The 72,089-nt window shown below is 37.8% G+C and overlaps 2 protein-coding genes across 2 annotated transcripts in view; both read left to right on the top strand.

Annotated features, from left to right (window-relative positions):
- The window catches only part of Wdr49 (WD repeat domain 49), a 168,800-nt gene extending 135,780 nt beyond the window's left edge, over nt 1-33,020 (top strand). Inside the window, exons 16-18 of the mRNA XM_036190936.1 lie at nt 16,249-16,358; nt 17,685-17,831; nt 32,559-33,020. Of these exons, the coding sequence (XP_036046829.1) occupies nt 16,249-16,358; nt 17,685-17,831; nt 32,559-32,689 (388 nt within the window). The 3' untranslated portion in view covers nt 32,690-33,020. The remainder of the gene's footprint in view (nt 1-16,248; nt 16,359-17,684; nt 17,832-32,558) is intronic.
- A 6,831-nt stretch (nt 33,021-39,851) lies between these two features.
- Serpini2 (serpin family I member 2) lies at nt 39,852-62,533 on the top strand. The gene is made up of 8 exons (XM_036189444.1): nt 39,852-40,098; nt 45,993-46,223; nt 47,444-47,638; nt 47,717-47,909; nt 51,389-51,486; nt 55,530-55,616; nt 59,062-59,151; nt 62,457-62,533. Exons 1-8 carry the CDS (start codon nt 39,852-39,854, stop codon nt 62,531-62,533), a joined length of 1,218 nt encoding a protein of 405 aa, XP_036045337.1.
- Nucleotides 62,534-72,089: the final 9,556 nt, after the last annotated feature.

Raw genomic sequence — 72,089 nt, 5'->3', positions numbered from 1 at the left:
ACACACTACCACCAAAAAATAAAAATAATACACGAGGAATGAAAAATCACTGGTCATTAATATCCCTAAATATCAATGGACTTAATTCACCTATAAAAAGACACAGACTAACAGAATGGATACAAAAACAGGACCCATCTTTATGCTGCATACAAGAAACACACCTCAAATTCAAAGACAGACACCTCCTAAGAATAAAAGGCTGGGAAAAGACTTTCCAATCAAATGGTCTTAAGAAGCAAGCTGGTGTAGCCATCTTAATATCCAGCAAAATAGACTTCAAACTAAAATCAAGCAAAAGAGATGATGAAGGACATTGTTTACTCATTGCAGGAAAGATCAACCAAGATGAAGTCTCAATTCTGAACATTTATGCCCCAAAACACAAAGAATCATTACTAAAGCTTAAATCACATATAAAACCCCACACAGTAATAGTGGGAGACTTCAACACCCCATTTTCAACCTGGACAGATCGGCCAAATTGAAACTTAACAGAGACATAATGGGCGTAACTGATGTTATGGCTCAAATGGACTTAATCGATATCTACAGAATATTCCACCTGAACAAAAAAGAATATACCTTCTTCTCAGCACCCCATGGAACCTTCTCTAAAATCGACAACATACTTGGCCACAAAGCAATCTCAACAGATACAAAACAATTGGTATAACCTCCTGTGTTCTGTTGGACCACCATGGTTTAAAGTTAGATTTCAACTACAGAAAAAAACTACAGAAATCCTACAATCTCATGGAAACTGAATAATGCTCAACTGAATCACCAATGGGTTAAGGAAGAAAGAAAGAAAGAAATTAAAGACTTCCTAGAGATCAATGAAAATGAATACACCACATACCCAAACTTATGGGATACTATGAAAGCAGTGCTAAGAGGGAAATTCATAGCACTAAATGCCCTCATAAAGAAGCTGGAGAAATCTTATGCTAGTGACCTGACAGCACACCTGAAAGCCCTTGAACAGGAAGATGCAAAGTCTTCCAGGAGGAACAGATGCTAGGAAATTATCAAATTGAGAACTGAAATCAATAAAATAGAAATAAAGAGAACAATACAAAGGATTAAAGAAACAAAGAGTTGGTTCTTTGAGAAAATCAACAAGATAGACAAGCTCTTTTCCAAACTAACCAAAAGAAAGAGAGAGAGCATCCAAATTAACAAAATCAGAAATGAAAGGGGGGCATAACAACAGACAATGAGGAAACCCAGAGAATCATCAGGTCATACTTCAAAAACCTCTACTCCACAAAACTGGAAAATCTAAAAGAAATGGGTAATTTTCTGGATAGGTACCACATACCTAAGTTAAATCAAGACCAGATAAACCATTTAAATAGTCCAATAACCCCTAAGAAAATAGAATCAGTCATTAAAATTCTCCCAACCAAAAATAGCCCAGGACCAAATGGTTTCAATGCAGATCTTCAAAGAAGACTTAATACCAATACTCTTTAAATTGTTCCACACAATAGAAGCTGAAGGTATATTATCAAACTCCTTCCTTCTATGAGGCTACAATTATCCTGATTCCTAAACCAAACAAAGATGCAACAAAGAAAGAGAACTACAGACCAATCTCCCTCATGAACATTGATGCAAAAATACTCAATAAAATACTGGCAAACAGACTCCAAGAACACATCAAAACAATTTTCCACCATGATCAATTGGGCTTCTTCCTAGGGATGCAAGGGTGGTTCAACATAGAAAAGTCTGTCAATGTAAGACACAATATAAATAAACTCAGACCTGCCCTTAGTGCATGAGCTGGCTGTTTGGAACCTTAGGCTTACACAGGGACACTTTGGTCAGCTTGGAAGGAAGGTACTGGACCTGCCTGTACTGAATCCACCATGTTTAAATGAATCCCCAGGGGAGTCTTGGCCCTGGAGGACATGGGAATGGAGGGGAGAGGCTGGGGAGAAGGTTGGGGTTTGGTTGGAGGGGGGAGGACAGGGGAACCCATGGCTGATGTGTAAAATTAAAACACAAATATAATAATAATAATAATAATAATAATAATAATAATAATAAATTTAAAAAAATGATAAGATTATTGTTTTAGAAAATTCTCATCATGTATCAATTGAATGCTGCTAAGTTTTTCACGTACCACCCACAGCACAGGCTGCCTTTCCTTCTGTTTATTTTCTAATCATTAAAGTTAAGAAGTGAAGAAAGTAAAGAAGAAGGAAAATGATGGAATCAGCATTCCCCAGTCTTAGCACATGGGCAGAGTTTGAACTTTAATATAGGAGTACATGCAGTTGGGGGTTCTTTGGTGACCTCCACAAAGGGATCTTCATTTTGAATGTTTCAAACTGTTGTTCCCATTAGTTGTCTCCTGAGATAATGCACATAAGATGTAGTTAGATTATAGCCTGTGCACAACTTATATGCTTGTGTTACTTGTTTACTGCTTGTGTTAATTTCTGAGTAGCCATAGGAAATCCATACATACAAACTTACAGTCATACCTACTCTACTGTGCTCTCTCTCCTTCCTGCTTAACTGCTGAGCCACAACACTGCCTAGGTACCTGTTTATGTCTTAATGAGATGTCAATCCACTGCTACCCTCTAATGTCATTTCAGGGCTTATAGTTTCAGTTTGTTGACTGGTCAACATGAAATGAGGCTCAAATACCCTTATTTGTGTGTAAAGTGTGCATGAATGCACACTGAGTCTCCTATCGTAATATTAAATTTGTGTTTGTCCCTTCTTCATGCATTACAAGGTCTGTTTCGAAGTAACCCCTTTGGTGCAGTGGGTCAGTACAAGGATTCTACTGCATCACTTTGGATCAAGGGAGATAGTTACTTTTTTAAACTCCCAATTATTAATTTTGCTTTTCGATGCTTTCAACTTCTGACATCAAGACAAAAGAAAAATGTTCTCTTTTTGAGAACCTGTTATGCTAAATTGAACTTTGGTATTTATTCTTCCATCTCCTTGAATTGTAGCATTCCAAAATGTCAAGTAGCAATTTATTCTCCAGCAAAGGACATTTTTGATGTAGAAATATATCATCGCCAATATATACAAGCATAGAAGGCAGAGAATGGACAGACTTTGCCAAGGATAAGATGCTTGCTACCAACTCAGTTTGGAGGTGAGAAAAAAGGTTAACTGAGGTCAACACAGGAAGATCATGGTTCCTTTTTCTTCCATATTCTTAAGAGAGTCAATGCAAATATTATATATCTCAGCCAACATGCCAGTTTACTATTTTAAAAATAAATTTTCATTTTATTTATTAGACAGAGGAGGAGATAGAAGGAGAGAGGAAGACAACAGAGAAAGGCAGAAAGAGAGACAGGAGAGACAGAGAGAGGCTGTGAGGTAGAGTTCAGTGTGAAATGGTTAAGGTAACACCATCTTGTCCTGACTCTTTTGTGTTTGCCTGAATATTTCACAGCTTTCCATACCCCAATAGCATCAACCATCTTAGCAAGCCTCCTGGGACTGTCTGCAACCCTGACCATGGTCCAGACATACTAACTAGAATAATAGATGCTTTTACAGTCTAAAACATAAAACTAAAATAACTAAGAGGAAGTGTAAATCATAAAATGGTCATGTGATATCTAGAAAATGCCACTAAGCTCAGCAAAAAGAAAGCGGTTGCTCTAGACCCCCTTAAACACTGATGTAATTAGTTATTTTCTGTCTTTTTTTATTTAAAATTGCTATACATACGAGCTTCAACACCAAGAGGATCTGAGACATGAGACTGCTCTTAGTTGCTGGCTGAGATAAAGATTCATTTACATTTAATTTGTTTAATTAACATAGTTGTCCATAAGTATCTCATGTATATCATTTGTCAAGGGAAACTTTTGGGAGTCAGTTCTTTCTTTCCATCAGTGATTGAACCCAAGTTGTCAGACTTGGGTGGCAAGTGTCCTTAGTTGCTGGACCATGTTGCAACCCTTAGAGTCCCATTCTTTATGATAAATTTTGTGACTATTAAAAAAATGTTTTGAACTTATTTTAAACCTCTTACTGAATTTTTAATCTCATTTTGTTCTATGTCTTATCTCTCCTAAACACCTTGTTTTATGAAAAATAGTGCTGGTAGGTTTTAAAACTCATGCATTTTTCCTTAAAACTGGAGTTTTGTTTTTGTCCATTTGGTCTTCCCACACTGAATGTGTGTCTGAAGGCCACAGGCAATTTCAGGATGGGGAGGCACAATTTTATTAGCTGTGCAGCATGCTTTTCAAGGGACAAAAATCACCTAAGAACAACTGCTTATGCTCTTTAAAATTCTTATTCCAAATAATTGGCTTGTAATAACTTTGTGATTGTTGTTATGAGACAGCATATAATAGTGTCAGTTAGGAATTATGTGGTAATTGAAAGAAAATGGTTATAAATACATTCTTACAATTGACTGGTTGGTTGTATCCCTTGATTCTCCCAAGAATGGGACCAGGACTGTGACAATAAATTTATCAGCTGTAACTTGCCCATTGTAATTTCTAGTCATTTCTACAGATTTAATAAATCCATACTTTTCAGCTTTGGAAAATTGCTTTTTGGAAAAAAAAATTTTTCTGAAGCCCAAGCTCTTTTACTTAGTTAAATGAGTAAACACACAGAACTGACTAGGCTAGTTCCTGTCCTTCAAAAGTGCAAAAGAAAAACAAATGCATCTGAAAACATGAAGAGAGTTGAGGAAACTTTCTTTTTGATGACTAGGTAATTTCAGGTGTCAGTATATTTAGATGAGAGGAATGAGATAAGAAAGGATGGAGAGGGACAGAAAAGGAATAATGAAGCAATAAGGAAGACGCATGAAGAATTAAATAAGTTCCATTTTCATCTGAATGCACACAATTGTTTCCTCTGACAAAATAATTTGATACCTATTATATTCTGGCTTATACATGAACATTTGGCTTCCATAACAATTAAAATATTGCATGAAATCATGTGTGAGAAGTATGTAGGTGGTGAGGAATTATCTTAAATGTTAATCCTGAAGATGAAGATGAATGGAGAACTTGAACAACTAACTGGAAGGACTTAGTGCTAAGTTAGTGATGGATATAGAGAAACAGATCTTCTCTTCCCTTTAATTATGCAAAACAAAAAATTGCCATTAGTATTAGTCACTTTTCTATTGCTGTGATACATCATGACCAAGGAAATTTATAGAAGGAAGGGCTTTTGTCTGGCTTACAGTCCCAGAGGGATGAGAAACGGCTGAGAGCTCATATCTCCAACCACAAGCGGGAAACAGAATGAACTAAGGATGGAAGGAAGCTTTTAAACCTCAAAGGTCACAGCTGAGTGACTCACTTCCTCCAGCAACTCCACACCTTCTAAGTTAACTCAAACAGCCACACAGCATCACCAACTAACTGGGTGTGGAACATTCAAATGCCCAAGAACATGGGATTCATCTCATTCAAATCAGCAAACTACTGAAAAATGAAAAAGCAGTGGAGGAACAAATGAAGGGGAGTAACAGGAAACAAGAAGCTTTATGGGCACACAGTTTTGTTTTTTGTTTGTTTTTTGTTTTTTGTTTTTTTCCTAAGTGAGAGCAATTGGTGGTGCTGGCACTCTTTTAGTATGAGGTACCATTGCTATGATGAAACACCAAGACCAAGAGGAGGTTGAAGAGGAAAGGGTTTATTAGGCTTACACTACCACACCGTAGTCTATGGTTAAAGAAAGTCAGGTCAGGAACCTGGAGGCAGGACCTCATGCAGCAGCCATGGAGGAGTGTTGCTTACTGGAATATATTCCCACAAAGGGGGATTATGTGCAAAATGAAACATTTAGGCAGTATATCCTCAATATATACCTTCATTATAAAAATAACACTGTTTTTTCTTTAGTAAACCCACCACCCCAAAGTGGTTGGCCAAGGTTTTCAAAAAAATTTGGAGAAAAATATTTTGGATGCACATTAAATCATATTGTGTAAAGTGGTGATAATAAAAATATTAAATGCCTTTAGCAATATTTGTTTAGTAAATAAAATTACTTAAGACCATTGGTTCTCAACCTTCTTAATGCTGTGACCCTTTAATACAGTTCCTCATGGTATGGTGTGGTGATATTCTATTCCCCAATATATCATGCACCCTAGTAAATTTATCTGGAGTCAGAGAACAGAACAGCCACTAGTGTAGATGTAACTGTCTTGTTAAGTAAGAAACACAGAGCCAGTTGCAGAGTTAAAAGCCAAGAGGTCAGAGCAATAGCTGAGAGCTGAAAACCTTACCCTTCAGTGCTGCTCTGTCTTTCCTCTCTGCAAGAGAGCTACTTCTGTGTGTATTTTCTTTTTTATAGACTTTCTGTTCTGCTTTCTCATTGGTTGTAAACCCAGTCACATGACCTCCTCGTCACTGCCTGTCCTACAGACCTCCAGGTCTTCTATGGTTGGTATTGAAATTAAAGGCATGTGTCGCCATGCTGGCTGTATCCTTGAACACACAGAGATCTGCCTAGATCCACCTTCCAAGTGCTGGGATTAAAGGCATGTACCACCACTGCCTAGCTTGTACTATGGCTTGCTCTGACCCCAAGGCAACTTTATTAACATACAAGTAAAATCACATTTCAATACAAATAAAATATCACTATACACTAGACAGACACAGAGGCCAGAAAATGGTGGCACTCACACCTTTAATCCTAGCCTTTTGGAGGCAGAGATCTATCCAGATCTCTGTGAGTTCAAAACTACACTGGAAACAGCCAGGCCTGGTGACTCATGTCTTTAATCCCAGGAAGTGATGGCAAGAAACAGAAAGGTATTTAAGGCATGAGGACAAGAAACTAGAGCTGGTTAAGCTTTTAGGATTTTTGAGCAGCAGTTTAGCTGAGAGCCATTCTGATGAGAACACAGAGGCTTTCAGTCTGAGGAAACAGGATCAGCTGAGGAACTGGTGAGGTGAGGTGGCTGTGGCTTGTTCTGCTTCTCTGATCTTCCACATTCACCCCAATATCTGGCCCTGGATTTGTTTTTATTAATAAGACCACTTGAGATTCATGCTACAGTGTGGTGATCCCAACTATAAAATTATTCTTTGTTACTTCATAACTGTAATTTTGCTACTGTTGTGAATTGTAATGTAAATATCTATGTTTTCTGATGGTATTAGGCAACCCCTACAAAACGGCCATTTGATCCCCCAATGGGTAGTGACCCACATGTTGAGAATAACTGTTTTAGTCCTTTCTGTTTTTAATATGGCCACTTCTCATATTGCCTGTGTATTATTTGTACATACAAATATTTTCAAAATTAATTGAAAGGCAAATATCAGTGGGGGCTTAGTATATAGTTTTAACACACACACACACACACACACACACACACACACACACACACACACACCGAAAATACAGTAAGGGCTGGAGAGGTAAGACTGTGACTAGAATGCTTGCTGTGGTAAAGACCTGAGTTCAAATCCTCAAAGTCCACATGAAGCTGGGTCTGGTTCTATGCACCTGTTACTTCAGTGTTCCTACCACAAAATTGGAGACAGAGACAAAATAATTCCTAACAGTGCTCATGGGCCAGCAGGCCTACTGTTGGTAGCAGTGAACAACAGAAGGACCCTGCTTCAAACAGGGTCACCTTGCTACAACTTCTGATTAACCCTTTGGTCTTTCCCACAGCTCATACGAAAAAATAATTTTTCTAGCTTCTTGAGATTAGATATTGTTGTTACCATTAAACTGCTCCCATAATATGCATTTTAAACATATGACATGTGCAGTATTCTTTGGAAATTTTATACATATATTTTATACATATGCATATATTTTAGTTATAGTCACCCTCATGCCTTTCTCCAACTCTGCTCAGATCCACTACCCATTTGCACTGTTCTTCCCAATTTCAAGCCCTCTTTTCTTCTTTCATTTTTTAATAACCCATTAAGTTTAATTTTGTGCTGCCTATGTACTCAGAAGTGTGATGTCTTGTACTGGAGCACAGCTGATTTACCAGGGCCACACCCTTAAAAGAAACTGACTCTTGCTCTTCCAGCATTCATCAACTGTCAATAGTCTCTCAGCTGCCCCTAAGTCCCTCACCCAGTCACACTGGAGTGTTGACTGACTTGCTGTTGTGTAGGTCTTATGCAGGAAGTCACTACTGCTGCATTTATTTGTTGTCTTATGTGTGTATGAATATGTGTGTATGCACAAGTGTTGCAGTATATGTCTGGGGTTGGTTCTCTCCTTTGACCATGTGGGTTCCAGGGATTGAACTCAGATCGACAGGGAGTGGCAACTACCTTCATACACTGAGCTAGCTCATTGGTCTTCCCTTGATATCTTTTTGATGTTTTTTGTTTTTTGTTTTTTTTTGTGCCTTTCAGAGTAGGGGTTGACACTTTGAGATAGAATCTCACTGTGTAGTTCTGGCTGGACTTGATCCTAGTATATAGACAAGGCTGCCCTCAAACTAACAGAGATCATTCTGCCTCTTCCTCCTCAGCCACCGTACCCTTCCTCACTGTTTTAAACTGTATTTTTGTGTTTGTGAATGTGAACATTTTGATATGTTTACTGACTTATAATAATTCAATAGGGAAGTTGAAAGAAATACTAGAAGCATATTAGATTGCTCCCAGCAACATCTTTAATACATTCAACCATTCTTTGGAGAATCCCAATGAGATGCACCCATGCATGATCTTACATGCTCTTCTGCTTAATCACTATTATAGATGAGACAAATCTGTCCATTTGTGTGGCACCCATTCATCAATGTTCATTATTGTTCTACAGAAATAGTAAGCAATTCTATTCCCTCTTTGACTATATGTCACATTTCCCCTTTTGACCATCATTTTAAAAATTGCCTTAGAGAGGGATTAATTATAAAGGACCAGGAAAAAGTCAGATGAGAAACTAAATAGAAATTTACATTAACTTCACAGCGATTTTCATAAAGCAGAAGCTGCACTTCACTATTATTGTTTCTTATGCCCTTGCAATAATAATCACTATGCTCCATCATTATTAGTATGGAGTTGACATTTAAAATTGTATTGCTATTGATTACCTAATTATTTTGGCAATAGATGTCAAGTTGGAAAGTAAATTAGAAAATCAATAGACTTAGAGAAAAACATAAAAATCATAATGTTCTATTTTAAGTTAGAGATCATCTGACATAAAAGTCTTCAATGACTGACAGCCAGCTTCTGCCAACAATCTGTGGTGATAATTATCATATACTCAAATATGAAATATAAAGACCTATTAATTTTTGAAATGTAAGTCTTCAAAACCCTAAAGGAGTATGCTATCATTTGGGGAGTGAGTCATATTTCTTCATGTTTTGTCTGATCTTTCTGAGAATTAACAAGAGTACTAGAACGTGCTAGAAAGTGGTGTTGGAACTCTCTTCTTAGCATAAAATCATGTTGTGTTGTTGAATAAAATAATAACCTACATTCATTGGGCTCTTACCATATTCCAGAGATGATTTTCAGCTCTTTTTTCCCACTTACGTCATTTATTTTCACTATACTTCCACGTGAGGGATGTTATTTTATTTCTTTTTTTTTTCAATTTTTATTATTTAAGTTTTTCATTTACATACCAACCCCTGTTCCTCCTCTCCCCTTCTCCCACTCCCCCTACTTCCCCCATCCCCTCCTCATAGGGGGTAAGGCTTCCCTTGGCTAGTCAACACAGGCTGGCATATCAAACTGGGGCAGGACCAAGGCCCTCCTCCCTGCACCACAGTTGAGTAAGGCACTGCACCATAAAGAATGGGCTCTAAAAAGCCAGTTCTTGTACCTTGGATAAGTCCTAGTGCCATTGCCAGGGGACTCACAAACACATCAAGCCACACAACTATCACACACATTCAGAGGACCTAGTGTGGTCCCATGCAGGCTCCCCAGCTGTCAGCCCAGAGTCCATGAGCTCTGACAAGCTTGGGTCAGCTATCTTTTTGGTTTTTCCCACCGTATACCTGACCCTCCCCACCTCTTTCTTCAACTGAACTCTAGGAGTTTGGCTAAGTGCTTCGCTGTGGGTCTCTGTATCTGCTTCCATCAGTCACTGGATGTAGGTTCTATGATGACAATTAGGGTAGATACCAATTTGAGTACAGGGGAAGGCTAGTTCAATCACCCTCTCCACCATTGCTCTGAGTCTTAGCCTGAGTCTTAGCTGGGCACATCCTTGTGAGTTCCTGGGGATTTTCCTAGCTCCAGATTTCTCCCCTTCCCCTTAGTGTTCCACTCTGTCAAGATATCTCTTGCATTGCTCTTCCTCTCTGTCCATCTCCCAACTCAGGATGATTTTTTTTCTAGTTCTATCCATTTGCCTGCAAATTTCATGGTAACACTGGTTTTTACTGCTGAGTAGTACTCCATTGTATATATGTGCCACATTTTCTTTATCCATTTTTAGTTGAAGGGCATCTAGGCTGTTTCCAAGTTGTGGCTATTACCAATAATGTTCCTACGAACATAATTGAGCAAATGTCTTTGTAGTGTGGTTGAGCATCTTTTGGGTATATGCCCAAGACTGGTATTGCTGGGTCTTGAGGTAGGTTGATTCCCAGTTTTCTGAGATACCGCCATATTGATTCCTAGAGTGTCTGTACAAGATTGCACTCCCCAAAGCAGTGGAAGGGTGTTCCCCTTGCTCCACATCCTCTCCAGCATAAGTTGTCATCAGTGTTTTTGGTCTTAGTCATTCTGAAAGGTGTAAGATGGTGTCTCAGAGTCATTTTGATTTGCATTTCCCTGGTGGCTAAGGATGTTGAACATTTTGTTAACTTTCTTTTGGCCATTTGAGATTCTTCTGTTGAGAATTCTCTGTTTAGCTCTGTATTCCATTTTTATTTGGATAGTTTGGTATTTTGCTGTCTAGTTTCTTGAGTTATTTATATATTTTGGAGATCAACCCTCTGTCAGATGTAGAGTTGGTAAAGATCTTTTCCCATTCTGTAGGCTGCTGTTTTTTCTTATTGACAATGTCCCTTGCCTTACAGAAGTTTCTCAGTTTCAGAAGGTCCCATTTATTAATTGTCACTCCCAGTGACTGTGCTGCTGGTGTTATATTTAGGAAGCAGTCTCCTGTTACTTTCATTCCCATTTCACATCTGGGGGAGTCGGGAAGAGAGAACCAAATATCCTCCCACAGGATTCAAACAGACATTCTAGTTGCTGAGCTAAAACTTTCCTATTATGCTTTAATGTTTGCCCAGCATGTACCAGATTAAAATGATGACGATTTGCTCTCCAGTCACACAGTATCTTGTGAAGCACTTCCTGTAGCAGAGCCACTACCCTTTATTTTGTTGTTATGCCTAGTAGGACTCTGGAGTTTTTGTCACAATTATTACACTTCCTGTCTACATCCAGAGCTGAGAGAAATTGATGTCCTGTCTGTTCAAGCCATAGCACCACTCCCACATTACAATGTAAAGCCTTTTTGAAGGAAAAAACCCCACAAATTTATTTAAACCTTTTCTTGTATTCCTCTGCTTCATTATTTTTATCTGTGTACCTCCTCTTAGGAATATTCACCCCTTTGCAGTTCTCAGTATATCTTCATGATAACCACTCTTCTGAATGGTAGATACCAGTGGAAAGCAAACAACAGGTTCTTGCCCTTAGAGTATGTAGAAAATTTTGCAATCTAGCTTTACACGGAGATGCATTTTTTTTTGCATTCAAGGTTTATTATCCTAATCTTATTCTATATGTAGTCATTTAAGTAAGTTAATCAATACACTATAATCCTGGAAGGTTCTTTTACTTTTTGCCTGCTTCTGTCTATCTCTGCAAGAGACATTTTGTTTCCTATAAAGATAGTTAATTTAAATTATAACCAATAAGGATGCAAAAACAGTTCAATAAGGGTAAGAGGTCATAACACTTTGAGGAAAGTCAAAGTCTGGCATTAATTATTCAGAAGTGGGACCTTCCTTTTGATTGCTTTTGCAGTCAATTTATGTATATGATACTTTTCTAGTGAAATTGTATTATTAATCCACTAGTTACAAAGCTTGCCTATGTAGCAGCCTACCTTCCCTATATTCACTACCAAATTCTTACTGTTACAGATTTCTTTGCAGTCTTAAAATGCTAGGTTTAGTGTGTGAAACCCAGAAGTAGCTAAATAATATGCTAGTTTTGAAAATATTTATTTTTATCATTTTTCCTTATGTGTGTGTCTGTGTTTAGTTTTGTGATGATGAATATAGGTGCTGACAGAGGCCAAATGTACTGTGTTCTTCTGGAGCTAGAGTTACAGGCAGTTGTTAGCCACCCAACATGGGTACTGGGAACCAAACTGGGGTTTCCTACAAGAGCAGTATGTGCTATTAGTAGCTGAGCCACCTTTCTAGTCCTGATAATATGCCACTTTTTATAGCAATGGCCTATTGTGAGGGAAACAAATCCAGTATTGCTGGCAAAAAAAAAAAAAAAAAAAACAACAACAACTTAACATCTCCCAAAGTTTATTTTCAGAGAGCAGAGCTTTCTTAGAAAATGTGTGATTCCAAAGGGATCTCTCATAGATACATGAACACTCAAGAAATAGCATCCAATTTTTTTTTCCTCACTTCTCCTAAAGTATGAGTTGTTTGGTAACTTGCTTCTAAAGAAAAAAAAAATATTACAATGAGTAAAGAAAGCTTGTTATTAGTGTGAATTTGACAACATAATATTCATCAGGTGATAAAGGTTAATAGCAGCAGTCAGGTGACAATGTGTGTCTGGAAGTATGTAATCAAGACAACACTTCACCCTTATTGCCTTCTTCCCAATGACCAGTAACTACAGTGTAACCACATGGAAAAAGTCATACAGGCTCAAATTAAGGGTTAGTCTACTAAAAATATGACAAGTGCTCCTTAAAACTGTCAAGATTGTGATAAACAGTAAATATGAGAAAGTGTCATAGGCTGGAGCTCAGGCTTCAGATACTTAGAATTTGGGCATTAAAGAAAAAGGACATTAAGGAAAAGCAACACTAACAACACTAATAAAATTTAGAGTTTAATTAATTAGGTGCTAATATTAACTTCTAAAAAAATTCTTAAAATTTCTTTTCTGGATTTGTAAGTGCATGTGTCTTTTCCGAAGTTCATGTGCATCACATCATGTACCAATAGCAGTCCTTGGGGGCCAGGAGGCATCAGATTTCCTAGAACTGGAGTTACAGGTGTATAGTTGTATAAAGTGTAGACATGCCCACTCCAAGGTATGGTTGAGAGAAAGGGTTTTATTATAAACATAAGGGAGAGTCCATCCAGAGGCATCCGGAAGAGTCTAGATCAGGAAGAGAAAAATAGTACACTGAATATGGCCAGCAGACTAAAACAGGCCATGAGATGAAGAAAGGAAGACGAAGACCAAGAGGTCCCATGGCCAAAATGGCAGGGTTATAGAGAAATGAGAAGTTAGAGAAAGGGAAGCCCATGAGCTGCAGAAACTTAGGGTAGGGGCGTGAGTGAGAGGAGCTGAGAAGAGGGAAGATGTCAGTATAAACTCTGTAGCAGGTGTTGGTGGTTCTGAGAGAGCCTGGAGGCCAGGATGTGTTTTGGTATGCTAATAGGTACCACAGTTCATCACCTGTTTCTTTTGGACCTGACATTCTAGCCTTTGTGTTGATGATAATAACATAATCTTTTCTGTAACTGCTTCACAGCTCAAAGTAGGGTGCCTGTTTGTTGGGACTCAGGAAGGTTGAAATGCCAGTCAAAGGGCAAGAAGGTAGGGATTAAGGCAATGGCCAGAAACATCTGGTTTGCTGTTTCTCTTGCTGCCCAGGTTCTAACAAGTTTGGGCATGTATAAAGTGAGGCCATGCTGGCATCAAGGTAGGACTGGAGGGAACATTTCTATTGTAGATCTGAGGAAGAGACATCTGGAAGAGTTCAGGGCATGGAGAGAAAGTAGTACACTGAACAGGGCCAGAAGACAAGACCTGAGAGGAGGGGTAGGGTAGGGAGCAAGAGAAGAAGAAAGAGAGATGACCAAGAGCTTGGGAAAGGAAAAGCCATGGGCTGGAGAAGTTTATGGTAGGGGACAGGGTAAGAAGACCTGAGAAAAACCACAGGTGATGTGATACTGAGAAATCCTGGAAGTCCGCATCCACTTTGGTGTACTTATAGGCACACAGGTAGCCATTTGTCTGGAGTTTCTTTTGAAAGTTTATTTTTACAGTAGTGAGCTGGCATGTGGGTACTGGAAACTCAATACCAGTCCTCTTCATGAGCAGTCAGAACTCTTAATGACTGAGCTAGCTTTCCAGGTCCTAATATTGCTATCTTAAAAATGTAGTAAGTATTAATGTAAAACATCCAAGAAAGAAAAAAAAATGAGTGATGGCTGTCTGAGAATTCTGTGCTGTTGTTGTGACTTTTCTATAAACCTAAAAATACTTTCTAGAGTGAAAAGTTTATTAATGAGTAAAAAAAAAAAAACCACTCAATAAATTCTTAAATTATGTAAATTGCATCTGATAGTAACATTGAAGATGATACACAGATTGACTTTACTTGTACTGATACTCCAAGCTGAGTTTGTGAGATACGGTAAAATAGAATAGAGGAAAGAAAGGCAATAAACTGACATTTGTGAAATAATATCATTAGATACTTTATGAAACTTCAAGCTATTGGACCTCTTTCAAAACCATAGCAAGAAAGTAGGAAAGTTAGCTCAGTGGTAAAAGCATTTGCTAGGGTTGTAGAAGACTGGAGCTTGTTTCCAAGCACTACATATAGAGACTGCAGTCTCAAGTGTCAGGGAGAGCCAACATTTTCCCTGTTCTCTGTGGGCATCTGCATGAACAATCACAAAAGCAACCCCCCCCCCACACACACAGAGTTCCAAAAACCAAGGACAATCTCAGAGTTTTCTTTATATAGAAAGAAAACTGAGACTGTGGGTTTAATTATCTTGTGATTCTATAGTTACAAAATCTGTAACAGAATAGGGAATAAAAATTATCAGGTGGGAGAGTGCTGACCATGAAAGGCTAGGAGATAGGGGAAAAGGATGCAGAGTTAGGAGGTAGCAAGCTTCCATCATTCCACATGACTTGAGGAAGGTGGATATTTCCACACTCAGAGGGATTTGGAAATAGTATTATCTCTTAAGCTGGGCATCTATAATAGTGAATGTAAAGTGTCTGAAGATCATTTTCTCTTTTCTGCCAGTGTTGTATAGTGATATAAAACATTCCTCTTGTATTAGTCAGAGTTTTTTAAAGGAACAGAACTTGTGTGTATATGTATGTGTGTGTGTGTGTGTGTGTGTGTGTGTGTGTGTGTGTGTGTGATTTATTACAGTGGCTCATCAGCTGTGATCTTGTTAGTTCAATGATGGCTGTCTCCCTGCAGAAAGGCCAAGAATCCAGCAGTTGTTCAGACCATGAGGTGGGATTTCTCAGAAGTTCCTCAGATGTTTCCTGGAGAGTTGCTGGTCTTCAGTGAACACTGTGAAACAAAGAATTAGGCTCCAACCCCAGTAAAGGAATGCCTCAGCAGCAGAACAGATAAATCTGCCACTGAAAATGAGGCCAAGGAGGCAAAATACAAATACTTCCTTCTCCCATATCCTTTTATGTGGGATACCAACAGAAAGTGTGGCCTAGATTTAGGGTAGGACTTCCCATATCCAATGACCCAATTGATAAAATATTGCACAGGTGTGCCAGCTGCTTGGGTTTTAGTTGATTGCAGATGTAGTCAAGTTGGCAACCAAGGTTAGCCAGCACAGTTCTCTACATTTCATTTACAGGAGATTTTGTGTGCATTCCAGCTCTTTTAGGGTTTTCTTATTGTGTATATGGAAGGTTAAAAATTACTGATCATTTTTGGCTTTTGGATACTATAAGAGAGGAGCCATGGTTTAAGAGACGCTGACAGATGACAACAATGCTTGCTTTTTAGGGGGTCTTGTCACTTAAGCACAAGGCAAAGGAAGTGTGAATGTGTTTCTGTGAATTTTATTTTTTTGTATCATATTCCCCTGACTTCACAGCTACAGAAGAAGACTCTTTCCTTTGTATTCTCTCTACTCTACTAACACCTGGGGCGGGACATTTTATTCAAGGCATGGCTTCATTAATTTAAGCAAATGTCTCTATCACTACTTACAAACACAGGAAGAGATAAGCTTTTTGCAAACATAAGTTATATTACCATAGCCAGAAAGTCTCTGTCTATCCTTTTAATTATTATTATATTTTAATTATTTTCTTCCAGTGTCAGATCATCAGAAGAAATGAATTTCAGTCTGAAATATAAGAAGAGAAATATTTATAAGGAAAAAACACATAAACCTTGCCATCGTGAAATTATACAAAAATCAACCAGTAAGTAATTGCTATTGACACAGTAGAGAATGACATTTTATAGAATAGTGTGAATAGGACAAAGAGCTATGTTGTCCAGCAGGGATGTTCATTTTTCCTTAATAAATGTAATGAGTAATCTTATGGCCCTTGTCTGATGAAGGTGGAGAGTAAGGCTCGGGCCTACCCAAAAGCACACAAGGTTTCTAGCACGCACAACAAAAGGTGGTGACCGCTTAGCACTCTGACTCTCAAAGAGTGTAGGTCTAGCACCATCAGCATCATGGAACACATTAAAAATGTAAACGCTACTACATCCATCCTCTTTCCCTTCCTCAAAAATAAATAAATAAATAAATCAGAAGCCACGCAGTACATGGTGACCCATGGCTTATTTAGTGCTCTGTGTGATGATTCTGACGAATAATACAGTTCAAGAACCATGGGCTTAGGGTCGGCCCTGTAGCGTGAGTACAGGATGATAGTAAAACCACATCTCCTCCCTCCACAGAACTATCAGCCACAGAACACAAAGCCATTTCTTCTATTGGCATTTATTGACTTCTCTCTCATTATTCTCTTGTCACATGAAAGCAAAACTTTTCTCAATTCATTCAAAACTGCTTTTCATGTGTGGCTTGCATAAATCCTTTACTTCTTCACGGGAAGAATAAAGAAAGTGCTGCTGTGGAATGAAAAAGTACCTGTCAATTCATCATTTAGATATTTTGTTCAAAAAACACTGAAAAATGTATTGCATTTCACAACAGATAAAATTTTCTTGGAGAGAAAAGAGAAATTGAAGCCTTTCCAAAACTGCAGAATACTCATTTTCTCCCCCCCCCCTTTTTTTTTAACTAAGAAATACTTTATTCATTTTACATACCCATCACAGATTCCCCCTCTTCCTTCCTCCTGCTCCTCCAGCCTTCTCCCCTGCAAGAAGGTAAGGCCTCCCACGGGGAGTTAATAGAGGCTGGTACATTCAACTGAGACAAGTCCAGGCCCCTTCCCCTGCCTCAAGGCTGTGCGAGGTGTCCCACCATAGGTAGTGGGCACCAAAAAGCCAGCTCATGCATTTTCAAGGGAAATATTGTAGAAAAATACACAAAATGCAAAATAAACAGAAAGGAAGTCTTGGGTTCCTCCTTGTCCTTTGAACAGAAAGGACCCTGGATTTATTTTCAGCTGTGCTTAGAGGATGTGGTAATCACTGCAGCTGCATCAACTGAGTGATAAGAAGGTTACATTTTAAAAAGTAAATTTGGAAATGCATTAGCTCATTTCAAAGAGTTAACGACATTGTCCTTTTCCTCTCTCTTCCTTCCCTTAAAATGCCATTTGAAGGCATCTTTAGGTTCTTAAACCTTAGAATGTTGAACGAGCTGCCTGAAGTGAAACAACCTGAATTCCTTCTAAACCCTGACAAATACTTTAAGGAAGGGCCAGAGGAAGATGAGCCCCAAATTCTGGAGCTTCCTTTGCTCTCTGAAAGTAAGTCTTCAGTGGGCTTACAATCACCGCTCTCTCTTCATACAATACAATCAAAGGAAAAGGCAATACCGTAGAATAGCATGAAAACAACGCATGTGCCTTGTAGGTTGCCATGAAACAAAGTGTAGCATGGTTGTCAAGATTTACAGCTCTGAGCTCTCAGCAAGAAGAGGCCAACAGGCTGCAGTATGTGAAATGAATATTTCTATTGTGTCGCTGTTCTGAAGGAAGACTGCCTTTGGATGCCACGAATCTGTCATAGATGAGTACCTCTCCTTCCCAAATAACCTTCATTTTCAAAATGGATACCAGAGATAGAAACATCATGAGATTCTAAAGATTTAGAAGTGAGTCTCTAGCAATCTGGCTCTGTTCTTCCTTTGCCTCTATAAATAGCGGCTACTTAAAGTGCATTGTCTCAGAGGCTCCAGCTGCATTGCCAGGCTAATAAGAGAGGACAAGGAAGCTTAACTGGAAAAAGTGCAAGTGAATGATCTCTGAGGATTTCCAAACAGCATGTGCACAAGAATGCTCTATTTTTCAGACTCTTCTAGCCTTTGCAGTCTGTGAGCATTTGGAGAATAAGAGCTGTACAAACATCTTTCCTACAAAAGGAGCCTTGTGGGAATTCAGGCAACACAACCTGAAACTGGGTGAGGAACTGAGAAGGCATGTGGGTACTGTAGGGGCTCTCATTTCAAATAATCAATGGAAATAGAGTGTTTTCAACATGCGGTACTGAAAGGAACAGAGAGCTACATGGCAGTCATCTGAGACCCACAGTCTCTAAACTTTCCCAGTGTCTGACATAGGATTCAATATTATTCTCAACAATACTGTTGCAGGAGGCAGTTGTTCTTTTATATCCCACTTGGAACCACTGCCATGTCTCATTGCTGTACTTTCCAATCTTCTATCACCACATTGCTAGGTCTTTTCTTAAACTTCCTCTGTTCTACATTTGCACTCATTTGCTTATTTTCTTGAGCTTTTTCTGCTCATTTCTCTTAGAAGTACTTAATCATAAACTTTAAGCCATTAGGTATATGGAATGGGCCTTCCAATCTGTAGTTCTGTCATTTTTCATCAGGATGATCTAACTTTTTTTTTTTTTTTAAATTTGTGCTGGGAGAATGGGTCTTGGGCCTGAGGAGTATTTGCTACAGACTAGATATTGGATCTCCAGAATCCATGTGTTTGGATGGCTGTACACAGTTTCAGCCTTTAATCCTAGGACCCAAGAATTAGGAAAGTGAGAGAGAGAGAGAGAGAGAGAGAGAGAGAATCCTTGGGGAAGCTCGATAGCTTGGTTAACCTGTAGGGTAAGCTGCGGGTTCTACTGGCACTGTGTGGAAACATGATGACCAATGTAACTCAGAGAGGAAATAGTTTATTTAGCTTATGTTTCTGAGTCACAGTCTATTGAGTGAAGCCAAGGTAGGGATTAAGACTGGTCAGGAATATGGAGGCAGAAGTTGATGCAGGGGCCACAGAGGAGTGCTGCTTATTGGCTTGATCCTCATGCCTATCTCTAGGTGTTTTTTTTCATAGAACCCAGGACCACCAGATCAGAGGTGTGCTCTCCAAGAATGGGCTGAACCATCTCTTATCTACCACTAGCTTTAAAAAGTGCCCTACAGGCTTGAGTACAGCCCTCTTATAGAGGGATTTCTCTATTGAGATTCCCACCACTCAGATGAAATATAGCTTTTGTCAAGGTGACATAAAGCTATCCAGCACAAGATATTATATATGTGTATGCAGAAGGACCCACACCACCAACAAAAAAAAAATAGTGTGAATGGCTTCTGATATCAAAGGGTGACCACAATCATGCATGCATCTTCACATATACATACACTTGTATACACAAGGTCACAGTCATGCACACAAATTTACAGACATTTCAACCAAAAACGTTAGGAAGGTATCAAAGCTAAAAAGGGTAAATAGGTAATAGGTAATAATAGTCAAGCAGGCCAGCCAAGGAGGTGTGTGTGTGTGTGTGTGTGTGTGTGTGTGTGTGTGTAACACAGTCAAAGGAAAGTACATGGGGTCTACATAGCTGAATTCCAAAAAGAATGTGCAGAAACCCAGATGGCTAGCAGGCAAGCTCATGGAGCACCCACAGTGTCATTCAAGGAATATTGGCATTTATTTATTCAAATTTGAGAAGCCAGTGAAGTGTTTTAATCCATTGCTCTGAATGACTCCACTTTATCTCCTCTGTGACTGCTTTGGTTTTTATGTCTTTTTTTTTTTTTTTTTTTTTTTTTTTTTTTTTTGAGACAGGGTTTCTCTGTGTAGCTTTGTGCCTTTTCTGGAACTCACTTGGTAGCCCAGGCTGGCCTCTAACACACAGAGATCCGCCTAGCTCTGCCTCCCGAGTGCTGGGATTAAAGGCGTGCACCACCACCGCCCGGCTATCATTGGTTTTGACTGACCTCAAGGTACAATAGTCTTTCTGCTGTGCTGCCTTACTTCTGGGGTAGCCATGCTTCATCTGAGATCACATCCTTTAATAGAAAGTACTTGCTATACTATTGCTTTCTATGTGAGTTCACTCATCAACATTTTTTGACTGGAGTTTTGGGCATAGGACTCAGGTCGTAATGATTTCACAAGAGCTTTTCTTTTTCTTTCTCCCACCACCCCCCACAACGGCTTTTATCCTATGAGTCACTTCCCTAGCCCTCTAGTCTGTTTTGAAATGTGTCTAGCCCAGGGGTTAGGGAAACGTCTCCATGGTTAGAAGCACTTGTTACTTTTTCAGGACTGGGGTTTTATGCCCAGAACCCACATGGTGACTCACAGCCATCCCTAACTCCAGTCTCAGGGGATCTGAACTTCAGAACTCAGTGAGCACCAGGCAAGTGATGCACAGACACACATGCAGAAAAACACTCCCACACATGAAATAAATAAGTACAAAAATTTAAGAAAATGTATCTGTCTAATCAGTTATCCAATTTAGATTTCATAAATAAGTTCGACATACAAATGCATGTAGGCACACATATTTATTTGAGTATTGTTTGAGTCCCTCTTGTAAAGCTGTGTTCTCATTGAAAGTATCCATATTTTCATTCATTTTGCCCAACTTTTCTTTGGGGCTTCTTTTCCTTGCTATTTTGTTTGTTTTATTGAAAGTAGTTCATAAGATATATTCTGATTATGGTTTTCCCACCACCAAATCCTCGCAGATCTTTCCACCTCCTCACCACCAGACTCCACACCTTTTCTTGCTCTCATTGGAAAACAAACAAGCATCTAAATAATGATGATGATAATGATGTTGATATAAGAGAAAATAAAGTAATAGTAAACCAGAATAGGACAAAACAGAAAAAAAAGAGACAAAGAAAAATGCATAGATGCAGAGACATACACATTTGCACACATAGAAATCCCATAAAAACACAAAAGAATAATATGTAAGTAGAAGATCTGTAAAGTAAAAAAGTGACAGAGAATGCTTAGACAACCAATTATGAGACAGAAAAAACCCTCAGATATACCCTTGAGTTCATTTTGTGTTAGCCATCTTCTGCTGGACATGGGGCCTGCCCTTAGCTGTGGTTTGCATACCCTGTGAAGTCTGTTGGAGAAAACTAATTTTTCCTCTGTGAATGGTTATCAATTAGAGATAGCTTCTGAGTTAGGAATAGAGACGTATGTTTTCTTCCACTGTCAGCACTGGACCTCATCTTGTTTGGACCTGCACAAGCCCTGTGCATACTGTCATACTGTGAGTTCATCTGTGTGTCTGTCCTGTTGTGTCCAGAAAGCACTGTATCCTTAATGTCTTCCATTCCCACTGGCTCTTACAATTTTTCTACCTCTTCTCCCACAGTGTTCCCTGAGCCTTGAGAGATTTGATGGAGACATTCCATTTAGGACTGAGTGTTCTGAGGTCTCTCACTCTCTATACTTTGCCTAGTTGCAGATCTCTGTATTTGTTCCCATCTAATCCAGGAGTGTTTAATGCTCTAAAGATGGTGGAACCTGGGAGACCTAAGCCTATATATGAGGTGGATTAAAGTCCTATGCAATAGATAACTTTATTCAGAGCATCAGACAATTCATACTCTGGGAGTTAAGAAAGCTCAAAGGAGGAAAGTTCTCATTAGTTTGAGCTGTATGTAATCAAAATGACAAGAAGCACATGGCAAAAATATACTTGTCCATAAAGGCATGTAAACCAATAACCACAGCCAACTGTAATAAATAATCTGAAGTAAACTCACTCTTGTCTGCTACACCTAGGAGGAGCATGAAAACACATTTCAAGGACAATTCCAGGTTTTTGAAGAGAATAAAGTCACAAGACTCTTGACTCATTTCCTCACACTCACTCTGACTTCTCCTCTCACAACTCCATTCTTGGACCATGTTCTGACATAGCAGGAATCTTCTCTGATGATGGATGTGGAAGACACTGAAATATGAGTGCAGCATGATATTGCCAGGAGTCATTTTATTGCTATGTTTCTTTAGCAGACTGTAGTATTTTTCCCCCTAGGTCCCTGGACTATCTTTAGTCTCATATTCTTGGCCACCCCATCGATCTCAGGCATGGGTTCCTTCTCATGGAGTGGGCCTTAAATCCCATCAACAAGTGGTTGGTTACTCATAAAACTTTTTTTTTATTTTCAATGCAGTCTTCCTATGTTGCTTAGGCTGGCATCAACTCCTGAAGTTAAAGCATCCTCCAGCCTTACTTTTCCATGTAGCTGGGACTACAGTGTGCTCTTGCACTGTCATGCAGGCAAGACTTGTTTACAACAGTAATTTTACAGCTCTGATCTGCTCACACTGCGCAACCCTGGCTCTTTTTCTGCTGTCTGCTTTGACTCTTGGTTATTGATCACACTTGATGACTTCTTTATAAGTCTTGCCATGTGTTATTCAACAGAAATAGGAAAATCTTTGTAGATATTGAAGCAAAGGCTATTTAGTTCTGTAAAGAGAGTGATGGTCAACTTGTGTCAATAAAACTAGGAACTGTGATAGGTAGTGCTGAGGTGCAGTTTTCAGTGGACTTAGGGTACTTTTGATTTAGAATGCCTGAGTTAGACTTCTGCCATTTTAGATAGAGGAATATTGTCCTATAAACCTTGCAAGACAATATATTTCTTTGCTTTTTCAGTCTATTGAATAGTCTCCCACCCCTACCAGTGTTCAGAGAATGTAAAAGGGAATGTTGGCTAAAGCTACTGGATTTCTCTGTATTCCAATATATTGTACCACCCTACAGAGCTATCAGAACATTTGAGGCAAAGTATACACCTCCACCTCAAGGCAGGTAACTCAAGCTGGTCTTGAACTAACTATGCAACCCACACTGGCCTGGTTTTCTTGAGTGCTGGGGATATTTCAGTTTTGATCATACCCTACAGAGCTTTCAGAACATTTGGGGCAAAGTATACACTTCCACCTCAAGGCTTTTGTAACCCAAGCTGATCTTGAACTAACTATGAAACCCACACTAGCCTGAAAGATCTAATTCTTATCTTCTTAAGTGCTGGAGATATTACAGGTTTGATCATACCCAGCACAAATCTATCTCCTACACATATCCACATATGATGTAAATAATATTAGATCATCTAGGAAAGGTTCCATGCTGTTTTTCCTTTAATTAATGTGTTCATCTTTGTTTTCTTCCCATGTCCTCTGTTGACTATAAGAATATTATTTGCCATTTACCTTACATTCTCCTTTGCTTCATATGAGAATGATAACTGTCTACTGCCTACCAAATCCTCCACAGAAACAAAATTTTTATTGAAAAATAAATAGGAAACTTACTTGATCACATATTTTAGAAGACTTTCTAAAGAACAGTGTGTAGGGTGATATAATGTGACTAGATTGAAGGCAGCTTAGTATAATAGCTGAGATGTGTGCAGTCCATCTGTCTTCCACTCTTCACTTTGCTTTTGAGTAGGAACTTGCATATGTGTGGATTATATCTCTTATTATTAGTTTTCTCATCTGTCATATCCAGATAATGACACCCATCTTGTGAAGCTATAAAGGTTAATGACAGCACATCCCTATCACTTACCAAATGGTGCATTATAATATTTTAAAAATAAGAAAACCTTAGAAAGTAACTAATTTGAAAGTGTTTAAGTGTTGAATGAGAAGGATCATATGCCCTGATCAGACCTGATCAGAAACATATAAGTATGACTATCAAATTTCAGGTTGGATAACTATGCCAGAGCAAAAGATCCCCAATGAGAGAGGAAATGCAGATGAAGATGGTTCAAAGTCAGGGAAATGTCACTTCCAGGATTTGGTGAGAGTAAGTGTCTGTCAGCCTTCTAGGAAGGAAACTGGCCTTGGTAAGTAGGAAAGAGCAAGTGTGGGGACTGAGTAGCAGCACAGCTAAGAGACACATATTTTAAAATTGATTAAAAGTTCAGCTTTTGTTTTTCATCTAATTTTAAATGCAATCTGTGGACAGAACAGCAATGTGGGCCTTTAGAAATGGAAGTCTGGAGAATATAGGTATGAGGCCTTTAGACTCAGAGGTATTGCCCCTGATAAATTATAAAGTAATAATTATTTAGGGAAGCATTTCCATTTATAAATGGAATAAAACATGGAAACAATAGTGAATATTATTTGGCAATTGTACTATAAGAGGCATTTTTCCAGGTACTCTCAATGCTATGAACTATAACTTTGGAATATGGGACACTTTCAAACACTGCCTAATCCCCTGGTGGCTTTTCAATCTTAGCTCCTGGGCTTTTAATATCTTTTTGTATTCTTTGTAGTTCTTTTTCAACTTGAAACATCTTTGGCTTCCAACTTGTTCCCAGTGGATTCTCAAACAGCTTGAAATCGCCCTTTCATATGCTGTATTCATAGTGCTTAGAGCTAGCACAGGGTCAGGTTTACCATAAGAACTATTCATACTAATTCCATGAGTCTTTAAAACTTCCATTGTAGAAAAAGTGTTCCATCAGAGACACTTCAGGTAAAGTGGGTTTTATTACTATTATTGTGGTCTGTCAAGACAAATTACAAGGAATAATTAAAGAGATGATTCTATACAGGCTATTGTAATAGGAAGGACTCTCATAAAAGAGGACCAACTCAGAGGATTGGCAGGAGGCCTGTGCTTTTGCACAAATGAAGAAGACATCTGTGAGTCTTTGAAAACAATGAAGAAGGACAGAGAGGGATGTTTCTCAGTAATATGAGAGCAGTTGGCACTTTTTGTGATTAATTGTTTCGGAGCACAAAAGAACAATGGGATTTATTACCCATTTCTGCTTTCCAGAAGCTCAGTATCAGGTTAAATAAGTGTTGTCAGGTTCTGTTTTGTGGATGATGAATGAGTGTCAGTTACTGCTGAACAAGCCAGAGGAGGCCAGAAGCCTTCTGGATGCAGTGAAGCAAGATCTCAGAAGCAATCTCTCAGGAAGCCTTGTGGGCATAGTTCCTGCAACATTTTGTAGGTGAGTTTTTCTGTGTCCAGGTAGTTTCCTCTAAGTAACCTAAGTAACCACAAGAGACTTAATATAAATCATAAATGCTTGGCTGATAGCTCAGGCTTATTACTAACTAGTTATTACAACTCCAATTAACCCATTTACATTAATCTATGGATTGCCATGTAGCTCATGGCTTTCTTTTTCTGTCCTCCAGCATGTCTTGCTCCCTCTGTGACTTCTGGTGACTCTATTGACTCTGCTCTTCTTCCTTCTGGCTTTCTCAGTTTGGCTTTCTCATCTATATTTCCTGCTTGGCTACCAGTCAGTCAGTTCTTTATTAACCAGTAAGAGTAATGTGTATTCATAGTGTACAGAAGGATTATTCCACAGCATTTGCTGAACCATAACTTTGGAGTGGCAGTTTTGGATGGTTGAAGGTCCTAGAACAAATGGATTCTCATAAGGCAACTTAGAGTTTGATGGGTCTGGGCTATTTGGATTGAGTTCTTATTGATATCTTTGGGTGGTGATGAGGGGATGGCATAATTGGAAAAGTTAGTTCAGATGGTTGTAGCTTGATAGGGAAAGAAAAGAACTGATAATTAGTAAGGATAATTTGTACAGGGAAATCAGCTATAGTATAACTTAGATACAGCCACCCAAACTGCTACCTTCAATGCAGGAAAGAAGTCATTCCAGTCTTTACCAGACAAAAGAGTTATGTATCCATCACTAACCTCCTGCTCTGGTCAGCTTTCTGATGCTGTGATGTTTGGTGGCATTCAACATAGGGAGATAATATTGGCTCATGGGTTCAGAGATTGCAGCTCATGACTACTTAGCTTTGTAGCTCTGAGCCTATGGCTAGGGAATGCATCAAGGCAGAAAGCATGTGGCAGGGGGAAGACCTTAGTTAGCTAGACCTAATAAGAAAGTCAGGAAGTGCAGAAGTTCAAATATCTGTTTGTGGTTCAAGTTGCTAGTGACCTAACTTCATTTCATTAGATTCTGTCTCTTAAAGATTTCATTCCCCAACAATGCTATATGCTGGTGAAAAAAAACTTTAACAAATGGCTTTATGAGTAATACTTTAAATCAATCCACCTGCAAATTCACAAAGAGGAAATATAATTCAAGACCAGTGAACTCAGCCTGATTCTGATGAGCTTCAAGGGTGTTTAGGATAAAAGAGTTTTCCTTGGAAGCATGAGATTGTTCTCTATGGCTTTTACAGTATAGATGAAATATATATACATAGGTCTTATTCAAAATGAGTTTTATATATAAATACTTCACAGTATTCTATAGCTTTGTTCAATAATGTAAATTCATCATTAAACTCAGAAACACATACCAATACTTGGAGTCTATAAATTATCTGAATATGTGAAAAAGATATTCTGGGGCTCAGTGGAAAAAGGCACCTGAAGCTTACCCTGATGACCAGAGTTTGATCCCTGGAAACCACAGGGTAGAACCAGAGACTGACTTCCATAAATTGTCTCTGGCCTTCAATTGCACAGTATGGAATACATGCACCTGCCCACACAAACACACACATATGTACACCAAAATAAATAAAAATGTAATAAAAAGGTATCTGGAAAAGATAAACAGATAATGACCTCTATAGACATTATTAGGAATCATATGAAGATTGCCACTTTACTCCATCTCCACTTTTCGACACCAGCCTGTTGCTATGTTTTTTTTTTTAAATTGAATATAAATCTCTTCTTATACAATACATCGAGACCACAGTTACCCCTCCCTCCACTCCTCTCAGCTAATGATAAGCTGATACAGGCTGAAATTGTCCAGGGCTTTGACAGTGCTCATCTAGAACTTAGACTGAAGAGTTCCTTTCAGGACCTCACAAGGTGAGAATAATTGTGAGAGAGGTCAAGTCACCGTCCCTGGCCTTGGTTGAGTCAGAATGCATTTTTAATAAGTGATTCTCATGTCCATCATGTACACTGGAGTTAGACCAAGAGATTTGGAATGCGGCTGGAAATATGGGTGAAGGATGTTTTTCAGAAAACGCAGATTATCCGCAGCTGGTTGTTATGCACTGTTTGCATAGAATCGTGCGTTTTTCAGGTCACCTTTGAAATTTTGCTATTGTTGTTAGCCTGATGTAGTTGCCAGTTAGTGGGGGAAAAAGGCCAGATGGCAGCCAATAAACCAACTTTGTCATTTTTAAGTCAGGACATCATGTTATTTTAGTGACAATGTGTTTCAGTTCTTCACAACCAGCACATACTTCATTTTCATCACTTTAAAAATACTTTGCGGTTGTCATGATAGAAAGTGTTGTCAGACAGCCAACTATGAAATGGTGTGGTGAGTAGGTTCACGTCATAGTTTTCTGAGGAGGAAAGAATGGGTGCAAATGGTTCCTGAGCACAATAGATTTTTATTATAAGATTTATTCTTATTTATGTATGTGGTTATGTCTCTCTCTCTCTCTCTCTCTCTCTCTGTGTGTGTGTGTGTGTATGTGTGTGTGTGTGTGTGTGTGTGTGTGTGTGTGTGTGTGTATGTGTGTATGTGTGTGCCATGTATATTTGTGCCTTCAGAAGGTAGAAGAGGCCATTGGATCTCCTGGAGCTGGTGTTACAGGCAGTTGTAAGATGTCGAAGAAGAGGGCTGGGAATTGAACTCAGGTCCTCTGAAAGAGCATCAAGAGGCCTCAAATGCTGAGACATCTCTCAAGCCCATGGATGCCACTTTTTACTTTAAATTTTATTACATGTTTATTTCTCTCTCTCTCTCTCTCTCTCTCTCTCTCTCTCTCTCTCTGTGTGTGTGTGTGTGTGTGTGTGTGTGTGTGTGTGTGTGTGTGGATAGATAGATAGAGACAGAGAGAAAGAGAGACGGAGAAGCAGAGACAGAGAGAACATGTGTATGCCATGATACCTGTAAGGGTTAGAGGGCAACCTGTGGTAGTTCGCTCTTTCCTTCTATCATGTGGTTACCAGTGGTCATTCTCAGGCCTTTATGCTTGGCATCAAGTGTTTTGGCCCGCTATGCTATCTCAACTGGCCCTACATTTTGATTTTTCAGGGCTGACATTATGGTTGAATACATGAACATATGATCATGTATACCATGAACACCTACACTTTTATCATTATTGTTGAGCTCCAGTCTTCACAATGTAAGGATGCAAAGTGTGAGCACTGAGCAGCACCCGTTTACTTGTTTATCAGTTCAATATTATATATAATATTGAATATAAATCAAATGAATGTGAATGGTTTCTAATTACAATAGATTTTTATTTTAAAATTTATTCATTTAAAAATTTTTTTTATTCATTTTACATACCAACTACAGATACCCCTCTCATCCCTCCTCCTGCTCCCCCTACTTCTCTTCCCATCCCCTCCTCCAACAGGGTAAGTTCTCCCATGGGGAGACAGCTAAGTCTGGTACATTCAGTTGAGGCAGGACTAAGCCCCTTCCCGCATTATTAAGGGAGAGAGCAAGATGTTCAACCATAGGTAACAGGATTTAGAAAGCTGGCTTGTACACCAGGGATAGATAGTGATCACGCTGCCAGGGGCCCCTCAAACAGATCCAGCTACATATCTGTCTCCCATATGCAGAGGGTATTCTTACTTATGTGTAAGAGTATGTCTCTCATTTGATTGAATTGCTTCATTGAATTTATCCTTCAGAGGAGACAGGCAGTAAACAAGTTTTGAGGCTTGAACATGAAGTGTTAATTTTATGTATTGAATGTTTGGTCCTCAGATGGTGAAGCTATTTTGGGGAGATGGTATAAATTTTAGGGAGATGGAGGAAGCTGGTCACTGGGAACATGTCTTTGAGAGTTATATCTTGTTCCTGTTCCCTTCCTCTCTGCTCTTCTACTGAGGTGAGTATCTTTGGCTACAAGCTCTAACCATTATTCACTCCCTCTCACACAACCAAGATCAAAGGAGCTGATGAACCAAAGTTGATGATCCCTTCCTTAAGGTTGTTTTCTCAGTATTTGTCACGACAATGGGAAAGCTAATGTGATAAGTAAATAAATCAGAGAGAATCTAAGCCTGTGTAGTAACTAAGTGCTGTGTAGGAAAATGAAGCAATGTAATGTAGTACCCAAATTATCCAGAAGGGGGCTATATCCCTATACAGATCTCAAGCAGTACCCAAAGCACCCAGAAGAAGCCTGACTGGATAGGCAGTCACAGCTTTGCATATCAGGCAAATTCTGAGAGATGGAACCCACAAAGGCATTGAGGCAGAATAGTCCAAGCACTGTGCACAGAAGTGTAAAACCATTGAGATGAAGCAAAATTGATGTTTGTCAAGGGAAGAACAAAGATTGTTGTATCGGGAGGTAATTGAGAAGTCTAGTACAAGAATAGATTGATAAGCATGTCAGGGATAACTTCATGTGAGACTACGGTGCCCAGGTAGGGAGTTTCGTTCTTTGAAAGTCTGAAGGGAAGCACTCAGAAGCTTTTAAGATCTGTGTGACCAATGAACCAACTAATAATGGTTGTTGCTAACCCTTCTGAGCAAACTGTTCTCCAAGATTTTAAACTGTGTAGGCTTGAAGACAGTGCTTCAGTTTCCTTAAGTGGGTACAATGCGGGCAAGCTACTTTAAAATAAGCCATGTGTTTGATGGAAAAACGTTTCTTTCTTAGGATTATTCAACAGACATCAGCCCCAAGTCACAGCGACCATGAAAAATTCACCTGTCTGTCTTTATGATCTCTTGCAACCATTCTACAGTAAACAATAGATTCATGGCAAATATAGTAGTTGAAACTGAATCGGAGAAATAGAACCAGCATGGTCCTATATTGGGTAGGAGGTGGTTTAAGGCAGTGTGGAGTTCCCAAAGCAACCACAAAATACATAGAGCTCAGTCATAAGGGAAGATGGACACTCTGGGCAGAGAAATTTTTTCCTTCTCTTAGGAAAGATTCAGTACTGTTTTTATGTCTTCCAATTGATTAAGTTGGATTCGCCTGAGAAATTTAGGAAAGCTAACTTTTACTTGCACCTAGAAAACAAATTCCTAGGGACTAACTGGTAGCTTGAGTTTAGTCAACATACATACAAACATACATACAGGCAGAAATTCACCACAGTGATGCTAAACGTTCTTTTAGAATCCTAAGTAATTTTAGTAAGTTGCTCATGTTTTCTTACAATTATTTCCTCCAATTGTGGTCAGTCCTGCTTCTACCATCTCATAAAAAGGTTGAGCAAAAAGTGTCTCTCTCTTCCTGGTAATTAACTGTCTGGGTCCCACTGTCATCTATTTCTAGGGTGCTCTAAGTTCCTGTGAGTGTTTTGTTTGTTTGTTTGCTTTATGGTTTGTTTCCCTTCTTTCTGAGTTGCCACTGCTGTTGCTGCTGGTGCTGGCCTTCTTAGACTCTCCATCGTGTAATTTTCTTCTTGTGTAACTTTTGCAGTCCCAGCAACTGGGCGGTGTTCATCATATATTGTAGGCTGCAGATTGCATTTTCCTTTTGAGTTTTTATGAAAATGGTCTTTGTTTGCAGAATAATTTCCCCTCATTTCTGTTCTTGTTATCCAGTTTAAAGGATGCAAAAGGAAAGATACTGAGTTTTATAGCCATGTTCCTACTAGTAAGGAGTGTTTTATTATTATTGTTTACTTTTATGTTGTTTTGTTTTGTGCTTTTATCTTATTGATCATATTTTATTTTACATTTAATTTCTGTAAGAGAGTATATGATGGTGTAGGGTGTCTGTGTATGTGCGTGTGTGTGTGTGTGTGTGTGTGTGTGTGTGTGTGTGCGCGCACGCGGGCACGCGCACGCTCCCGCAGACAAGCATGTCAATGTCTGTTCAGTCCTTTCACCTTATAAATGAACACATGGGACTGGCTTCTGAGTGTTCTCCTGCCTCTGCCTCCCCTTTCACTGTAGGAACAGTAGGGTTATAGACATGCCATGTATATACATTATAGACTGCATTTGGTTTTATGTGCATTCTGGGAATCCAAATTCTTATCCTCATGTTTGTAAAGCAAGCCCTTTATCCTTTGAATCATCTTCCCAGATTAAGATATCACTACATTACAAAGTTGTTTAGTAACCTTTTTTTTTTTTCTGTATTCTTTGGATGGACATTTAACATTCTCATTAGCCAAGCTTCAGTATCACCCCATGTTGTTTTTCTCCTTTATTCTTCTATTCTGTTGTGCTGAGTTGTCCCATTACTTGGAAAGTAGCTCCTGTTTCTCTGCCCTTGTGCATACTCCACTGTTTCTAGCTGACATTTCTGTTTACCTTTGTCAATCTTTCTTCATCTCCATCTTCATGATAAGTAACTAAAATCCTGTCTGCATGTCCACATCTTCACCAAATAGTACGTAAAGTTTTACCCTAATCCTTATATATCGTTATACATTCTTTATTTATTTATACATGATTTGTGTTGCCTGCTTTCTGTAGCGCCCTATTCTAATGTTTATGCTATTTAGGATGTACCCAGCATAAGTACTGTTTCTGCTTTTAATTAGTTCAAAGAAGAGCCTATGAGTTATTCATGTTAGTGTCTTATAGGCTTAGTACAAAACATTTGCATAATGTACTTCCAGTATGCATTGGTTAAATGACAGAGTTACACTGGGGGCCAAAATTAGTTCCTTGAATACATGGCACAATTTCCTCCTACTTCTTGCTGTGCAGTAACACCAACCATAGAAATAATTTGCTTCTTTCTTTTTTTTTTTTTTTTCTTTTTTGAAACTACAGATCCCTGCACATCAGAGTGTTTTGTAAGGATGTGATTGCAGATGTATGTGTTTAGTCATTCAGACAGTCAAACTGTGTTTTGATTATTTTAATTCTCTTATTTCAATACAGAATAATTTGTTCTGGGCTTTTTACAAGCCCTTGATGGCTGTAAAGTAGATTAAAAACAGAAACAGAAAACACCAGCTTATTTAGTCCTCACCCTTAAATCACCAGTCTCTGTCATCATACACATAAAATAGTAGGACAAGCTGTGTGTGTGTGTGTGTGTGTGTGTGTGTGTGTGTGTGTGTCTGTGAGAGAGAGACAGAGACAGAGACAGAGAGAGACAGAGAGCTTTAAATTCAAATAAAACTAAAATGAGCAGACACTAAGAAAAAAAAAATCTCTCCAGTACATTCTTGGTTCTAGAAACTTAGTTTTTTTACACAAAGAAAACTTGATTGATTTCTCCCTGCTATTTCATTTAACTGGGACTTTTACTAAATGTAATTTTCATGTCATATTCTTCATCATTTTGTAGCTTTGAAAGCTGTATTCGATGAGAAAAACCTGTTCCCCAAAGGAATTCTTGATCATGAAAGACAAGACAAGCAATTGTGTCAAGAAACAAGTGGTGAAGTGAAGATAAAAAGAAATAAGAAGCAATTATGATCAAACAAAAAGCAAACACACCACGGTGACATGGAACACTCCCATAGAATGCCAAGAAGCATCTAGATTCCCCTTTTCTGCATTACTTTCCATGATGTAAATGTCAAGAAACTTCATCTTCAGACTATGTGTTTGTACTCTTTGCACTCAGAGTCACCCCTTTGTCTGTATAATCTAAGAAGAGATATAAGAAAGATTGGTGTAATGTGGAGGAATGCCGATTGATTTTTACCTATTTCAAAAGAAAGTATTTTACCTAGGTGTCCCTGCAATTGCCCCTATAGCCAAACATTTACAATGAATTTTATTTTAAAATCTTCATTAGCCTATATAAGACTAACAAATTCATTAAAAATCATTTAAAAATTGTTATTTTAATTTTCTCCCTCATTATAATTTGTTTTTCCTCAACAATTTTGATACTGACAATTAGATATTGACAATAGCAGCATGTTGTATTCTTTTTAAGTACACTTTTAAAAGATTATATGTTTTTTAAATTTATATAAAACAGAAAAATTTATCCATTCAAATTTATGGTGTACATTGTTAAAATTCAGTACACATTAATGATCAAATTCGGGTTGTCAGCATTTAAAAGTCATTAAGTATTTTCAAGTAATTTTGATTGACATGTGACCATTGAACGTATGGATATACACAGTGAGGTTAATATTTCAACACATATATCCAATATGTAGTAGTAAAATCAGGATAATCAATATTTCCTAGTAATCATTTTAGATTTATGTTCCTTTTCTTATGCCCTTAGTGGGGTATTGATGGGAGTGATCTGCTTCTGTATTTGAAAACAGAGTAGCATATCATAGCCAAACAGGTAATACCCTTGAAAAAGAAGCAAAGTGCCTGGACCTTTGCAAAGGCATCACTGTCCATGAACAGCCCAATAGGAAATATTTGGTTCTGCAACTTACTGATTCTCCTTGTGAGAAAGTGTTCTTTATGTACATCATGCTCCAGGAAACCAATATTGCTGTGCTTTTTTATTGTGTCCTTCAGAAAAATACTAAGTTAATTTCCACAGTTTCAGCTTATTTGGACATATTTATATTCTAAAGAAGCCTTTAGAATAGCTGGACTGTGAAACTCTTGTAGTAACACATGCTAGTAAGTAACATACAGTAGATAATTGTGGTCAACAGCCAAGAAATTCGTTCTATGTAAATTTAAATCTCATATGCAATCCTTTAAAATGTATCTATTTTAATGTTGAAATGTGGCATATTGCTCCATCCTGCAATTGTCTAATGATTAAATGTTATTTGGGGATTATAACCCTGCTCTGTTTATCTCTAAGAGTAAGGCATTTGTATCATCATTCTGTTCACTTCTTTGCAGAATGTGTTTAGTGACATTGGATTTAGTAATAGATTTTCCAGCATCATAAGAACAAGCATTTGGTTTGGGAATGGGTGGAGTGGAAAGGTTTTCTGACAGAATTAACTTTTGTCTGTGTTTGTGTGACTAGTGAGTCAGATATTATAACTCTTATGTTTCTCATTGGATGGTAGTAATACATGGCAAAGACACAGGAGGTGTATCTGTCTATCTGTATGTGTATGCATGTGTGTGTTGAGGTATTTTTTGGAAAAATATTCATTACAGAACACACACACACACACACACACACACACACACACACACATATATATATATGTTCTGGAATCTTTCTGTGTAATAAAAAGCTGCAACTTGACATCAAATGATTCAAAAATATTATATGTTATGCAAAAACATAAACACATCTGTGTATGCACACATGTACCTAACTCTATCATTGATTTATTATCTATCTGGCTATCTGTATGTTTCTACTCATCCTTTTCTAAGGATCTATGGAGTGTACAAGTGTAGTAAATGGTAACAATTGGAGACACTGAAAAGGAGGACATGCAGATAGTAGATCTTTGTACCAGTCAGTCAAATTCATGTAGATTTGAAAGTATTTCAATGCAAAATTTTAAAACTTAAAAAAGTATTACTTTGAGATAAACGATTCATTGATTCATTTAGATGTTCAAACAGAAACAAATAATCTCACAGGGATGTTGCAGAGAATTTTTACACTGAATGGAATGCTCGATTGGACAATCCATCATTTCAAACCAGAATAATGACTTATGAGTCATAGGTTAATGATAGTACAGTGAACTTAAGTCAGAGACACATTCCCAGAAATTTAAGGGATTATTAAGATGTGAAGGAACATAATAAAGATACCAAATCCTCTGTGACAGCTCCTTTCTCCATATACATTTGTCTATACACCCAAGAGGGCATGCATCCATTTCTCCATTCACAGTTCAGTTACAGAAGGCAGAGTCAAGATAGTTTGTTCACATGTACACAGAAAAACCTCATCTCGTTTTCAGCTTTCTCAAGTGGATTCACGAATAGTATGATAATTAATTAGGCTGAGATTGAATGAGCTATTTTTTTTTCAAGTTTAATTTAGAAAGTCTTCTGATAGGCACATGTTATTTTTAACTCCTGATAAGATTTTGTGAAGAGATTAATGTAATATAGTCTGCTCCATGTAGACAGACTTTCTTTCTATAAACTTTCATATGTGCAAAGCTCGATGCTTTATAGAACACTAATTCCATCCATCATGAACTTCATGTCCTATTCAGTAAATATAATTAAGAGGAGCTGTCTCAAAGTACATTTGATAAATTCAATAGGTGCTTTAAAGCTCTGAAAGTTTCTTTGCTGTTACCACTTCTAATAATTTGACAAAATATGCACAAAAAAGAGAAGTGAATGACATTTAGCTATTACATCTTACTATTCTTCTATAGTTTAGAGCATCTAATTGTGCTAAACAAACAGCAGGGTCTTGCCTGTCACATGCTAATAGACTGGAAAATTATAAACTGTTTCTTAAATTAACATTTAGATGCAGTTACTTGTGAACCATTTTTCTAAAGTGAAAGGAACTTGTCATATTAAAATAAGATGTGTTATGATTTTTCAGTAGTTGTTTTTAATATGTACATCTATACCAGATATAATGTAACTCTTTTCTTTTTGGAATATGTTCCTCTTATCACTTAAAATATATAGTGTACACTGACAGAAAGTTGCCTGAGATTAATTTGAGATCAAGTGGAAAAATTAACTTTTAGCTTTTTTTTATTGATGAGTACTTTGTGTTTTTAAAGTTTGGAATTAAGTATTTTATTTGAAAACAACTATAAAATACTAAAAAAAAATGATGAGATTATAGTGCTAGCTCCTTCCTATAGATGATCCTAAAATTTTTTTAAAAAGTCTCATTATGAACATATTTCCTTTATTCCCTAAGGGCAAAATAGAATTCTGAAAAGAAGAGATTTGTGAAAGTATTTAAATAATGTGCAGTAATATTTTACGGACAATACTACTTTTTTGACTACTAAAATATCTTAAATGTGGAAGCAAAAATTCATGGTTATTGCGTTTTACTCCAGAGGAGAAAGGACAATGCATATTTTTTGTTTGAACTGCACTAATTTAAGGTCACTACAGAGAAATCACATTGAATGATCTAAATAAGACAGAGTGGCTATCTACTCCTTTTCAAGGCAGGGAAAGCACTGGCTGTTTCTTGGCTAAATCACAATATGATCAGAATTATGGGCAGAAACAGTAAGTTGGTAGCTAAAGATGTGAATGATTCATGGTGCTGGTGCTACAACATGGGTAGAAGAGTGCTGGCTGATAGTCTCAGACATTTTGATCTGTATTGTTGTGGAGAGCCATTTAGAAGGTATTGTTCATGTACTAAACAGCTCTAGTTTGGAAAACTATTTATAGCATCATTAAATCTAGAAAAAATTTATGTTAGAAAATATAATGTTGGAAGAAACCCCAAGATTTTAAAAAAGAAACACTTGGGAATGCCTCTATAGTAAAATCTACTGTTTGGTTGATTAAAATGTAGGGCAGTGGGCGAGCTGTTTGTTAACATGAATAACAGTCCGGGTTCAGTCTTTAGTGCTGAAAAAGTAAAACCTATCTAATTAGGAGATGATGGCTTCTCATAGTCATAGTGTTTCTCAGGCCTGTCATTGAGTCATGACCCTGTTAAATCACTGAAAGGTATTAACAAGGCCCAAGAGCTGGGATAAAAATTTTAGATGTGTTCATTTTAAGATGATATGAACATTTTATTTCTTCCTCATGAACTTAACAGAAATACTGTTAAATTTGGTGATCAAGAGTGACATGTATGCTGCAGTGAACCAACACTAAATTTTCCATTTCTCAGAGGCCACAATGAATGATATATGTATTTAATACCTGCCTGCCACTGAGATGACTGAATGGAACTATGGAAATGAGATAAAACCCATTGAATTATGCATATGTTTTATTGATGGCTGGATAGTAGAGGAAGTCATGTAGAATGTTAAAATCATATATAAGTAACCACAGTATTCTCTATCAAGTTACCTGTAGTTAATAGTTGTTTAATTTTTTTAAAAAATTGGTAAATTAATAATTTTTTCTAGTTTTCTTGTGAAACATTAAAATATATTTTCAACATCTATACTTTTTTCCCCAGTAAATTAGAATGAGATTCATAGACACAGAAAATGTCTCTGACCAGTGTGTAAAGTGATGAACTGTGGCAGCTGTGGTGTGGATGTGATTTGGCTTTCTTCTTTTTCTCACAAGCACTTTGAAGTATTTGTAATGGGTTGAATTCTTAATCTGACTAAGAGTCCCATGAGAGTCCATCACATTTACAATATCACTCACATTTCTCTGATTGTTTCTACTTTTAAAGGAAATGAGATAACTGATTAAACAATAATACCATTTAACAATTCGAAGTCTTGCTGTTCTTTTTCTTAATTCATTCACACTGCATCATTGATCAGTAACTTGATTCCATAACAGCATAGTGCGCACCTGCTCTGGTTGGGGAAGAATTAATCATGCAGTGTTCCAGGTAAGTGCAGTTGGCCTTCACTGATAAGGTGCCTCATATATGAGGGTTTCCAGCAAGTATAGTTTAGTCACAGCCCTCCAGTAAACAACCAGAAGTCAAATCAAGGTAAGTGCCTTGAAATTAAATATTTTTGAATGAAACAGATATTCAATATCATGGACTCTGCTTACTGAAGTATAGGAATGGTGCTTAATTCACTTTCATGCAGGAATAACATAAAAAATTAAAAAAATAAAATATTGCTTTCATTTGTCTTAAAATTGTTCATTGTAGAAAGGTCAAATTTTTACAGAACTATTCATCATGTTGTTTATTTCTCAGTTCTTTGAACTTTCTGGTAAGATATTATCCAAAACTAAATGAGGTAAGTGAACTTTTAAAACCAATTACCTATTTGATGTTATAACTTATTAAATGCCTAGAATATTAAAGGTAGATATAGCTACTTACAGATGTAAATTTTTATTATGAGAAGTAGCTGTATGAATGTTATTTTAATACCAAGACTATATTACTATGTAGAGCTACATCATTCCTAATAATATTTATTATTTCATTGTTGGCCAAATACATAAAGATATATCTAATGAATTCCAACTTGTTTGAAAGACCTTGATAACGTTTTGAGGACTTACATAGCTGTAATTAAATAATTTTGTCAGAAATAGTCTGAGAAATTGAATATATACATATATATTCATAAAGAACATATATTCATCCATAAGAAGTTCAAAGCCATATATATGTATATACACACACACACACACACACACACACACACACACACACACATATATTTTTATATATATATATATATATATATATATATATATATATATTTGTATGTATACATACTCACACATACCTACACACACAGATCCGAGTAAAATATGTAGATATTCATTTATGTGTAAAACTTTTCTCATGAAATGCTTTTTTACTGTTGTGTTCCCACAAACTAGTATTATATTGATTCAATCCTTAATAAGTCATCTTCACAACAATTTACATCTGTATTTATGCCTTACCAACATTATTTTCTATTAGTTGCTTGGTATTACAATTTGAGATTTTTGCCCTTTGTAAAATTGATGTTTACATAAGTTAAGTATTTCTACTTATATTTAAAACATGTGAAGTACCAAAATGATACCTTAGAGCTTACTTTTTGAGGCTCTTTGATTATTCTTTATCATTATGCCTACTAATGCTTCTTAGTAACTCTTAACCAATAACTCTAGGAATGTAGTATTTCAGGTCTTCAAGGCTAACAGCACTATTCTAAAGGCTTTAGTCTTTGCTCCCATTGAAAGATCACTTCCTAGCAGCCTATTAATAGTTATTAATATGTGTAATCTTTCAAAATTAACATTACTGAAACTTGTGAGAACTCAACATACCTATTCTACAAAGCTCTCAAAACTGTTTCAGCTGAAGGTTTAATCAGATAGTTGACTTTCTTGTAATTGTCTCAGTGGACACTTTATGACAGGGGCAGTCTAGTGAATGGTTATGGTTTTCTCTTGCTGCTATCCCTAATTGTTAATTGTTTAGTCAGAATGTTTGAAGACTTCATTCTTTGTTTTTATTTTATCATTTATATTTGACTGTCATTTTGTTTATTTCAATCTTTCTTCATTTCTTTTTCTTTCCTTTTGGAAAACTGTGAAGTGGGAGTTGGGGCATTTTACTCTTAGAAGCAAGAATCATTGAGTATGAGAAAAGCTGTTGTTGGGGGAGGCAGACTGCTCTGTTGACCTAGAATGCAGTGACTTCCCAGTTCTGTTGCTCTTGATCGAAAATCCTTTTGAAGTAACCTGAACACAAGTTTCCCTTGAGTCAGTTTCAAATGTTCCATTAAAGTCACAGGAAAATAGAGAAGAAGAATCATAAAGCTAGTTAGAACTGATAATTCTCTAAGAGTAGTGTTTTACCATTGGTTTTAGGGAACTCAAAGTATATATTATGCTAGCTTTTTAAGGAACTTATTACAACCAGTAGTATGAGGGCTTCTATTGTATGATGCTTATACAGCAAACCGCCATGATATAGAGGCTATCTGTGGTAGTAGTACCCATAGAATTCTGAATGTGTATGCATTTGTTCAGGATAGTCTAATAAATGGTAACTCTTCTATTAAACTCACTATGATAAAGTCTGTTTTGAAAACAATACATTTTAAATTAATACACAGAAGTCAAGATGGAAAAGATCATATTGTGGAGTTTTCTGCTGTTTTTTTCTGGAAGTCAAGCTTCAAGAACTGTGGCTCAAAGAAATGCTGAGTTTGCAGTGGATCTTTATAAAGCTATTTGTTTCTCTCACAAGAACAACATTGTATTTTCCCCCCTTGGAACAACTGTGCTTCTTGGAATGGTCCAACTAGGTGCAAAGGGCAAAGCACAACAGCAGATTCTGCAAACATTAAGGATGCAGGAATCCTCAACAGGTGAGCATCTTATGTGTAACTGTCTATAGATAAGGTCAGCTTTAGTTTAATGATATTAGAGAGAAGCTCAGGTCATTGAACTTCAACAGGCAGAAAGCTGAGGCAGTACCAAATTATGACCAAAGGATAATTATAAGTGTATGTATTTTATTCACTTCTTATTGTTTCCCTTTAAAATATGTAGCAAAAAACTTCCTTAAGGAATTAATGCTTATACAGAAATAAAATTCTCTGTATGTCTGTATTTTTCTCTGAACTGTTTGTGTATTTCTACTTACTGATTTTAGTGACATAGAATGGATTCAAAGTAACATTGCATTTCATCTAGTCTTGTGGAAAGGGCGTCATTTGCTCAACCCTTCTTTAATAGTGGTTTCTCTCACTTCTCTCTGAAAAGGAATGCACTACTTCACCAAGAGACCAGGAAATGTCAATTTCTTTATGAACTTGCTTAGCAGTTTTATAAAATGGTGGAAGGAAGCTCTTAAGTACTCCGTCAAAAGTTTCTTAATGTGGGTGCTTATTTTGGAGTCCCATGTGGGCATCTGACATCAAATTTGAAGCATCTCCCTGGCCATTTGGCTTATACTTTCAGTTCATAGTGGTCTCAGTATTAAGCTTTTTATTTCACTATCACATAGCATATCCCGAGCATCAGAAGAGACATCTGGATTTTTATATCACTATCACATAGCATATCCCGAGCATCAGAAGAGACATCTGGATTTTTATATCACTATCACATAGCATATCCCGAGCATCAGAAGAGACATCTGGATTTTTATATCACTATCACATAGCATATCCTGAACATCAGAAGAGACATCTGGATTTTTATATCACTATCACATAGCATATCCCGAGCATCAGAAGAGACATCTGGATTTTTATATCACTATCACATAGCATATCCTGAACATCAGAAGAGACATCTGGATTTTTGATTTGGGAGTTTAGTTACTACAACCATAATTAATTTCAGTATATTTTCCTTAGCACAGATTATCTGTATTTAGGAATTTGTTTTCCTGAAAATATTGGCAGGGCATACATTGCTCCATTTTCTACAAAAGCAATTTTGTACAGAAGTGGTATTGCTAATAAGTTAATTGAGTTTCCCTTTGTGAATAATGTATAATGTAGATACTGTAACCATCTTGATTAGTTTCAGCAAGTCCAAACACACCACTCTCAGAAATATTACATGGTGCCCCTTTGAAAAGTAATATATTGCTTATGAATGCATGATTCTATGATAAGCCATCAAACTAAATTAAATTCCTCTGAAATTAAATTCCAAGATGGATACATCTTGGAGGGAAACATACAAACATGCGTGTCTTCAGAATGGTGGGATGTGAACATAGAAATATTCACAGTAATAATAATGAAGTACCTTCAAACATGGATGTAGTCTATCAGCCACTGCTATGCATGTCCGATGCAAACCAGCATGTGATAAGTATCATCACTCCATAAGATACATACACCTCTGCTGTGCAGATGAGAAAACAAAGCAAGAGGGTTGAGTATTTTGTTTAGCGCTCTTTCCCAAAACAATGCTGTGAGACTCATAAGGGCAATGTTATACTTTCCTTTTAAGAGTTTATGTAGATGGTAAATCAGTGAGCATAATCTGCCAAAATATTTCTACCATACACACTTTAAGTGACAGAGAGGCACATATGGAGGGTCAATGATGAAGGAAAAGAAAGTTAAAAGGCAAAATAATGAAAATAAAGTCTGAAAAATAAAAGCGAGAAAAGAAGAACTAAGAGAAGACACACAGTTAAGAGGTGAGAAAGAGTGAGATAGCAAATGACAAGGAGATGGAGAAACGTCTCCACAGTCTGGAGTGAGAGCAGTAAATGGAATTAAGAGTGGAGCAAAGCCCGAGATAGCCAGCAGCAGGCAGTGTCGGCAGAGGTATGTGGAATTTGGAACAAAGGAAGACAAAACGAATCTTGTCATTTTTTTTTTTTTTTACAATTGTTACATTTTGTTCATCACATATTACCATTTTGATGTATGTATCCATAATATATATTCACATGAGCACATCTGTGTGTGCATGTGCACGTGGCAGACAGAGGTTGATGTCATCTTATTTTTTGAGACAGGACCTGTCACTAACCTTGGAGCTAGACAATTTCACTAGACTGATTGGCCTGAAAGCCACAGGGATCCTCCCATCTTTATCAGTGCTGGGATTACAAGCACACACTGCAACATCAGCTTTTAAATGGATGCCAAGCGTCAAACTCAGGTCTTCATGTTTATGCAGCCAACATTTTTTGAGCCACCTCCTCAGCCTCCATTTTCACTATTTGTTGAATCTTCAGTCTTGATTTTTCTTTCCTGCTACCAATGTGTGGTCCTTGCTGTATTATCACATTAATATCTAGCTTATTCTATAGGGCTCAAAAGATGTATGTAACTGCCAGCATACTTGCAGCACTGAGGTTCCCAAGGTGCAGAGTACTTACATGTTATCTAAGCATCAAAGTTTATGTCCAGAATATAGGTTCTTCACTGTGCTGAACACTTGATAATGCTCTGAAAAAAAATGTTATTGATTAGTCAAAGGATGAATCGGAGATATTTCTCTTTTATCATTGAGTCATGAAAAGAAAACCTGGTTCTGGGGTGCAGCTCAATATTAGATGGCTTGCCCAGTCTGCATAAGGTACCAGGTTTAATGCCCAGAACAACAAACAAAGGAAAGAATACTTAGCAAGGATTTCAACTCTAGTTCTACAATAAAAATTCTTTGTGGTTTTGCCCAATCATGTTACCTCTCAACTTTCCTTACATCTATGAATATTAGATTCCTTACTATTAAAAACAGGGTTTGGATTAGGGGATTTGTGTGGATCGTTTGTCTGAAATAATCCATAATTTCAGTCTATCAGTCTATTTGTGTTTGTGAGTGCACATGAATAGACATGAAGATTTGGAGACCAGTGCTGTTCTTCACAGACAGCCCAAGGTTTGTTTTTTTTTTTATTGTTTTTATTTTAAATTCTCTAAACTCTCTTCTCTCTCTCTCTCTCTCTCTCTCTCTCTCTCTCTCTCTCTCTTTCTCTCTCTGTGTATGTTTGCATGTGGGTAGGTGTACTTGAATGCAGGTGCCTATGGAGGACAGAGGTGTAGGACTCCATATTGCTGGAGTAATAGATGGTGGTGAACCACCTGACATGGGTGCTGAGAACTTAACTCCAGTTCTCTGCAAGAGTAGTATGTGCTCTGAGCCAGTGAACTATCTCTTCAGCATCCCATACCTGTCACATACACCCTTTTTTGTGATGGTCTCAGACTGACCTGGAATTTGCCACTAAGATGTCTGGACAGTGAAACCCAAGGATCCATCTGTCTTTGCCTCCAGAGTGCTGAGATAATAATCATGTGTCATCACACCCAGTATTTTTCTTTTCTTTTTCTTTTTTATGTTTGAATTTAGGGTCAAACTCAGGACCTTAGAATTTAGTGGAAGGATGCCACTGACTGAGCTACCTCCCCAGGCCCTAGGTCTACTCATGTTTGCGTGTTTGGATCACATGCGCTCATAATTCACCTTTGGACTCTTGACATAAGAAAAAGAGAACCAGTGCTAGAATTTTAAAACATTGTCTAGAGGGCTGGTATATCAAACCAATTATCCCTATTATCTGCTCTCTTTGGTTCTATTTTAGGAAATTAAACAAGTTTTTTTTTTCCCTCATTGCTGATTAGGAGCCATGCATATGTATCCTTTTTGATTTGTGTAAATGAGGTCATTAACCTGTAAATATAATCAAGTTTATAAGCCCAATATTTTTATAGTCTCCCCTAAACGTGTGGTACTTGGAAATAGTTTTCCATTGATCTAGGAGCCCAGCGATTTATTAAAGGTCAGCTCTTTGTCACAGGTTTTTAGACCTTAAGTATATGACATGATTCTATTTGCTCTGACAAATGAGGTACAGCTATTTTTTTCTCTTCATCTCTGTTTTCCCTACCATTCCTTTAAAGGTGTCCATAAATTATAAATGCTTGAAAATTACTTTATAATCATCCACTTCATCTCTGTCATTAATTCTTTTTAATACGTTTTTGTATTTTTACTGAGGGAGTCATCTCTGCAGCTGCCCAGCTGATAAAATATGCCACTTAAAGCTTTATATAGCAATGAATACCAGCATCCAGAATCTTTGCATAACCAAACAAAAGAGTATAACTTTCTCCATCTCCTTGTATAAAGAAGTCCAGGGTTTTCAGGACTCATAGAAGTCCTCAAGTCTAATAATATGAGATGTCTTTTCATATTTAAAATCTTGTATGTATTTGTCTCTGTCTGCAGAGAACCTGAAGTTTCAAATATAATGCAATGTATCCTGCCTGGCTTCCTGTACAGACGGGCAGATTGTGCCTCTTTAAGAACTGCCGACCAAGGAGGTGTCAGGGACCAAAGCATCTCTTCCAGTTAGGAGGGCAAGATGCAAAGCATGTGGAGGCAGCTCCCCAGTGTGAGCTGCATTATTCACACAAAGATTATGACTACTAGTTTCGTAATTAAACAGTGTGTGGTCTCATATTTTATCTCCTTTAGATACTTTCAAAGAAGTTTTCTGTAATACTTGTTTTATGGTGTGTGTGTGTGTGTGTGTGTGTGTGTGTGTGTGTGTGTGTGTGTGCGCATGTACATTCCTCTCTGTGTGTGCTTTTGGAGATTAGATGTCTATGTCAAGTGATTTACTTTATTAATCTCTACCTTATTGTTTAAGACAGGTTCTCTCACTAAACCTAGAGTTCACCAACTTGCCTATACTGGATGGACAGCAAGCCTCAGGCACTCCTCTGCCTCTGCCTACCCACTGTGGGTATTACAGGCATGGAATGACCTCCCCAGCTTTTATGTTGTGATTGAATTCAAGTCCTTTTTCTTGCACAGCAGGAACTTTACTGACTTAGCCATCTCCCCAGCTCCTCAATAATTCTACTCAATGAGTATGTTTTAATGACGAGCTATTATTAAATGGAGATTAATAAAATATTATCAACTTTCAAGTTACACAAGTGGCATTTCAGTTTTTACTGAAACTGTAATGAAAGCCCAGCAATAACATGTTATATGAAACAGTTTTTGGCTTTATGGCTGAGTTCTAGGATTAAGTCAGAAGTACATAGAAATGTTTGTAGCATTAGGAGATGCCTAAGAATTGATGGAAGGAATCATCAGAGTAGACAAGATTCAGAGCCATGTGTAGCATTATAGTCAGAACCACTCAACAGTAAATAATCAGCTAGTGGCAATTATTTTAGTTGATTTTTACCCAGTAGCTATTGTTTGGATGGCTACTTTATTTCTGCAGACAGCTGAAATACATAGATTCCTGAATCTGAACAAATGGGCACTTCTGATTTTTATACAAGCCTAGTGATGATTATAGGGCTTATCTTGTAAACCTTGAAAACTGGACAGGTGCAGTTCTTCAACAAACAGCAATTTCTGAAAGCTGAAATAAAAGTAACATTGAAAAACTGTCCATCAGTGTCATAACTCCACTAATACTTAACAGTTCTCTCTCAAAGGAAGGGTCTTAAATGGAAATTTCCTGCTATAGAATGATCTAAATGTGATTAGAAAGTTGGGCTTTCCTTCAGCCTGCATAAATTCATAGCTCTGTTCCTGAAAAAATTAAATTTACATGACCATTCTTTGTCCAGTATCATTGTTGATTTTTCTGCAAACTCCATATTATATAGGAGGTAAATGTTCCAAATCTTTGTACTGATTTCCCATAGTTAGGTCTCAGCATGGAAAACGTGACATGATTGGGAGCACGTGGCCAAATTAAGAAGTTACTGTTTTCATGTTGTTTAGTGTGTGAGTAGACCTTATAATTATTTTGTAGGAGGGGAATTTTCTGTGCTGAAGTCACTCTTTTCAGCCATCTCAAAGAAGAAACAGGAATTTACATTTAATCTTGCCAGTGCCCTCTACCTTCAAGAAGGATTCATTGTGAAGGACGCCTATCTCCATGGCAACAAGGAGTTTTTTCAGAGTGCTACCAAACTGGTGGATTTTCTGGATGCAAAGGCTTGTGCAGAGACAATAAGCACCTGGGTCGAAAGCACAACAGATGGTAAAGTTTCCCATTTTCATAAAATGGCTATTTCCTGTTGGATTCATGGCTCTTAAGATCCCAAAGTAAAGAATGGCTCGATATTCCCATTCTACTGAGTCACATGGATCAGAGCTTCCACTTCATCTTACTGTTATTTAAATGAACACTATCATATAACCCAGAGAAACTCAGAACTGCTTTAAAAAATATATTGATTCATGCACTAATTTCAGACAGTCCCCTATTATTCGTGGGAGAATTTTAGCAGTAATTTTTGTTCAAGTATTGATTTTTTTTCAGGTGTGGAAACAAGAGTCCTATCTTTGTTCAGGAATATATTAGATATGTCAATTCCAAATGTCACTTTTCCAAGTGTACTGTAAATATTTTAGTTGATTTTGTTAATGTTTAAAAATAATGCTAACAATCTTATCATAGATATGCTAATATAACCTTTAGAACCAATGCAGCAAAAATTACAAAGTCATTAAATAGTGGTTAAGGTCAAGATAGATTTGAGTTCAAAGTTTAGAACATTGTGCACTTAGGTTCTTTTTAAACTTAGGACATTACTACAATATTACAGTTATTAGAAACTTGAATAACAATGTATGTGATATAATAAACATAAACCAAACCCTTAATAGTATTTTTTATTTGACTATGATTATGCTGAAGAAATTTATGATTGTGTGAGTTTCCACTTGAATCCTTATGGGCAGATTCAAACTCAGAGGTATCCATTGAGATTGTGGCTCAGTGGTGAGAATCAGAATATATAGGGATGTGAAATAAGGAAATAATTATTGCAGCTGTGAGAGTAATAAGCTTGGGTGGACCACTGATCTACTGAATCTAGTTGTCCTGATGGTAAACTTAGCCCTTTGGTCTGAATAAAACTGGTAAACATGCAGGAAGACATATTTCAATTCTCTTCTTCTTGTCTGAGGAACAACTTATGGACATCATCTTGTCAGAGAGTTCATTACTACTAGGTCTGTCCACTTTTTCCTAGGACACTCTGATTTTCTGTTTCCTGGTGTTTCTGTTTGCAGCTATTTCTTAGGGAAGTACTTAGAAGCATTTCCTTTGGCTTCTACAGTTGCTCACACTAAATGATACAATACCCTGTCAAAAATAGCTCTGTGCAAGACATTTTTGCTTTAGTCTGTTTTAGCCAATTCCCTTGAATCACTACTTGAGTTTTCTCCCCATTATGTTCTCTATCCTATTTATAGGAAAAATTAAAAATATGTTTTCTGAGGAAGAGTTTGGCCCCCTGACACGTCTGGTCCTGGTAAATGCCATTTATTTCAAGGGGGACTGGAAACAGAAATTCAGAAAAGAAGACACAGAGATGTCAGATTTTAGCAAGAAAGATGGTTCAACCGTCAAGGTTCCAATGATGAAGGCTCTGTTGAGAACAAGATATGGTAATATAAGAAACTACATATATTAAGCTGTGAATTTGATAACTGACAAATATGTTTAATGAGTTTTATTTGTTTCAGGTTATTTTTCTGAGTCATTCATGACGTGCCAGGTTTTGGAATTGCCTTACAAGGCTGATGAGTTTAGTATGCTCATCATCCTTCCCACAGAAGATGTGAGCATAGAAGAAGTAGAAAAACGAGTTACTGCTCATCACATCCGGAGATGGTTCTCTGAGCTGCATGAGGAGGAAGTGGAAGTCAGCCTCCCTCGGTGGGTCCTCACACTTGTGAAGCAAGCGTGTTATTCCACAAGTTATTTCCCAGTCTCTGAATTTATGTTTTAGTACTAATACTGTGTTTCCATGGATCTGTTTTTGTTACTTTCATCCTTAAATAATCCCAGGTTCACTAAAGTCTATTATGTATACAACTGGATTTCAGATAATAGGATAGAGACCCACAGGGAGATGTCAAGAGGTTTTAATTCCCTCCTCTCCCATTTATTGAGAACCCTCAGTGTACAGGAGAGGGGATTAATGAGACAAATTCGGAGTAGTGACTAGAAACCAGGAGCAGGTCTATCTTAGCACAGGAGTTCAGATTTTCCTTCATTTTTCTGCAGGTTTTTTGTTTTTGTTTTTTAGTCTGTATGAGAACTTTTTAACCCAATACTTACACATGGGAGCAAATTCCATGTGTAAGGGAAACAGACAATGTCTCATATGCTAAATATTCTATTTCATGATAATTTAACTTACTATTTATCAAACCAGCATTTTTGTTGCCCATTCCTTTACTTTTAGCAGCTATTCCTTTTATAATTTCAGTTTAGGGTCAAGGAAGATGGGAGCTGAAACACAACTATGATGAACAATGACCCCCAGTGTATATATTGATCAAGATCATGGTTTGGAATTACAGTGTAATTACATTTTGAGTAGAAGACAGAAAGAGTCAGCACGTTAGCCTTGACCCAACTGGACCTGAGTTTAAATCATATCTCTTGTATCTATCTTGACCATGAGCTTAGAAATCAAATTTCTCATGATTGCTTTCTTATAGTTGTAAGTTTTCCTGTGTTCTGGCCAGCCAGTGTTAAAATGAAACTTTAGACTCACAAATATAGCATAGATAGAATATTTTCTTTAATTTTGCCAAACACAAATAGACTAGATATTATAAGTGTAATTCTTGCTCAATAACTGTTCTGTTATATGTAATTTTACTATGTTAAAGTTAAAACCTTCCTTTTTGATTAGACAGAAAAGGGAAAATGCTATGGGATATCTTTCTGTATGCTGTGAATATGTGTTGCTCAGCTTGGTTGATAAATAAAACAGTGATTGGCCAGTAGCCAGACAGGGTGTACAGGTGGGGTAAGCAGACAAGAATTTAGGGAAGAGGAAGGCTAAATCAGGAGTCACCAGCCAGACACAGAGGAAGCAAGAAGACAAGGCAGAACTGAGAAAAGGTACCATGCTATGTGGTTAAACATAGATAAGAATGATAGGTTAAATTAATTATAAGAGCTAGTCAATAATAAGCCTGAGCTAATGGCCAAGCAGTTATAATTAATATAAGCTTCTGAGTGATTATTTTAAAAAGGAACATGGTACTGCAGAGCTGGGTAGGACCAGAGAAACCTGACTACACTTTCTTCTACAACAATGCTGACTTCCTAGGGTTTTTGTAGACATTAAAAACTGTGATCTATATTAAGTGCCTAACCATGGAAGTTCTGCTTCATTCCCCCTATTCTTGGCTGCAATAATTATGGATAATTAGATATCGGCCTCAGATTATGCTTTTATCAAATGAGTGAATGCATTTCTATTTCTGTAGGACTCACTGGACTATGGTATGAGCAGGACTATTATTTAAATGACTTTCTAGTGATAATTACACATTATTAGACATTGTAATAAGTCTTTAGTATTCTTGTCATTATCCTGAAATTGTTGGGCTATTATTCTAAAAATAGTAGGTATATTAGAACATATAGTTTCCACCTTTATTGCTATTCAGTTTCAAGAGTATGATAAAAAATACTTTTAAAACAATCATATTTAATTTTTCCAATAGGAAATTACTAAGAATTTGAAAATAGCATCATAAAATTGCAATTTTCATTAGCAATAGATTTTTAGTTTGCACATTCCTCACAATCCCTGTTACCTAGGGCTTAGAATGTCTAGCATATTCCAAAATACATTCTATTTTGTTACGAAATAATTTTAGCTCACTCCCACAGGTTATTCATCATTTGAAGAATTACAGTGAAGAAATCTAATCAATACTCATCAATTAATATTATGGTTGAATTAGACTTATTTTCCATCAAATTTCTAGCCCTCAACTTCAGCTTATGTATCAGATCCAAGGTCCTCAATCAGCTGTGTACATATTTTGAGGCAAATGCCTGCCAGGGTACAGACATAGATCTTGAGGTAAGAGTTGCCAGGGAACGTCACTGATAAGTAAACATGCATTTTCCCAGGAAGTCACGTTTTCTCCTTTTTTAAAAAGTTTATGATCTCTTTTAAAAATGAAAAAAAAAATCTCCAAGAATCTATGAAATAATACTTAAACAATACTACGAGATTCAGTGCCTGTAGTTGTCTTGGAAGCATGCAAGATCTACCCCAAAGAGAATCTCTGAGGTTCTCTGATTAGTACCTTTTCATGAATGAAGGACTCAAGTAAGCTGGATGCTATACTCTTAATTTATGATTGGATATCAAAAAGCACTGTTCAGCTTTAATCAGACAAATTTCTAAATGGTCTTATTCATAAAAAAAAAGCCTGGAGCCAGATATGGGGGTGAATGCTGGAAGATCACCAAAACAGTACAATCCACAACTAACCTCACCTTACCAACTCCTCAGCCTCCAGAGTGAGACTTCCTGTTTACTCAAGCCTTATATACCTCTCTGTGCCCTGCCATCTTCCTTCCTTTGAGTGCTGTTTCCTAAATACCTGGTAGCAAAGGCATGAGATCCCAAGTGCTGGGATTAATGGCATGTGCCACCATGCCTGACCTCTTTGTCTAATTTGATGGCTGGCTCTGTTCTCTGATCCCCAGATAAGTAGTATTGGGCTAACCAAATAAAATATCGCCACAAGCTCTCTCCTCTGATCTCACTTCTCTCCCCGGACCTGATACATCTTATCCATTTTACCCAGTCCCATTCCATATTTATCCACATGAAGTTTCCACTTAGACATTAGGATGAATACAGTCACAGAAAACGTGAGAATAAAGAGGAAGGATGGTGAGACATAAATGCCTCTCTGAACATCAGTAGCCAACAACTTCCTCTAGGAGAGTTGACTGCTGACTCCTGCTCCTAGTGTTGTGAGCATGTGCCAAGGCACATCTTTGTCAGAAAATCTTGAATACAGAAAATTGCTAGAAGGAAGCTTCACACTTCTATCAAGGATGTTAAACAAAGAAACAACAACAAAAAAACCTGTTTTTCTTTTCTGGGCGGGGGGGTAATTGCCACTTTAGAAATCATTCTATTCATTGTTCCTACCAACAATATACCCAGGAAGCAAGCTATTACCAATGTGGAACCAATTAATGGAACTATATAAAAAAGTTGTGAGACATAAGAAAATGAAATTTGGTTGGTGAAAGCCAAAGATTCACAATATAATCTTTGCCAACCCACTCACATCTTAAAAAAAAAAATTCCTAGAAAATGTGCACAGTGTTTTAAGTCATTTTTATTCATCTTTTTAAAACAGATTTAAAACGGAGCAAAAATTAGACTTCAAGGAAGCATTATATTCCTTAAATGTAACTGAGATATTCAGTGGTGGCTGTGACCTTACTGGGATAACAGGTAAAGTGTTGATGAGTAATTTTTATATTGTCTTGTTGATTTGTTTTCCTGGAATTATATTAGCAGCTGATCTTAAAATGAGAGAGTATCAGTCCTAGCAAGCATATACATAGTGTATAAATGTCATAAGTTAGATGAGCCTCCTGTTAATATGCACTGTATCTCCCAGGTATGAAGTTTTCCTTGCTGTGGGATAATGATTTTATACACTGGTTTAATAACATGCTGATTGGTCAGTAGCCAAGCAGAAACTATAGGTGGGATAAACAGACAAGGAGAATTCTGGGAAGGGGAAGGCTGAGTCAGGAAACACCAGCCTCCCATCCAGGGAGCAGCATGTAATGGCACACAGGTAAAGCCATAGAACACATGGTGACATAAAAATTAACATAAATGGGCTGAGTTTAAGTGTAAGAGCTAGTCAGTAGTTAGCCTGACCTAACAGCCAAGCAGGTTTTTTTGTTTTGTTTTATTTTTTTCCCCCGAGACAAAGTTTCTCTGTAGCTTTGGAAGCTGTCCTGGAACTCGCTTTGTAGCCCAGACTGGCCTCAAACTCACAGAAATCATCCTGCCTCTGCCTTCTGAGTGCTGGGATTACAGGCATGTGCCACTACCACCTGGCAAAGCAGTTTTAATATAAGCCTGTGTGCGTTTATTTGGGTCCAAGTGGCTGTGGGACTGGCAGATGAGAGAGATTTGTCCTGACCATGGGCCAGACGGGACACAGGAAAACTCCAACTACATTTCCTCAATGAAATTCAGAAAGCATTTCATAAAGTTAGATAAACATTCTTGCCATACTTATAATAAAACTATGTAAGTAAAAGCATTATGTAAGCTTTTATTCTGCCCTGTTAGTATTCCCTTCCTAATAATGGGAAGTACAACTTGATGTCTGTCATTTAAGCAGGACAAATATAACTCAGATGGACACTTTGGTGGCATTAAAGCATGCAAAGCTTTGGATGATGTCCATGATCAGGAATCAGGAAGCTTACAGTGGACAGAGCTATCTGCAGAGGCCCTTAGCCTGACAACAAAGAGAGATGGGTTGTTCATGCTAAGAACATGGGAATTATGACTTGTTGGTTTCCTTACTTCCACAGCTATGCCAGACATTCTTTTAGTTCTTTGGTCCTTGAAAAAAATGAATAACTGAAAAATAAATAACTGAAGAGATCCATAAACACTACACACGCTTTAAAAAAAAATCAGCAGAATTGTGATGTGATAGGCTTGCCTGTCTGTTTTGTATCACCATATAACAGATAGTAGAAACACTTTTAGGACTTTCATGTAAATATCCAGACTTTGAAGAAGTATTTGTCCATTCTTCACCTCACCGATCAGTTAGGTGCACGGGTGAGATGGATAACATCTCTGAGTGAAGGCAGTAGAATATGTGTGTTGGTGCCAGACAAAGTGGTTATCACCTTCACATATGACATAGCTACTTGTTTCCACAGAGACATTAGATCTGACTTATTACAAATCTCTACAGTACCTGCAGCAACTGTCCACTTTAAGTTAAACACTCTAGTAAGATGCTATTATAGTGTGCCCTGGACCAAAGCCACCTCCACAACCCATAATCACCAAGCACTTTTCAAGCATTTCTTCCCCTTTACCTTCTTCCTGGCCCTAGGAATCTCACTCAGTGTACCTTAAGCATTTAAACAGCAGCAACTCACTGTTCAAACTCCAGCAATTTGTAGCTTCCATAAACCTTTTACAAGATGATTTATGAAAATACTTCCAAAGTGTTTCATAAAATAATTTGTGTAAAAGAATAACTCCAAGCTGAGAATAAATGTCTAACATTTTCTGCCCCCCCCCACCCTGGGGTTAGCTATTTGAATTATTTTAACATTTTGGTCCTGCCTCATTGACTGAACACTAAAGCTGGTAGTTATCACCATAAGCAATTCAATGCTATATTTGCTACTTTTCAGAGCAGTGACCAAATGCCTGCTGTAAACAAAAGAGGATTCTGAATTAGAGGATTTAGCATGGTAGTTTGGTCCTCTAGGCTTGGACCAGACAAATGACTGCAGGAACGTTTGGTAGAGGATCTAATTTATCACATTGAAGACAAGAAGCAGGAGTGGGGATAGGATCCCCTAAAAACACAATGGCCAGCTTCTTTCAGTATCATCTACTTCCTGCCTAGCTGAGGGCCTACCTTCCAACCCAGGAGACTTTTGGAAGGATACTTATCCAGGCCACAACATTTGCCATGCTTTCTTATTTTTGTATAATAAAATTTTGCCAAGATGAAATGTGAATTAGTCTAGTATTAGTGATGTAGAACAATTGATATAAGAAATAGATATTTTATACTCGCACAGTTCAACAATTTGAAATATAATATTATATACATTTGAAACTTTGAGTTTCAAATATGACTTCTTACCATGCTATAAGTTCCAATGCCATGTTCAGTAAAGACTTATGTTTTAGGATTTCCACTTTCTAATCTAAGTGAGATCTAATGTCTTAATAACTTTTGGAAAACAGAAAAACATATCTAGCACCTGGAGAGATGGTTTAGTAGTTAGGACTACTTGCTGCTTCTATAGAATACTTGAGTATAGTTACCATCACCCCAATCAGGCAACTCACAACTGCCTGTAAGTCTAGGTTTAGGGAATCTGACACCCTCTTGTAGCATCTCCACACAAGGACTTGCGCATGCGCGCACACACACACACACACACACACACACACATACACACACACACACATACACAAAGAGAGAGAGAGAGAGAGAGAGAGAGAGAGAGAGAGAGAGAGAAATAAAACAATATTCAAGTTTACTTAAACATCTAGAAAGCAGTATTGTAGAGTTCTTAATTTAACAACTATAGACTTCTTTTCATGAATATTTAAAAAAAATGATAGCAAAGACAAAGATAGCAATGATTCAATAGAACTCATGTTCATTGTTCTAAGTGTGTCTCAGATTCTTTCCTGAGTGGCCAGCTTTACTGCATAGGCTATATTTATAAGACCAAGCACCTCAGCCTAAGTACCTAGGAGCTATTTGGACTAATTCCATTGCTAATCTGGGTGAAAATTTTCACCTCTCCCTTACCTGCCCAGGCTATTAAGTCACTGTGTGCTTTATTTGTGAATCCTATCTTACTTCAGGGAACTACTGGAGAATTTGCTTAGGTAACTCATCCAGATTGGCTGTCTTATATTTTGGAAAATCCACACTGAAACTTTGGATTCCCCCTTTCTCCATGTTACAGGTTTCTGACACTGAGCACACTCATGTCCATTGATTTAAGTGATGTCTATAGTAAACCACCTTTGCGCCAGAGAGTTTTTAGGGAATGCCTCTCTTGACTCTGAAAAAGCTAGATATGTTTGGTCTTGCAAAGCTGACTTGACATGATGTTTCCCTCATGACTTCACTTATTAAGATTTTTCTTGCAGGCCACTGTGACAGAAACATTTCATATCGGTTCCATCCATGGGTGAAGAGGAGAACCCTCAGCACACATGCATAACAGAGCAAATGTTGCAAGACACTGTTTTACATGGAAACATTTATCCAGTTTTTAAAAAGCACATCTCTGAAGTGATTATTTGGACAGATGACACAAACTACTTTAGACTTTTCTGACCTAACCAGTCTTGAAGGAAAATGGATTTTGTTTTAATGTCAGATCAGAACTGAATCTATAATTTAAAAGACAAGTTGGCTTTGAGGTCGATCTTTCATTCTTTCTGTAGATTGTGGCAAAGTGAGAACCCCCCTCTGTCCATTCAAATCTCCCTCATAGTGGGGCATCTGATTCGAGGGTTACACTTTTTTGTCTTCACCTTTTATGTCTGGGCAAACTTGTCCTATCTCTTTATCTTTTCATGAATTTCATAGTTAAACCTAAGCACGCTTATCTCCAGAAAACTGACTACATGGGAGAGTTCATCTGTTCAATCATGGTTTCTGTATATTTGAACATGTAATTATTTGAGGACCTAATAGTAATGGTTTTGATTTTTAACTGTCAAATCATCCTTCATATTTTCATCAGATTCATCTGAAGTCTATGTCTCCAGAGTCATGCAGAAAGTTTTCTTGGAGACAAATGAAGACGGAAGTGAAGCCGCAACATCCACAGGTAAAACAAATGACTTCTTGAGAAACGACGAGGATGGTGGGCAGGGTGGAGGCTTGGGGTTGTTCTGCTGCATTCGGACCTTCCTTTTATCTTCTTCAGTATAGAGAAAGGAAGAAAATGATGCTTGTGTATGCTGTACATACACATCTTTTCTTCTATGCATAACACAAAAGGAAACGATTTGATTAGCAGTTCAGCTTCATCTATTGATATTCTCTTATGTGCAAATTGTAAGCACTACCAATTAGTAGATAGGGCCTGGGGAGAAAATGTCAGGACTCAACTATGAAATCCTCATGGTTAAGAGTTCTGTCTTCTTTAATACCATCCTCAATTATATTAACTTAGTGATCAACTTTCTAATTTGATTCTTGTTATTATCTCAGTAGTAGTGGCTCAAAAACTTAACTGCATATTAGAGTCACCTGGGTAGTTTTAACAAATTCTATGCCCAGATGGTGCTTAAAAGAATTCAATTCAATCTGTATTGCTGTAGATGAGATCCAAGCTCTAAGATTTCCTTAAATTTCCTGATGTGATCCCAATACACAACCTAGGAGAGGAAGCCCTGACTTGGGACTTACAGGCTGCCCTAAGTATTACACATATGTAGATAGACTAGCAGCAAGAGCTTTACTTAGGAACTTATTAAAAGGGCCACAATTCAAGTCTCATTCCAGACTTCCTCAGTCAGATTCTAGCTATCTGAACCCACTAGTTGGTTTGAGAGCACACTGAAGGTTAAGAATAGCCTCTCTTCTACACTTCATTGAATAAATGTTATTTTGAATAGTAACTTCGCTGTATGTAAATAAAGCTTGGAAAAACAATGGATGGAAAGCCTTGAAATCAACTAGAAACAAACAAACAAAGAAAGAATTAGTGGCTCTCTTGTTAGTCCATGTTAATTCACCAATACTACTTGGATTCAACCAATGCTTTAAAATGTGCATCATTTAAAGGGTATTGTTGAAAAACACTCCCAAATTCTTAGTGATTTATTTATTTATTTTCATTTTACATGCCAACCACAGTTCCCCCTCCCATCCCTTCTCTGATCTGCCTCCACCCCCCCAACCACACCTCCAAAATAGTAAAGGCTCCCATGAGGAGTCAGAAAAGCCTAGTACATTCAGTTGAGGGAGAACCAAGACCCTCTCCTCTGTATCAGAGTGAGCAAGGCATCCCACCATAGGGAAAGGGCTTAAAAAAGCCAGCCCATACACCAGGGATAGATCCTGATCCCACTGTCAGGGGCCCCTCAAACAGAGCAAGCTATACAACTGTCTCCCACATGTAAACGACCTAGTTTGGTCCCATGTTGACTCCACTGCTGTGGTCGAGAGTTTGTGAGTTTCCACGAGCTTGGTTCAGTTGTCAATGTAGATTTCCCCATCATGATCTTGACCCCTCCTTGCTTATATAATCCCTCCTCCCTCTCTTACTGGACTCCCAGAGTTCAGCCTGGTGCTTGGCTGTGGATCTGTGCATCTGTTTTCATCAGTTACCAGATGAAGACTCTATGATGACAGTTAGGGTATTCACCAATCTGATTACAGGGGAAAGCCAGTCAGGCTCCGTCTCCACTATTGTTAGTAGTCTTATCTGGGGTCATTCTTGTGGATTCCTGGGAATTTCCCTAATACCAGGTTTCTCCCTAACCCCATAACGGCTCCCTCTATCAAGATATTTCTTTTATTGCTCTCCCCCTCCATCCTTTCCCCAGCTCAACCATCCCATTCCCTCATGTTATTTCATAATGATGCATGATACCATGGATTTTGACATCTAGGTGGGACACACTAGCCTATCATTACCATTCTGCCATCTCTTGCATTGCCCTGTTCATAAAACAGAGGTTGCAGAAGATGGACTCTATCAGTGCCCAGAGAAACCAGAGCTATGTATTCAGATGAGATTAATGGCTCATGAACACAAAATTTCATCTGCTTTTACACAATACTGAATGAGTTCCCATCCATTAATGAACAATCCTCTAATTATAGTAGTGAAAGAGAAGCTCCTGAGATGTAAAGTCACTTGCCTGGGGTCATGCTGTTAAGTGACAGAATTTGAACTGATATCATGTTCTCTGGTTTCTCAAAGTCATTTTGCTGTTGCACAGTGCCTCCCACTGAGACACTAGAATTCTCTAGGAGGAGGATTATACACTCATTAGGAGATGGTAATAGAAATCAGCAGATATCCTGATGAATCATGCCCCAGAATAGCCTCAGAATCTGACTTTGAAGGATGTGCTCCGGGTGTTGTTCACGAACAAGCCAGGGCTAAAAAAGTTTTCACTGAAAAGGAAAACGGGAGTAAAATCGACTTTACTTTTCTGGTTTATCTCAGTAATTCAGATGTGAACTTATATCCACTGGTAATTTGGATGGCATTGTCATGGGTATTCTGTATGGAAGAGTGGCATTCATGTCATTTTTGTAAGATGATATTTCATTGTTTTTTCTTTTTTCTTTTTTTGAGCTGAGGATTGAACCCTGGGCCTTCTGCTTGCTAGGCAAGTGCTCCACCACTGAGCTAAATCCCCAACCCTCCATTGTTTTTTTTCAATTTTGACGAATGCATGTTGATTTTCCCCCCTTGGGCCTGAACAAAATTTTACAGGGACATTGAAAGTAAGATGCAGTTTACATTAGACAAGAAATGCACTTCAGAGACCAGAGCATCAAATGCAAGCTTCCAAGGAACTGCCATTCTCAGATCTCACTCTGGGCTACTCAGTCAGATCTGAGATGAATCTAACCTGAGATGAGTGTAAAAATGTTTCATCTAGGAAAAACTGTCTGACCACTGAAATTTCCCACATTATTGACAAAGACCACGTAAGCTGAAATAATGTGAATTATTATAATAAGTAATTGTAACTCAGCAAACATCTGCTTCTGCTTTTATAATAAAAGTCATATACACATATATAATCTCTCTATATAAATATATATAAATGTGTATATATAAATATATAATATATAAATTTTAAAAGTTCTGAGCTCACAGAATAATTCTACAAATGTAATGTAGGTACTTTTGAACCCAGATGAGATTCTCACAGCTTGAAGTATGGCAATAAAGTGCAAGCATGTCTGGAAAGGAATTAAAAGGTGAAGCATTTTAAGAACAGATCATGTAATGTAAATGGTGGAAAGAAAATTACTATTGAAAATATGACATTTTTCATTGCTTCCACTAAATTGAATCTAGTATTTGGTGTTCTTCCTCATTGAACATTAATGTGAAGTCAGAATGAATTCATGAATGTTCAAATATTTAGTCCCATGCACAGTAATTGAAAAGTAATTACAAATTCCTTTGCCTTTAGGATATATTGTATCAAAATCTGTTTGTCTGTGAAAGCTATTGCAATATACTTTTTATGGATCTCTTGAGTGTGAACATCTAAATGACTGCTGTCTCTGTTTCATAGGCATCAACATCCCTGTGATCATGAGTTTGACTCAAACTCAGTTTCGAGCAAATCATCCATTTCTGTTTATTGTGAAGCACACCCAAACAGGTACATCTTTTTAAAATTTCTTAACAGGTAGTGTTCAAGTAAACTCTCAGTTGTTATACACATATCTGAAATCACGTTTTTTGTTTTTGTTTTTTTCCCCCCATGGGGGTTTGCTCATTGTATTTTGCACTCCAGTTGTGCTATTGTAAGATATGATGAGAGTTTGAGATGGGGAAGCGCTGATACGGCTCTGGCACAGCTGCCTCCTTATGTTAACCTAACATCACTTCCAGCAGTTTTTTGATTAATAGGGATTTAGAAACTCAGAGATAGAAGAGTTAGCTTGCCTCGTACCATACAATTAAAGATTGGTAAATTGACAAATGAGGTTAACTTGCTGTAGTGCCACAATGGGGTGGAAATTGGGAATTGTGGAGTTATGTAAAGAGTGGCTCATAGCCGCTCTGAGAAGGAAGGTGGGGGTCAAACATCATTTCTTACCTCCAGAGGATTCAGTGAGGTATAAAAGAGGGTAAGATGACATAGATGGCGTATTGTTAGAATATGGAAATCCAGCTTGTCCTGATAGATTGTCACTCACCATTTGTTCTTATGAAAATATCTGCCAGAGTGTGAAAACAGTGCAGAAGTCATCTTTAGGGCATCCTTAGGATTCTAACAATATCCTGTGAGAGTCACAAACCACAGAAGAGCAGAGGGTATTTTATTCAGCCTAGAGTACACTAGAAAGCTTTGGAGGAAATGTCAGTTCCTCTGCACACTGTGACTGAGGACATGGTGGCCAATCTCTGCTCACATTCCAGCTCCATTAACAAGTCAGCTCATGTTGCTCAACTGTTTTAAGTTATATTTTCCTATTAAGTTAGAAAAGAAAACAATATTTAAAAAATAACCTAAAAGAATACATAAAGCTTATAACATGTTTCCTAGTACACAGTAGGCTCAACCCTAAAAATGTCTCAATAAACATAAATAGCAATAAGTAAAGGACAGAAAAGTTTCTGTAAACATAAGGAAAGAGGCACAGTTAACCTGAGACTCTGAATTTGTTAGATTAACTAAATGTTGTGTTACTGGCTCTTGGATATTACAGTATAACTTCAGCTGTTAAAGTTACAGGAGATAAAGAACTCAGTTGCTTTTCAAAGATGAAGGAGCAGAACAGTTCAATAGACTTCCAGACACGACCTGAGAAGGATGGTACATGAAATGCACATTTCTGAGGAAGCAGTGAGTCATAATTTTCAAGCTGACAGTACTCCTCAAACAAAATTTATTGAATTTAGAATTATTTACTTGAACTGAAAGAATAAGCAACTTGAATAATACTTATGAATAAATCTTGGAATCTAACCATATGTTTTGGCAATGCTGTGGATTTTAATGTTAGGTGTAGCATGAATCTTACAGATACTTATTAATAAGATCAAATCCGGGACCAGATATTGGGGTGAATGCTGGAAGATCAGAGAGACAGAACAAGCCACAGCTTCCTCACCTCAGCAGTTCCTCAGCAGATCCTGTTTCCTCTGACTGGAAGCTTCTGAGTCCTCATCCAAATGAATCTCAGCTGAACTGTACTGCTCCAAAGCCTAAAAGTTTAACCAGCCAAATGCTTCTAGTTTCTGGTCCTCACACCTTATATACCTTTCTATTTTCTACCATCACTCCCTGGGATTAAAGATTTGCTTTCTGGGATTAAAGGCATGAGTCACCATGCTTGTCTGTATCCTTGAACAGATAGATTTCTGCCTCTGGAATGCTAGGATTGAGGCGTGTGCTACCATTGCCTAACCTATGTTTAATATTGTGGCTGTTCTGTCTCTGACCCCAGATAAATTTATTAGGGTACACAAGATTTTGGGGAGCACAATACTGCTACAATTAGGAGTTATAAATTCCATCTGATGGAGAGCTAGAGTAAACATTATAATTAAATGGAGAGGACACCTATGTAAGAAGGAAAGAAAACTAAAGTGGTATTGACTCTTGTTCCTACCCTGTTCTTGCATTGCTCTTTTGTTAAGGGACATTTCACTAACCCTCAGAACTTCGTAGTGACTGTAAGGACTCAATTCAAAGTACGGTTCGCTATGGTGAAATGAACAGATGGGGAACACCAGGACAAGTCTTGTTTGTGAAATGTTGTACACTGCCATGTTTAAATTTTAAATGATATTCTGTACTTATAAAAATGGCTTAAAGAATTCCTCCCAATTTCTGAGAAGTATTTTATGCCAGAGCATTATGAAGACACAAGTCACTGGTGCTTCCTCCTGTGACTTAGTGCATTATTCATCCTGGGAAAGGTGTATCCTTGTCTAGCAGAAAACTAGGTGTTTATTTTCTTTTTTCTGACATAATTTGAGGAAAAATATAAAGAAAAACATCAGTTTAAGATTATAGCTCCATCCATGTTATTGACACTCTTAATACTGTGTCTATCTCTTCTTGAGATTATAATACAATTATAGTATTTCTTCCCCCCTCTTTCCTCCCTCCAAACCTACTCATTTACCCCTCCTCACTCTTCCTCAAATTCATGTCTGTATCTTAATTGAATGGCAAGGAGTTAACTAAGCATAGGACCTTCCTGCTGTTGTTTCAAATATATCTAACTGCATTAATTAGCTTTAACTAGAGCAAAAATTATTTTACCACTTTTTAAAATTAACCTTCATTATACCTGCAATTAAAAGAGTTTATGGCAGTTGTCCTTGATGCTCTTCCACTTCCCTTTCCCAGGTGAAATGCATGGGGAATAGTTTCGACGCAACATTAATTCTTAGTCTGTCCTCTAGTACTTTTATCCATGTCACTGGCAAACAGAGAATGGCTGGAAACAGGTGTTTGCACTTGTGTTTGATACAATATCATTTTGCTGAGCACTTGAAAGTACTAATGATAGGAAAATATTGTCTTTAGCAGTGAAGTATGCTTTGATTCAGAGCAGAAGGAGATTTGGGAAACTGCACTGTTAACCCGAGGCTGTTATTCTGTGCCTAAAAAGATGGCTGCCAGTTCTTCTGACTTGAAGCTGCACTGTGCTTATCACCCTTTTATTATGCTGTGATTGCCTGGTTGAATTCTATATTTAAAAAACTCTCTCATGGAAAAACAAGACTGATGCGTTCTCCATGACAAACTGTTGTAGGGTTTTATTTACTTTTCAAGCTACCAAAAATGATTAATAATGATCTAAGTGTTTTAGACAAAGGAGGAGAGTCTTGCTGCCAGACTTCACCTGTAGAGAAAAATGAGTAAAGGATTGTTAAGTCATGAAGAAAATAATTATTGCCTTTTTCTCCAGAAAATTCTAAATCATTTTTTTTCTTTTTTTCTAGAATCAATTTTATTTATGGGAAGGGTGACAGATCCTGATATCCAAACAGTGAAGGGGAGAGATTTAGATTCACTGTGAATAAAAGTCGTGGTCTCCAAATACAAGACAACACTTGGAAAATGGTTGATTGGTGAAATGTCATAATTTTGAAAATTTCCTAACATTGTTCTGATTAAAATTATGCCTATAAAATAACTGAAGATGGATGTAAATCTTTTTGTTTTGATGTTTTTCTAAAGCACTGAGATTATATAAAACATAAACAAATCCTAAATTGTTCAAAAACTCTTAGAGTTTTTTTCCATATCAAATTTATGTGGGCTGATAGTTCAGTTGGTAAAGTACTTGCTTTACAAGCATGAGTACCTAAGTTCAATCCAGAACCCAGGTTAAAAAAAAAGAGGACAAAACCAGCCAAATGTCATGGTGGGCTTGTATTGTAGCATTGGGGAGGTAGAGGTAGGCTTTTCCCTGAGACTCACTGGGAAGTCATATTAACCTACTCATGGAGCACTAAGCCACTGAGAAACCTGTCTCAACAACAACAGAAAAGGTAGATAGTGTCTGTAAAATGTCTCACTAGGTGCTCCTCTGTCTTCACATGTATGTGCCAAATGCACACATACTCAGAAACGTACACCCTCCCCCCCCACACATACATACAAAATTATATGTAGGATACCTAATGCAAAGACTGACCTCTCAGATTCCCATTCATGATAGTTTTATCTAGACCTTGGAGGGGTAAAATCAGAAAGAGTACACATGGTAGATCCCTCTCCAGTGTGTGATATAGAGACATAGGGTCTGTGATAGTATAGGAGGTTTTTGTATTTTACTAATCTTGTTATTCCACATATCTGTCCTTTTAATAGCATATGAAATTTATTATCACTTTTCCTACTGATTTATTTCATAGCTATATGTGGAAGTGAGAAATGCTGAGAACTTTAAAAAACCTCCTTAGTTTTTCAGATAAGAATGGCAACCAAATTAATGTGACTAGAGAGGATGAGCTCCCACAATTTTTGAATATCTAGCTAAGGTAGCATGAGAACCAAGACTGCCCTCCATAAAGAGACCTTCTCCTTCCTTTTCTCCACCTTTTGACCCCTTATCCTCCCCATATAGTCCTATTTCTATTTTTAATCATATGTATGTATTTATACATAGTATTTAGGTTCTGCATATGAGTGAAAACATGTGATATTCACCATTCTGAATTTGGCTTATCATACTTAACATGATATTCTCCAGTTCTACCCATTTTACTGAAAGTGACATAATTTCATTCTTCTCAAAGGCTGTTTAAATTTTCAGTGTGTACATAAATCACATTGTCTTTATTCATTTGTTCATCTATTGAGGAACATTTAGATGGATTCCATTCCTTTGCAGTGATGTGATAAACAAGGATGTACAAGTGTATCTGTGGTATACTCACCTAGATTTATTTTTTTTAGAAGATTAAAAAGTGGAATTAGTTGTCTAAGTGTGTGTGTGTGTACACCAACAGAGAACAGAAAAGGGAGTTGTAGTCCCTGGAGGTAGAATTACATGTGATTGTAGCTCTCTGATATTGTTGCTAGAAACTGAACTCAGGTCATCTAGAACAGCAGCAAGTGCTTGTAAACACTGAACCATCTTTCCAGTCTTGTGACTTGGATTCTTAAAGGAGGGGAAAAGAAATGCACACACACACACACACACACACACACACACACACACACACACAGAGAGAGAGAGAGAGAGAGAGAGAGAGAGAGAGAGAGAGAGAGAATCAGAATAGGAAGAAAGGTGACCAGTGAGATAGTGAACACAAGCAGACACACAAGTATGAAAACACCATAAAAACCATCATTTTGTCTAATTGTGGAAGGTTTTGAGAAGCTTGGTTCCTGCTATCATTTGCTTGACTGTTGCTGTGATAAAACACTGTGCTACAGGATAGGGCACATCATTGAGGGAAACCAAGGCAGTAGCCTGGCGGCAGGGACAAAAGGAGAAACCATGAAGGACCACTGCTTACTGGCTTGCTCATCTAGCTTCCTTTTAAATGCAAGGCCTACCTGCCTAGGGATGGCACAGCCCACAGCTGGCCTGCAGGGATGGCACAGCCCACAGTGGGCCGGGCCCTAGTATATTCATTGAAGAAACTGTCTCACAAACATGGCCACAGCACAACCTAATTGAGGCAATTCTTCATCTGAGATTCCTTCTTCCCAGGTTTGTCAAATTAACAATGAAGCTGACCAGGTTGGTCCAGTACTCTGAAATCTATTATTGGAGGAAATAAAATATTGCTACATATCAATAAAGCTTCACATGTTTCACAGGTTTTACCATTTTTATGCGAATGATGGAAAATATCTTTTCATTAGTTTGTCATAGCAATTTCTTTATAGCGAGCTTAATGATAATAGCTACCCACATTGAACCCTAATTATGTGTCAGGCATTGAAATAGGTAATCTACGTACATTATGCTAAATGTGCTCAGAATCTTAGGAAACAGCATTGCTTTGCTTCCCAGTGGAACCTATGACTCAAAGAAGTTCTAGAAAATAGTCAATGGCATAAAACTTATAATACAATAGATAAATTTGGTCTCATAACTCTCGTATCTAGAAGACTAAGCCTTTGAAGAAGGAGAAAAGTGTTTTTCCTCTGACCTACATAGTTTTAACTTTGGACTTTCTGTATATTAAGTAGAACAATAACAGAAAATAAGCATGCATGTTCACATATACTTCATGCACATATAGAAAACCTCATGGAGAAATGAATTCATTTCAAATATATGATTTGAATGACAACTTATACGCGGCATCTTTGACAAAGAACAGTAAAGTTTGGGAAAATTGAAAAATAAGAAAAGTCTTGAGTCTGTAAGAGCCGACATGTTGTAGGAAGGCAGGCATATAGTCCACAAAGGCTAATTGCTAAAGTGTGACATGCAGATATCCGTAATGCATTCTCCAGTGTGGATGTGCTGAAAGCAGTCTTCTGTGATCAACATTTGTCCTTCCTGATAGCAAGAGGATGAGGTTCCTTCTGTAAATGTATTTTTTGTCTTTAAAGTAAGTGGAGGGGAAGCAGAGAGATTCTCTTGTGTCTGTTCTGAATTGCCTTGAGCTAAAAATACCCCTCCCAACAGTGTGGCATATTTTGATGCTCAGCATAAGGAACTGAGCTCAGATCCCAGAACCCACATAAAAAGTGTAGGGTGTGGCTGTGCAGTAACCCTAGCACTCTGGGGATGGATGCAGGAAAATCACGGAGGCTTGATGGCCACCAGCCTAGCTCCAGGACCAGTGAGCAATCATGTCTGAAGCAAACGAATTGAAGAGTGGTAGAGCAGGATACCTGAGATCCTCCTTTCAACCCCTATGCACGCACGGGCATGGGCACATACCTGTGAACATATGTCACACAAATACACACACAAAACTCATGCCCATGCATACACACATCACATGCATAAATATCCTAATTAAAAAATAAACACACTTTGCCATTTCAGGAAGAATAGCAGAGTGCTCGAGAGGTCCCCAGAAATCCACAATAAGACATCCTCTGTAGTCTGCTGGCAATGGTCGAGAGAAAGCCTGATCTGACCTAGTCTGGTGATCAGATGGCCAAACACCCTAACAGTCATGCTGAAACTCTCATCCAATAACTGATGGAAGTGGATGCAGAGATCCTCAGCCAGGCCCCAGGTGGAGCTCCAGGTGTCCAACTGTTGAGAAAGAGGAGGGACTGCAAGAGCATGAATTGTTGAATCCAAGATTGCAAAAAGCACAGGGACAAATAGCCAAACAAATGGAAGCACATGAATTATGAACCAAAGGCTGTGGAGCCCCCAGCTGGATCAGGCCCTCTGGACAAGTGCGACAATTGAATAGCTTGATCTGTTTGGTAGGCTCCCAGGCTGTGGGACTTGGACCTGTTCTTAGTGCATGAGCTGGCTGTTTGGAACCTTAGGCTTACACAGGGACACTTTGCTCAGCCTGGAAGGAGGTGACAGGACCTGCCTGTACTGAATCCACCAGGTTTAAATGAATCCCCAGGGGTGCCTTGATCCTGGAGGACATGGGAATGGAGGGGAGGGGATGGGGTGAAGGTGGGTGTGGGAGGGGGGAGGACAGGGGAACCCATGGCTGATGTATAAAATTTAAAACACATAATAATAAAGAAAAAATTTTTAAATAAATAAATAAATAAATAAATAAATAAATAAATAAATACACTTTGCCATTTCAGGAAGAATATGGGCTCAGTTAAGAATATTTTTTTTTCAATGAAGATATGGTTTGGTTTCTATTTCCTCTGTATTATTGGGATCCCAAACTTCTTCCAGGCTCTACACTTTAGACTGATCTATGGCTTCAGCCACTAATTTCACAAATATTGATGAAGCTTCTGCAAGGCTCTAGGTGCTGTTCTGGGCTCTGGGATATACCCATGTACAAAGCTAACACAGTCTCTAGCCTCAGAGAGCTGGGGAGTTGTTACTGATTGCTAGCAGACAATAAACAAGGGGCAAATGCAATAAGAAGCTGACTTCAGATAGCAAGATGAATGGCCTTAATGAAAACAGTGATTAGGGAACAAGAGAAACTTTAATAATTGAGATGCTGTAATTAGGTGAAGATAATTTTAAGTTCAAGAACATGCTTTTTAAAAACAAAGTACATTCGCTTTTCTTCAATAAAATTTGCTAAATGTTTGCCTCTAATTCTCTACTATTGAGCCTAAACTATATTATATGGAACTTTGATTATTCTCTTGCTTAATTTCATTGTCTTTACTGGTGTGTTATTTGGTTAAAAAGAGAGACTTTTAGCTGCTAGGGAAGAGAGACAAGCTTTCTGGGATGGGTTCAAGCTACATATTCCCTCTTTGACAGAGTTAGAAGCATTGTAGGCAATTCACTTCCCAGATTAGCTCTCGAGTGACCTTTCTTTTTATTTTACTTAAATTTTTAAAATATTCTACCTCCCATCTGCAGTTCCTCCTCCCTCCCATTCTCCTGCCCCTCATCTTCCCTCCACCCCACCCATTATCCACTCCTCAGAGGGAGAAAGGCCTCTCTTGAATTGTCAATAACATCTGACATACCAGGTTGAGGGAGGGCCTAGCTCCTCCCTCCTGTGTCAAGAACTAGGCCCTTTGAATGCGGAAGACAGTTTCAAGGCTTGATCTGTTTTTGGAGTCCCTGGCAGTGGGACCAAGATGTATACCAGTTGCATGAACTTGCTTTTTGGAGCCCATTCCTTATGGTGGAATACATTGCTCAGCCTTGATGCAACCATCCCTTTCAATTGTAGTGAACACAGTAGTTAAAGTATCCCTACACCATGAAGATTAAAATATCTGAAATATTTTAAAAATGTATAACTTTTCATTAAATAAAATGAATAGAAAATACTTTTCATTGTCAAGAAGCTTTTGAAAACTTTGTGGTTTGGAAAACCATATGTCTGTATATAAATATCATTAAATTAATACTCATTATAAGCATCTACTCTATCATACATGTTCATTTAAATCACCTACTGTTTCTCCCAAAGCATTCCTTTGGCTGTGAGTACTCCAGTGGACACTCTGGAAATGACTTCTCTTCACATATAGAGTTATAATTCAGGAGAGATTTTAGAGGCATCTGTGATATCAGGCTTTGGGGAGCAGGAGGTCAAATAAGAAATAATTAGTTTGGGGGAATAAGGTTTATAGAATTCTCCTGATTAGATAAACAACTGGAAACCTTTAAAGACACAAAGAAAATTGCAGATGGGTATCATTAGAATTCTGTGCTTTAAATCTGTTAAAATGATAAGTCCTCACAGCATGTCCCCAGAATGTTGAAATTTACCCCAGGAAGGACTCAGAAGAGTGGGCCAGCCTGAGACTGGCTCCTGTATTGGTGGAGAGGTGGGTTGGCCTTATTCTGTTTGCTTGCTAAGAGCACTTTCTCCTGTATACATCTTCCCCTCATCCTACCTCAGCTGCTTATGTGACCATCTCTAACTTTGAGGCAGATGAGGAAAAAAAAAATCTAGTTTCTTCTGCCTTCTTATGTCTCAGGTGACCATCCTGACAGCTTACTACTGAAGGAAATGGATGAGGAGACATTTGTCACTGCTTAACATTATGCTTCTTGACTTGTCACCTCAATTCTCTGGGGCTTCAGTGTCCTGACCTATACAGAGAAAAGTCAGAGAAAGCCTTTACAAACAACACCAACAAACCTTTAGTCCAAACCTTGGACTTCTCCAACAGAGCCTCATCTTTGGACTAATGCCTTTGAGCTGTTATTGTTATAAGCAGCATTTTTCTACAAAATTTAACTTCCTAGAATATTCCTTTCACTGGGATTTCTTAGTCCATTGCATTATGAACATATTTAACATTTTCCTTAGGTTTAATATCTATTAGCAATGGCCCTGTGATACTAGGAATTGAACCCAGAGCATTATGCAAGCTAGAGTACCCTACCCCTGAGCTATGTCCCCAGCTCGCTCTTTCTTTCTTTCTTTCTTTCTTTCTTTCTTTCTTTCTTTCTTTCTTTCTTTCTTTCTTTCTTTCTTTCTTCTTCTTCTTCTTCTTCTTCTTCTTCTTCTTCTTCCTCTTCCTCTTCCTCTTCCTCTTCCTCCTCCTCCTCCTCCTCCTCCTCCTCCTCCTCCTCCTCTTCTTCTTCTTCTTCTTCTTCTTCTTCTTCTTCTTCTTCTTCTTCTTCTTTTTTGGTATTTGCTTTGTTAAAGCAGACATTTGTTTATTTGTTTGTTTTCCATTAGGCAGGGACATCAAACTAGCATGCTTTTATGTCCAGAGTTTCGAGTTTCCCTGTGCAGGTCAGTGGTCACTTTGCTAGGGACCTTGTTTTAACTCCTGTTGCATTTAACCTACAAAGCATTGTAATTGGTTCTTAGCAGCAGATTACTAGTAGAGGTGAGCATGCACCCTGTGGGCCCAGGTGATGAAGAAACAAACACACTCCTCTAATGCTTTCTTCTGTGTCTTGATGCTACTGCACAAAGTGACCCTGTAAGCCATGTTTAGAAGATGGAAGACCTGGTGGTTCCAGTTCCCCCATAGAACACCTCTGTAGTGTAGGCTAACACCAAACAATAATACCTAGATCAAACTGTGATATGAGCAGAATTACATTCTCAGTCCTATTTGGGGGGTTGTATGTGTCAATTGCCAGTCCTCTTTTTCTGCCTTTATCAGGGTGTTTTGTGTGGGACAGCAAACCACAAGCATCAACATAGCCATGGCAAGCCAGAAAGGATGGAAGATAGTTCAGATGTGAAAGTGACAATATTTCTGCCTATAAAAACATAAAACAGACCACATAAATACTGTCCTTGCATTCATCCAGAAACTGTTTTGTATCCCTTAGATAAGGAAAAATGCTGGACCCAGGTTTTAGCAGTGAAATAGGAATATAGAAATGACAAGTGTCCCATATGGCTGCATTGGTGAGAAAGCAAGTTTGCCTATTTTGTCTCTTATTTTGGCCACTTTGTTAGTGGGCATCAAATTAAGGATGACTATGGAAATCTCATGCAGCAGAAAACAGGGTGTATCAGCAATGGCCCCCGAGTGGTTATATGAATCACATTGATCCTGTCATCTGAATCACCGTACTGTGAACATCACTAAGACCAACAAATACACAGCATCATTCCAGGTCCCAGGGTTTAGGTAGCATGTAATGTGTGTTTGTTGCCCTCATATTTGAAACATAGCAAAATAACATTCTGAAATCTTTGTTTCTTTTTCTTTTTTCCAGTCTTCCTAATTCTGTGGCTACGTTCAGGAATAACATTCTACAATATTTCCTCATGCAAATTACTCATCTCTATGACAATAATGTCCTTCTTGCAAACACAAGAAAATACATAGAAAACAGAAAGTTCACTTGGGATGCATTTTGGGCAGCCACACATGGCTCTCTTGGTTGAGAATAATTTTTATTTTGTAATAAAATAGAAGCGAACTTCACTTGAGGGTGTGTGTGTGTGTGTGTGTGTGTGTGTGTGTGTGTGTGTGTGTGTTTTGGTATGCACATACCAGCTGTAAATAGGCATCACAGAACTTGACTGGTACAGATTTTTGACTAACAAACACCCATGCCTACTTGTAAGACATGATGACCTTGTCTTGCTAATAATATTTAAAAGCACATGTGCCACAGAAAATTTAAAAACATGATTTGACCAAGTTCTTCACAGGCATTTGTAAAAATTAAAACAGATTTTTCTTTGGATTGTATATACATATCAGACCTGAATCATTTGATTTTACATGATTTATATTACCTTATTTGTATTCTTTTATCCACAAAAGTGTTCAGGAGAAAATTTATGAGAATGTTTTCTACTTTTTGAATAGTAGCAACATGTCTAGGGATAAATTGCTATTTCTGAGTAACAGAGATATCTTATATAATCTGTGAGTCTTTCACGCCTTTAAAAATAAGGAAGTTGAATTCTGAGAAATTAAGGAGATTTTTCTCAAGGGCCACATCTAGTGAATGGTAGATTTGGCATTTAAACTTTGAGTCATTGGCTCTAACATTTAGTTACCTTTATTAGTATGGTGACCTAGCACCCAATAAGAGACGACATAAGGGCAGACAGGCTTATTTTAAAGCATAGTTAGAGGGGGTACATTCCATCATGGGAGGGAGTACATGGTAAAGGAAGCAGAGTGGCAGGAGATAAGGCAAGTGCTCGCATTGCAGCTCTCATCAGGAAACCAAAGGAAGTGCATGGCTGGCTTTGCAAATCTCTCCATGCTCAGCCCCAGACTCCAGCTCATGGGATGCTGCTGTCTCTAGTCCCTGCTCAGTTAAAGTCTTTCTGGAAATGTCCTCACCGACATGCACAGAGTTGTGTGTTTCCTGGTGGTTCTCTATCTAGTCAGGTTGACAGTGAGGATTAACATCACACTACCCCTTGTTGGTTAGTAGTAGCTCCCACACTTAGCATCAGATTTACCTGGTGGGTTTGTCAGAGCACAGTGGCTCAGTCCCAATCCCTGCATTCCTCATTTGATGGGTCAGATTTGGGAGTCTCACCATTTATATTTCTCTTTGTTCATTCGTTGAACAGATTCTGCTTTCATATAATACATCCTGACCACAGTTTCCCATCCCTCCACTTCACCCAGCTTCCTTGTACCTCCCCTCTCCTCCAGATCCACTCCCTCTCCATTTTCTCTTTAGAAAAGGACTCCAAAAGACAACAGCCAAACAGGACAAAACAAGATACAATAAGACACAACAAAAACCCTCATAGCCAGGCTGGACAAGGCAATCCAATCAGAGGAAAAGAGTCCCAAGAGCAGAAAAAACAGAGACACACCTACTCCCACGATTAGTCTCACAAAAACACCAAGCTGACAGCCATAACATATAACCAGACTCTGATGTAGACACATGCTGGCCTGTGCTTGGCCCTTCATTCTCTGTGAGCTCATATGAGCCCTGCTTAGTTGAGTCAGTGGGCCATATTCTCCTGTTGTCCTCCATCCCCTCTGACTTTTACAGTCTTTCCTCCCTCTTTTCCTCAGGTTCCTCAATCTCTGATGGGAAGGACCAGATATAGACATCTAATTTAGACTCT

This window comes from Onychomys torridus, chromosome 6, assembly GCF_903995425.1.
Source record: "Onychomys torridus chromosome 6, mOncTor1.1, whole genome shotgun sequence".
Taxonomy (NCBI): domain Eukaryota; kingdom Metazoa; phylum Chordata; class Mammalia; order Rodentia; family Cricetidae; genus Onychomys; species Onychomys torridus.
The sequence above is the reverse complement of the archived record's forward strand: the minus strand, read 5'-3'. Positions and strand labels throughout refer to the sequence as shown.

Coding starts and splice junctions, on each gene's coding strand:
- Serpini2 (XM_036189444.1), top strand. CDS start 39,852: ATGGAAAAGATCATATTGTGGAGTTTTCTGCTGTTTTTTTCTGGAAGT. Junction 40,099..45,992: donor GATGCAGGAATCCTCAACAG/GTGAGCATCTTA, acceptor ATTATTTTGTAG/GAGGGGAATTTTCTGTGCTG. Junction 55,617..59,061: donor TGAAGCCGCAACATCCACAG/GTAAAACAAATG, acceptor TCTGTTTCATAG/GCATCAACATCCCTGTGATC.